Raw genomic sequence first — 72,089 nt, forward strand, 5'->3', positions numbered from 1 at the left:
GATGTTTGTTCCCCCCCAGAACTGAACAATGGTATGTTCCTGAATGGCCAGGCTGCTGGTTTGTTGAATCCAGAGTCTACATACAAGATGCCTCCACAGTGTACATTGATGGGGCTGGGAAGGCTGGTACATGTTGTTCATTTGCTCCGGGTGCAGGAGATAGGACAGAATCCCATTGTTGCCGGGTGTCCTCGCTTTCCTCAATTCTGTACTCACTTCATTTACAAAAGCAAACTATGTGAGTGGAGAAGGTGATTGTATCCGGCTGGAGCTCAGACCTGACAGGGACTCGGGATTTTGGGCCTCTTACGTCTAAGACAAATATAGTCTGAGTTGGAGAGAAGATAAAATATCATTTCTTCTCAGAGACATTCTGAGGGGTTTTCCACAATTTGTAATTGCTGACAATTCTTTTGTGGACATTCAGCTGTCAGTGGGGAAACCTGCCGACAGATGAGGAGTCATCGGTTAGGGGTGTGGCCACCTGATTTCCAACCAATCATTAACAACCAGATATATTTCACACAGAATTCAGATAAGTCCATCAATTGTCAACAGATGAGAATTCTAGAGAATTCAGAGAAAGCTCCACCCTCATTACTTCTCCACCAATCAAGGATCTCACTCCAGTTACCCAGTCACCGTGGGCCTGATTTCCATTGGTGTCAGTGAGATAAAATAAGCTCCATTGTTGGTGTCAGTGAGAATAAAGTGTACCCCCAGCCCAGCATTGGTGGTCAGTGGTTTTACTTACTTGATCCCACCCTCCCTCTGCCTCTCTGCTGATGTCACAAATATACTTTCACTGTAGGAAAGGAGATAGTGGCTCCCAGCAGTCGGGTATAATTGCAGTGTCTGGTGATGGAACCCAGAGAGTGTTCCGGAGTCATCACCTCACTGCCACTCTGAAAAGTCCTGGAACCTGCCAGACATGGACATTCCAGAACACTTGGAAACAACAAGATTCAAACTATGAGACATTTCTTGGAGCTGCAGTTCCTCTGAGCTCCACCAAGTGATCTCCCTTCTATCCAGAGAGGAAGTGATGTCAGGCACAGACAGGAAGTGATGTCAGGCACAGACAGGAAGTGATGTAAGGTACAGAGGGGAAGGATGTCAGGTACAGACAGGAAGTGATGTCAGGTACAGACAGGAAGTGATGTCAGGTATAGACTGGATGTGATGTCAGGTATAGACTGGAAGTCATGTCAGGTACAGACAGGCAGTGATGTCAGGTACAGACAGGAAGTGATGTCAGGTACAGACAGGAAGCTCTGGCTGAGGTGAGTTGAGAGGAAGTAGAGAGGAGACATTGCTGTGTCTCCCAGCAGACAGAAGATGTCAGTAATGAGGCTCCACCTGATGCTGGCTGCTGGGAAGGTATATAATCCCCCCCCCCCCGTAGTTTTCATCAGTTCCTCAGTGTTCTGCCTGTGAGCCGCTTCCCTGCTGGATCCTGCGTCCTGTATCTTGTATACTTTCCCCTGATTCTGGTTTCCTGCATCCTGTTCCCCATCTCTGCTCCCCTGATTCCCAGTCCTGCCCGCTGTATGTCAGCTTCCCTCCATTGTACACAGTGTATTATAGTCAGGTTGTTGGGTTGGTTATTTGCTGTCACATTTATTTGTCACTTTTGCTTTGTTTATGGTCTGTGGGTGTCGGAGGGTGTTGTGTCCATTAGTAAACGAGACTTAAAGTGATTGTAAAGGCAATTTTTTTTTCTTTTAAAACAAACATGTCATACTTACTGCTGTGTGTGATGGTTTGCACAGAGCAGCCTGGATCCTCCTCTTCTCGGGTCCCTCGCAGGTGCTCCTGGCCCCTCCCTCCTGCTGAGTGCCCCCACAGCAAGCAGCTCATTATGGGGCATCCAAGCAGGCTCAGGAGCAAGCCGCTGCTCTGTGTGTCCACAGAGCCCCCTCTCCCTCCTCATTGGCTCACTGGCTGTGATTGACAGCAGCAGGAGCCAATGGCCCCTGCTCCTGTCTCAGCCAATAAGGAGTGAGAGTGCTGAGAATCTTGTGCACATTGTTGGATCAGGATGGGGCTCAGGTGAGTATTGGGGGGGCTGCTGTACAGAGAAGGGTATTTACCTTCATATATAGAATGCATGGAGGTAACAAACCTCCTGACTTTACACCCCCTGTAATCACACTCCTCCTACTCATCTTATTCCACATTTCTTAGGCATAGCCCACCGATCTGGTCATCCCTTCTGTCGCTGGATACCTGCATTCCTTACAAGGGTTTATATTCTTCACCAGTATACTCTGTATACCGGGCTGTATACCACAACATCCTGACCATTGTACTATGCATGCTGGGCAGTATATGACATACTCCTGACCACTGCGCTCTGTACACAGGCCTAAGATATACTCCTGACCACTGCGCTCTGTACACAGGGCTGTATATGACATACTCCTGACCACTGCGCTCTGTACACAGGCCTAAGATATACTCCTGACCACTGCGCTCTGTACACAGGCCTAAGATATACTCCTGACCACTGCGCTCTGTACACAGGCCTAAGATATACTCCTGACCACTGCGCTCTGTACACAGGCCTAAGATATACTCCTGACCACTGCACTCTGTACACAGGCCTAAGATATACTCCTGACCACTACACTCTGTACTCTGGGATGTAAATCACATACTCCTGACCACTACATTCTTTACTCTGGGATGGAAATCACATACTCCTGACCACTACACTCTGTACTCTGGGATGTAAATCACATACTCCTGACCACTACACTCTGTACTCTGGGATGTAAATCACATACTCCTGACCACTACACTCTGTACTCTGGGATGTAAATCACATACTCCTGACCACTGCACGTTGTTTGCAGGGCTGTATGAAGTAGTCTCCTGACCCCTGCACTCTGGGCCATTATTCATGGTGAACCAGAAACTGGATGACCTGTAAAGGCTTGTAAAGTGTCTCCTGTGAGAAATGTTTGGCCCCCAAAGATCCCCATCATGACCCCGACACACACAATTCTTTTCACTCAAATTCTTTATTATAGTTTTACTTCTAACAAGATTGTAATCATAGAATCAGGAAATAACAAAGGAAGGAATCCGATTGGTCAGGAAGATCCCTTGTCTGGAATGTGGGGGCGGAGTCATTATTATTGGTGTACAATACAATACACAACGTGTTCCATTATTATAACAAAGTATTGTAGAAAAGATCCCAACATGTGACATGGCTGAATGAATGCTGGTCATAGTAGTTCATCTATTCTCTAAGTGGGGTGGTAACTATTGGGCCAATCCCTTTTACAAACCACACATAATATCGCCCTTCAAAGTGAAAACAGAAACGATTTGCACAAAATCAAAGAGTAGAAATATTTTCCGGTGGATCCCCTCTACCCAGACCCCATATGTAGACATAGAACAACAAGCTGTGTTCCCTCTCGTGCCGCACTCCTCCAATCACCCAAACCCACACAGAAGCCAAGGGAAATAATGAGAGGAAAGTTCCCCCCTAGTTTGGGGAGGAGTTCTCCTTCCCTCCTGTTGGGGGATGGGAGAAGGATGGACTGAAGTAAGAGAGACGCTTCGGGGTCACCACTGTTCTGTAGAGCCTTGAAATGAAGGACATCAACTTCAGAAGTTCTTGTTGTCTGTGTAAAGTTCCCCGATAACGAGATCTGGGCTCTCCCGGCTTCTAGCTCTGTAACCCGCTATATCATTATCAGGAAACGCAACTCCGACACCCAAGAAGGGCTGAAGTTGTGTCCTTCATTTCCAGGATCTACTGACCACTCTGCACCCCGACATTTACTGCACTTCATCCATGTCTTTGGGGGCCTCTCATCTCCTTATCAACTGTTCCTTCCATGATGAAGATCAGCCATGGAGTATATCTGAGGTGTATATCAGGGTGTCAGAAGGGGACAGGAAAGAGCCCCTCTAAGTGTAGACTCACTAATAAATATATTGGTATACAAGGTCAGCAACAAACAGTAAACAGGCTCATCAGTAAAACATCCCCGGGAAGAGGTCCAAGCTCCTTGAGCACACATGACTGTTACAGACATTGCACATGCTCAGAAACATGTTGCATTCTTCCCAGGCAACATCATCACGCCAGCACTGCGGTCCACACTGCGTTCCAGCCCTGATTTCCAGCTGTGGGATGTCTGCTGGCCAGCTTCCTCCCCCATAGACAGCGGCACACACCGATCACTCTGGAGTCCTTCTTCCCGGTGATGTGTTACTGATGAGCCTGCTTACTCTGACTTTATGGGAGGGGTCTGCCTTGTACACCAAGAAATGTATTAGGGGGGCTACACTTAGAGGGGCTTTTTCCTGCCCCGATTGTCTATTCATTGCAGCCAGTGTCTGCTCCAAGGACAAGCTTGTCCTCCCTGGATGGACTCTCAAAGACGGACATTTCCGGCACTTAAGGCACTGATACACCTTGAGGGTTATGTGGGACCCCTGATGTACAGGAAGACAGGACTTCAGTGAGGAACATTTCCCTCACTCAGGACAGGAATATGGCTTATCCCTCGTGTGCAATCTCTGATGCCTGCAAAGATCAGAGTTCTGTGAAAAACATTTCCCACACACAGGACAGGAATACGGCTTCTTCGCCGTGTGGCATCTCTGATGTTTGAAAAGACCGGACTTGTCTGAAAAACATTTCCCACACTCAGGACAGGAATAAGGCTTCTCGCCTGTATGAAATCGCTGATGTGCATAAAGATTGGACTTCTGTGAAAAACATTTCCCGCACTCAGAACAGGAATACGGCTTCTCCCCCGTGTGAGATCTCTGATGGATGTAAAGAATAGATTTCCTTGAAAAACATTTCCCACACTCAGGACATGAAAATGGCTTCTCCCCAGTGTGAGATCTCTGATGTGTGTAAAGATTGGATGTCTTTGAAAAACATTTCCCACACTCAGGACAGGAATACTTTTTCTCCCCCATGTGAGACTCCTGATGTTTGTAAAGACTGAACATTTCTGAAAAACATTTCCCACACTCAGGACAGGAATATGTCTTCTTCTCCATGTGAGATCTCTGATGCCTGTAAAGATTGGACTTCAGTGAAAAACATTTCCCGCACTCAGGACAGGAATATGGCTTCTCCCCAGTGTGAGATCTCTGATGTGCATAAAGACTGGATTTGTCTGAAAAACATTTCCCACACTCAGGACAGGAATATGGCTTTTCCCCTGTGTGAGATCTCTGATGTGTGTAAAGATTGGTCTTCTGTGAAAAACATTTCCCACACTCAGGACAGGAATATGGTTTCTCACCTGTGTGGAGCCTCTGATGTATTTGAAGATTGGACTTTCGTGAAAAACATTTCCCGCACTCAGAACAGGAATACGGCTTCTCTCCCGTGTGAGATCTTTTATGAACATTAAAATTGGATTTATGATGGAAACCCTTCCCGCACTCAGTACAGGAGAAGTTCTTCCCTGTTGGAAGGCCGGCCCGGTCCTGCACAGTCTGAGGTTCCTCAGGATATGAGGAATCCGATGGTCCATCTACACTGGGTGGTGCCAGATGGACATTGGAGGGAGCCGGGTTTTCTCCTGGACTATACTGTGTGATGTCCTCATCTTCTACTTTCCAGTCTGGAGACAAAGTGAGACAATCCTCGGAGGTTTTCCTCATCTCCCGGCCATGGACTAAAATACAAAGACAAAGAGGATTACTAGACAGGAGCTGATTGGTTCCCCCAAACCAGGGCTCCGCCCACATCAGGCAGCTTGGTCTCTGAGGAGTTTACAATTCCACCCTCAAGGGAACTAGGAAATGGCTCCTCTGATCTCCTACCAGGTCATTTCTTTATTCATGGACCTTAGTCAGAGAGTGAGGAAACAACCAGAACTGTCTTTTATAGGAGGGACAGTGATGAGGGGATTATAGGACGAGGGTCCCCACCCCCTCTATCACTCATCGCCATCTTCCCAACACAAGAAGTACTGCACTTCCTTATTTAGTCCATGATTTAGTCATGAAGAACAGCGGGGCTGAGCCCCACCAGAGGTCAGAGAGTGAGGATGGGGGGAGAACAACCAAGATGAAGACTGGACTGATCCTGAAGACCACCATCATTGGGGTATTGACTCCTCCCTCATTATCACTTTCTGTTTAAGGGTCCAAAGTTGGAGGATGTTATCACATTATTATCAGCATGTAAAAGTCTGTGCTCCAATCACATCATCCGATATAAAATGTCCAGCTGGTAGAAAATGGGTGTAACAAAAGAGAATCCATATTATGTGTATATATAGCAGTCGGGGGAGGGGGGAGAGCAGAAGTCAGGAATATGCAATGTACAACATAGAGTATATAGTGCAGGGGTCAGGAGTATGTAATGTACAACATAGAGTATATAGTGCAGGGGTCAGGAGTATGTAATGTACAACAGAGTATATAGTGCAGGGTCAGGAGTATGTAATGTACAACAGAGTATATAGTGCAGGGGTCAGGAGTATGTAATGTACAACATAGAGTATATAGTGCAGGGGTCAGGAGTATGTAATGTACAACAGAGTATATAGTGCAGGGGTCAGGAGTATGTAATGTACAATACAGAGTATATATTGCAGGGGTCAGGAGTATGTAATGTACAACATAGAGTATATAGTGACGGGGTCAGGACTCATAATATTATTATTCATAAATCAGTAGAAGATTAAATGTTTACTGTAGACAAGTTGCAGAGATCCCACACCGCTGCCTCCCATCTCCTGAGACTGCACTCAGTGACTTGGGTCTTAGACTATACAGACATATCCCTCCACCCAGCACAGCCAGCAGATAACAGAGCAAGGAACCCTGGGAGAATTGTTCTGTCAGAGATCTTACTAGACCCAGGTATGGGGACAAAGATACAAGTCTCATACCCCAGGCACCTAGGTCTAGTAACATCTATGGTGAAATGAACATTTTGCTCCCATTACTTTTGGTCCCTTAACAAGTGGGAGGCACATATGCAAACTGTTGTAATTCCTACACCGTTCACCTGATTTGGATGTAAATACCCTCAAATTAAAGCTGACAGTCTGCAGTTAAAGCACATCTTGTTTGTTTCATTTCAAATCCATTGTGGTTGTGTATAGAGCCAAAAATGTTAGAATTGTGTCCATGTCCCAATATTTATGGACCTGACTGTACAGTTGCAAGAAAAAATATGTGAACCCCTTGGAATTACGTTGACTTTTGCATGAATTGGGCATAAAATGTGCTCTGAACGTCATCTAAGTCACAACAATAGAAGAACACAGTCTGCTGAACATAATAGTGTAGCAATATTCTTGGGATGTCTGGTGTGAATCACTCTCTTAAGGTCATGCCACAGCATTTCAATGGGGTTGAGGTCAGGACTCTGACTGGGCCACTCCAGAAGGCGTATTCTGTGCTGTTGCAGCCATTGTTTTGTTGAATGACTTGTATGCTTTGGGTCATTGTCCTGTTGCATCACCCATCCTCTGCGGAGCTTCAGTTGGCAGACAGATGGTCGTACGTTTTCCTGCAAAATGCCTTGATAAACTCTGGAATTCATTTTCCCATCAATGACAACAATCCGTCCAGGCCCTGATTCAGCAAAGCAGCCCCAAACCATGATGCTCCCTCCGCCATGTTTCACAGTGGGGATGAGGTTTGATGTTGGTGTGCTGTGCCTTTTTTTCTCCACACATAGTGTTGTGTGTTCTTCTCAAACAACTCAATCTTGGTTTCATCTGTCCACAGTATATTTTGCCAGTAGTGCTGTGGAACATCCAGGTGCTCTTTTGCAAACTTCAAACGTGCTGCAATCTTCTTTTTGGACAGCAATGGCTTCCTCCGTGGTGTCCTCCCATGTACTCCATTCTTGTTTAATGTTTTCCTTATTGTAGATGTGTCAACAAAAATGTTAGCATGTGCCAGAGATTTCTGTAGGTCTTTAGCTGACACTCTGGGATTCTTCTTTACCTCATGCAGCATTCTGCGCTGTGCTCTTGCAGTCATTTTTACAGGACAACCGCGCCTAGGGAGAGTAGCAACAGTGCTAAACATTCTCCATTTGTAGACAGTCTGTCTTACCGTGGACACATGAACATCAAGGCTTTTGTAGAAACTTTTGTAACCCTTTCCAGCTTCATGCAAGTCAACAATTCTTGATGGTAGGTCTTCTGAGAGCTCTTTTCTGCGAGGCATGGTTCACATCAGACAGTGCTTCTTGAAACCAGTAAACCCAAAACAGGTGTGTGTTTTCTAAGGGCAGGACAGCTGTCAGCAACACATCCAATATCATCACACTGATTGGAGTCAAGGTTGGCTCACTCCTGGCTCCAATTAGCTCTGGGAGAAGTCATTAAGCTAGGGCCTCACATACTTTTTCCTCCCTGCACTGTGAATGTTTACATGTTATGTGCAATTACACCATGGCAACATCTAATGTTTGTGTAGTATTATGTTCAGCAGACTGTGTTCTTCAATTGTTGTGACTTAGATGACGTTCAGAGCACATTTTATGCCCAATTCATGCAAAACTCCACGTAATCCCAAGGGGTTCACATACTTTTTCTTGCAACTGTAGGTTGAATCCTAGCAATGCCTGTGCTGAAAATCAACATATTTCTGGCAGCTGAACCCCAGAACCTCCATAAATCCAGTCTAGAGACATAAATTGTGTCTGCAGCACAGAGAAGGAAGATTATCCGAGAGAAATCCAGGAATACAGGACGGGGAACACAGCTCAGGAAAGTGACCAGGGGATTACAGGCTGATATCACCCAGTCCCCGCCCTACTCTGGACCAATCAGTGAGCAGTATGGGTGGAGGAATGGATTTAGTGTTCATGACCCACCTGTGCTGATCTCTGTAGGAGTGTCCTCCTCTATAAATGTCCCCGTTATTCCATCCTCCTCCATAGACTGCTGATCATCCCTCACATACGCCTCTTCTTCTTCTGCTTTCACCTCAAATTCTATATCGATTGGATCTCCACTCTAAATCAAGGAAATGAGAGAAAATATCATCTGTAAAATGTAAGATTTATGATTGTGACATCACACACAAAATCCACACATTGTCTCCACAAGTCCATGTTATAGATGTTCCATCCCACCAACTAGGTCTGGACCTGGCAAATAAAATTGTCCCAGGCATTTTAGACTGAGCAGCCCAGTGTAATCCTCCGCAGAATGTAGAAAAAGAAAACTTTCCACCCACATATCTCCATCTCTGAGGCACAGCACTGCCGGGGGGTGTAGGTGAGGCAGACACAGGAGGAGAGGGAGGGAGGAGGAACAGAACCATCTCTCTTTCTCTGTCCATGTGGGAAAAGGGGGGAATGTCACTGCTAGCTCTGAGCTGTAAGAGAGAGACTCTTTCAGCTCAGAGCCCTGCAGCCACTTGGGAGCCAGTCCAGCCTCCTGGGACCCCTAACAATAGCATCAGAGCAGCAAGGTCACCCTGCCCCCTGGCTGCCCTCCATAGCTCCGGGGCTCCAGAGCTGTCTGCCTCTGCCTCACTCCCTCCTCATGCATTGCAGAGTTCTAAGGAAATGCAGCAGAGTTCCCAGAGTTTTGGCCCTGTCCAGAAGCCCCTGTCCACCAGGCAAATACCCAGTGTGCCCTAAGACCAGTCCGGGCCTGCCACCAACCTTGTAATGGTTAGGGATGGTGTGACCCTCCTGTGTGGAATCCCGGGAATACAGAGGACGGGGACATCTCTCTGGTGGGTTCCTGTAGCTGGATGACTTCACCATGGTGTCCTGGTACAGATCTTTGTGTTCTTCTGGAATCTCTGACTCCTCCATCCCCCCATCCTCATCCTCCTCCTCTTTTATCTCTTCTTTAACCTCAACTTTAGGATCTCTCAGGTTTCCACTCTGAATATATAATAAAAATGACATCAATGCAGATAATGTACAGATCCTAATGATACTATCAGTGATTGTTCCTCATCTACCTGATGATGGTGAGGGATGGTGTGACCTTCCTGTGTGGAATCCCGGGAATACAGAGGACGGGGACATCTCTCTGGTGGGTTCCCATGACTGGATCCATCTGTAGGAAACACACACACTGACTGAATCCATTGTTTCTATGTGTTTATCAGATGATGGGGGATCTAGGTGGATCCTCCGTACTGCTCTCTCCTTTACAATAAAGTCTCCTCTTACCCGGTGATGTGAGGGGCGGCTGATTGTCCATCATGACGTCCTTGTAGAGATCCTTGTGTCCTTCTAAATACTCCCACTCCTCCATGGAGAAATAGACAGTGACACCCTGACACCTTATAGGAACCTGACACACACAATGATACAGTCACCATCCAGACACATCCCTTGTCTGTTACTGGAGAATGTCCCAGAATTCCCGGCACCGCTCACCTCTCCTGTCAGCAGCTCCATCATCTTCTTGGTGACTTCTAGAATCTTCTGCATGTTGTGTCTCTCAGGGTTTAGGGAGTCACATGGAGGCACTGTGATGGTCATATGATCACCTGACTTCAGAAGAGGAAATCTCTGTATTGAGGAACCAATAGGAATATCATGTTAGAATCCCAGAATCCTCCTCACCTCTCCGGTCAGGTCTGTGTGATGTCATGTGACCTCCCAGAATCCTCCTCACCTCTCCGGTCAGGTCTGTGTTTATTAATAGAGATGAGAGTGATGTCATGTGACCTCCCAGAATCCTCCTCACCTCTCCGGTCAGGTCTGTGTTTTATTAATAGAGATGAGAGTGATGTCATGTGACCTCCCAGAATCCTCCTCACCTCTCCGGTCATGTCTGTGTTTTATTAATAGAGATGAGAGTGATGTCATGTGACCTCCCAGAATCCTCCTCACCTCTCTGTTCAGGTCTGTGTTTTATTAATAGAGATGAGAGTGATGTCATGTGACCTCCCAGAATCCTCCTCACCTCTCCGGTCAGGTCTGTGTTTTATTAATAGAGATGAGAGTGATGTCATGTGACCTCCCAGAATCCTCCTCACCTCTCCGGTCAGGTCTGTGTTTTATTAATAGAGATGAGAGTGATGTCATGTGACCTCCCAGAATCCTCCTCACCTCTCCGGTCAGGTCTGTGTTTTATTAATAGAGATGAGAGTGATGTCATGTGTCCTCCTCACCTCTCCGGTCAGCAGGTAGATGATCTCCAGGGTGAGGTTTAGTATCTTCTCAGTCATGTGACTCCGGTCCTCCTCCATCCTCATTGGTGCCATCATGTGATCTATACAGGTCTCCTTGTAGACGGATAAGTTTGGGAAATGAAAGTAAGAATTACACTCACCGGCCACTTTATTAGGTCCACCTTGCTAGTGCCAAGAAAATCTCCCCCCACCATGACACCACCACCAGCCTGAACCGTGGATACAAGGCAGGATGGATCCATGCTTTCATGTTGTTTATGCCAAATTCTGACCCTACCATCTGAATGTTGCAGCAACCAGTCTGCCCATTCTCCTCTGACATCAACAAGGCATTTTCCTCCACACAACTGCCGCTTGCTGGATATTTTCCCTTTTTTGGACCATTCACTGGAAACCCTAGAGATGGTTGTTGGTGAAAATCCCAGGAGATCAGCAGTTTTTGAAATACCTAGACCAGCCTGCCTGGCACCAACAACCACACCACATTCAAAGTCACTTAAATCCCATTTCTTTCCCATTCTGATACTCAGTTTGAACTTCAGCAAGTTGTCTTCACCATGTGTAGATGCCTAAATGCATTGAGTAGCTGCCATGTGATTGGCTGATTAGCAGTTTGTGTTACCCAGCAATTGAACAGGTGGACCTGATTGGGTGGCCAATGAGTGTATTTGGATGGTATTGGTCACACAATAATAGGATGTGGATGTGAGGGGGGAATAGGAGGGTTGCTGGACATCTAACCACCTCAATACCGGACACTTCCACCCCCTTCCTGACCAGAACACTTTTCAGATGTCAGTGCTGTCGCAGTTTGGATGACAATTGTGCGGTCATATACAGTACTATTCTAGGCTCTGCCTAGTCTGGGCAAAAATTGTGTCCCATTCCCAACGTGTCCAACTGCATGAAAATCCATCCAAATTCAATATAAATCCCTCATAAATACTGAATAGAAAAATAAAATCATCAATATTAATAGTTCTTTTATATTAGTTGATGTGCTTGTGCCTCTCCAATCACACTGCGCCAACCGACCGTGCGGAATAAAGTGCCTTGTGCTCCTCCAATCACACTGCGCCAACCGACCGTGCGGAATAAAGTGCCTTGTGCCTCTCCAATCACACTGCGCCAACCGACCGTGCGGAATAAAGTGCCTTGTGCCTCTCCAATCACACTGCGCCAACCGACCGTGCGGAATAAAGTGCCTTGTGCCTCTCCAATCACACTGCGCCAACCGACCGTGCGGAATAAAGTGCCTTGTGCCTCTCCAATCACACTGCGCCAACCAACCGTGCGGAATAAAGTGCCTTGTGCCTCTCCAATCACACTGCGCCAACCGACCGTGCGGAATAAAGTGCCTTGTGCCTCTCCAATCACACTGCGCCAACCAACCGTGCGGAATAAAGTGCCTTGTGCCTCTCCAATCACACTGCGCCAACCGACCGTGCGGAATAAAGTGCCTTGTGCCTCTCCAATCACACTGCGCCAACCAACCGTGCGGAATAATGTGCCTTGTGCTCCTCCAATCACACTGCGCCAACCGACCGTGCGGAATAAAGTGCCTTGTGCTCCTCCAATCACACTGCGCCAACCGACCGTGCGGAATAAAGTGCCTTGTGCCTCTCCAATCACACTGCGCCAACCAACCGTGCGGAATAAAGTGCCTTGTGCCTCTCCAATCACACTGCGCCAACTGACTGTGCGGAATAAAGTGCCTTGTGCTTCTCCTGTCATCCAAGTGCTCCCCTCCAGTGCTCTCCTCCAGTGCTCCCCCTCCAGTGCTCTCCTCCAGTGCTCCCCCTCCGGTGCTCCCCTCCAGTGCTACCCCTCGAGTGTAACCCCTCCAGTGCTCCCCCTCCAGTGCTCTCCCTCAGTGCTACCCCTCGAGTGTAACCCCTCCAGTGCTCCCCCTCCAGTGCTACCCCTCGAGTGTAACCCCTCCAGTACTCCCCCTCCAGTGCTCCCCCTCCAGTGCTCCCCCCCACCATAGGATGTGGACTCTTACACTGGAATAGGAGTCCTATGTGCTGTGTCATGGTCCTGGTTAGTCTGGAGCTTGTAGTCCTCCTGGATGATTGTGTACAATTCCCCCCCCCAATATATCATACAACTGATGGTTCATCTCATGATGTATGCAGGGAGGAGATAACAACAATCACCCACATGGTGTCATTCCATTTATTACAAACTTCCTTTACAGCAAACCATATACCTCACATTTGTATATAATATACAAGCAAAATGTCCGACCGAAAGTGTCCCATCCACATGAGTCTCACCATTCGGGAATTACATCACCGCAGCTGTCACTGACGCATTTCCCCTCCTCTAGGGGGCTGTAAGAGGATTGGCTGCTGGTGGTAGATGGTCTTATTTATACTGTGTGTCTCCATATCTCCGAGCCCACTTCCCCTTCCTGTCCTAACCCGGTGTCACCTCCGTTTCCTCCCGCGGCCTTGCGTGGTCATGATACACTGAACCCAAATGACATTTGGAACATTTTTTAGACAGATTAAGCTTTCTTTGGGTGGTGCAGTATTAATTCACCACTGGGGGGGTCATTTATTGCTAAACAAACAAAAAAAGAACAATAATTTTGAAGAAAAAATTTTTTTCTTTGTTTGTTATAAAATTTAGCAAAAAATTTTTCTCCTTCACTGAATGGCACTGAAGTAGCTGCAATGATGAACAGGCACTGATGGGCACTGATATGCTGCACTGATGGGGATGCAATGATGGGCACTGATGGGGATGCACTGATGGGCACTGATATGCTGCACTGATGGGGCTGCACTGGTGGGCACTAATAATCACAGTAAATGTCCCCTGTCACAGGAAAGCCGGTTATCGGTTTCCTTTCCTTTCCTCAGACAGTGACAGCGCTGAGGACAGGAAATGCCGATAACCAGCTTTTGTTTACATGTGATCAGCTGTGATTGGATACAGCTGATCACATGGTAAAGAGACAACATCATTGGATCTTTTCCCTGATCAGGGATGCGTTGAGCTCCCCACCAATCCCCATGCTGCGTCCCCCTCCACCTGCACAGCAAGAGTGGGATGACATCATACAACGTCCTTCCAGAAGGAGAGAGGTCCTGTCCGCCATCATTGTACAATAGGCCGGGTGGGAACCAGTTCAGGACTTCTGTCCTCCTGGAAACACATTTAGTTTGGAGTGTTTAGTGTTTGATGCATATTTGAGGTCCCGGGACCCTCTTGTCCATCCAGATCAGAAATCCCCTTTTCTCTGTTGGGTTTGTTTGGTCTCTGAACTGGTTTTGATGAGTATTAGATCTGCAGACAAGGAATGATAAATATGATCCTTCCTATGACTTGTTTGCTCTGAGGCAGTGCTGTGAGGTCAATGTCGGCTCATCATGAGGTCCAGGAAGGGGAACTTGATGACTTTTGGCCGGAGTTGCTGGCTAATCAGGACAATTGGCAGAACTCCGGCTGCAAGCCTCCAATCTGTGGCAGCCTGCTGACTGACAGGAGTGATGTCACTGTCACTCTCTGCAGTAAGAGAAGGGATTGGATGGGATAGCAGGAGGATGGTGCTGGTGGAGTAGAGAGCTGGGGGGGAGGAGTCTGTTCTCTTCCCTCCAATGACAGCCCAGTGTGGGTAGGAGGACAGCAGGGGATTCTCTTGGTTGGCAAGTATTTTCTGGTATCCAGGACATTGTACAGAGTGGTGGTGGGTTCCTGGGGCTCTGAATTCCAGCACCGGGCACTGCCAGAGCCTGTGTCATGGGAAGGTATTGGAGTGTCTCCTGAAGATGTATAGCACTGACCCCTGACTACCTTTTAGGCAATGCTGCAGAAACAGACGTCCTCTAAGAAAAGTGCCCACCAAGGGCCCAGAGTCCTTCAACTACTCTACCTCCTTAAGGCCCTGAGCTCCACTACCCTTCAGGGGCCCCAAAGTTCCTTATCTGTAGTGCCCCCTGAGAGACCCCTCAGCTCCTCTACTTCCCTCAGACCCCTCAGTATTTCCCTCCCTCTGACACCAATGATGGAACATATTCTTCATGGCTTGCTGGGGAATGTTTTCTTCCTCCTGAGCAGCAATGTAAGGGGCTCTATGCTCCATACTCCTGACCCCGGCACTCCATCATTGTGTTGGCTGCATAGTGTAATGATTGCCCATTGGCTGCCTGTGTAGTGTCATCATTGTCCTTTGTAGGCCATGTATGGTCAGGATGGTCCTTGTCTTGTCTATTTATTGTCAGTGCTGTTTGTTTAGAGGACCATATTACTAGAATTTATCTCCACAATGAGGAGAATGTTCCGGCCCCGGAAGTGGGGGAATGTTCTGCCCCTGAAGGGGTTAATCTGGGTTCCCACACTATATATGTGTGTATCATCATCTGCTGGAGATAAAGACGTCACAGTGACTATGGAGGAAGAGGACGGACGTGACCGTGGAGGAAGAGGACGGATGTGACTATGGAGGAAGAGGACAGACGTGACTATGGAGGAAGAGGACGGACGTGAGTATGGAGGAAGAGGACGGATACGACTATGGAGGAAGAGGACGGACGTGACTATGGAGGAGGATGAGGGACATGACTATGGAGGAAGAGGACGGACGTGACTATGGAGGAGGATGAGGGACATGACTATGGAGGAAGAGGACGGACGTGACTATGGAGGAAGAGGACGGACGTGACTATGGAGGAAGAGGACGGACGTGACTATGGAGGAAGAGGACGGACGTGACTATGGAGGAAGGACATAACTATGGAGGAAGAGGACGGACGTGACTATGCAGGAAGGGGACGGACGTGACTACGGAGGAAGAGGACAGACGTCACTATGGAGGAAGAGGAAGGACATAACTATGGAGGAAGAGGACGGACGTGACTATGGAGGAAGGGGACGGACGTGACTACGGAGGAAGAGGACGGACGTGACTATGGAGGAAGAGGACGGACGTGACTATAGAGGAAGAGGATGGACATAACTATGGAGGAAGAGGACGGACATAACTATGGAGGAAGAGGACGGACGTGACTATAGAGGAAGAGGATGGACGTGACTATGGAGGAAGGGGACGGACGTGACTATGGAGGAAGGGGACGGACGTGAATAGGGAGGAAGGGGACAGACGTGACTATGGAGGAAGAGGACTGACGTGACTATGGAGGAAGAGGACGGACGTGACTATGGAGGAAGAGGACGGACGTGACTATGGAGGAAGAGGACGGATGTGACTATGGAGGAAGAGGACGGACGTGACTGTGGAGGAAGAGGATCGACATGACTGTGGAGGAAGAGGATGGACATGACGGTGGATTACTGAGTGTAAATAGAAAGTAACATCTTATTCCCTCCTAGATTGTAAGCTCCGAGGAGCAGGGCCCTCAAATCCCTCTTGTATTGATCTGTATTGTCTCCCGTTATATTGTAAAGTGCTGAGCAAACTGTTGGCGCCATAAATCCTGTATAATAATAATAATAACATCTTATTACCTCCTCTGCTGCCATTTTCACCTTCTCCTCTCTACTTCCTGTCTGTACCTGACATCACTTCCTGTCTGAACCTGACATCACTTCCTGTCTTCCATACAGACTTCCTGTCTGGGTAGAAGTGAGATCCCCACCTTGTGGAGCTCAGAGGAACTGCAGCCCCGAGAAGCGTCTAGTAGTGCTTCCCCCTCACCACACCAATAGGACTCCCAGCTTTTCAGCTCCCAGAGTCACAAACATCCTTCACACTCTCCTCATCTCCGATGGTAAAGGAACCGGATCCTCCTCGCTCACTCCTGCAAGTCTGCTGCGGGTTCTGTCAGTCTCCCTCCTAGACTCCGCCTCCAACCGCCATTCCAGAAGGAGCTCCGCCTCTAAATACACACTCAGGGAGGAGAGAAAGGGGAACCCGACATCATGTGACACCTTTTATTACATGGAAATACGAAAATCAATGGGACTAATGCAATCACATTTACTGCAAAATCAGAGGGGCCAAAATCCCTCCCCTGAGCAGTCAGGCTGCAGGAGATCCGCTGAGACATAGAGAGGGAAATGGGTGCTAATAGGCTGCAGGAGATCCGCTGAGACCTAGAGAGGGAAATGGGAGCTAATAGGCTGCGGGAGATCTGCTGAGACATAGAGAGGGAAATGGGCGCTAATAGGCTACGGGAGATCTGCTGAGACATAGGGAAATGGGAGCTAATAGGCTGCAGGAGATCTGCTGAGACATAGAGAGGGAAATGGGCACTAATAGGCTGCAGGAGATCTGCTGAGACATAGAGATGGAAATGGGTGCTAATAGGCTGCAGGAGATCCGCTGAGACATTGAGAGGGAAATGGGTGCTAATAGGCTGCGGGAGATCCGCTGAGACATAGAAAGGGAAATGGGCGCTAATAGGCTGCAGGAGATCCGCTGAGACAATGAAATGTGTATGGAATGGATGGATGTGCAGACACTCCCAGAAGATGATGTCATTATGAGTGGATTGATATATATTTTGCATTGTCCCCCCAGAAGGATCAGGTTTGGCGGGATCGCTCTCATTAGCTATACATTTGTATTTTGTGTTCTGTGTTTGTAAGACTTTTCTATATGTAATAAGAGATGTTTGTTGAACAGTTGGTTACATAAGAGTTACATTTATTTCTTCTTCCTTTATTCAGTAATGTTTCATCTCCCGTAGTATCCCTGTAAGGTACATATTATACAGGAAGGGGGATTATGGGATGGATCTCGGGGCTGCAGTTCCTCTGATCTCCACAAGGTGGGGATCTCACCTATACTCACACAGGAAGTCTCTATGGAAGACAGACAGGAAGTGATGTCAGGTACAGACAGGAAGTGATGTCAGGTACAGACAGGAAGTGATGTCAGGAACAGACAGGAAGCAGAGAGGAGACATTGGTGGACATGGCAGCAGAGGAGGTAATAAGATGTTATGTTTTATTTACACCCAGTAACCCCCCGTCATGTCAGTCCTCTTCCTCCATAGTCACGTCAGTCCTCTTGCTCCATAGTCACGTCGGTCCTCTTCCTCCATAGTCACGTCGGTCCTCTTCCTCCATAGTCACGTCGGTCCTCTTCCTCCATAGTCACGTCGGTCCTCTTGCTCCATAGTCACGTCGGTCCTCTTCCTCCATAGTCACGTCGGTCCTCTTCCTCCATAGTCACGTCCGTCCTCTTCCTCCATAGTCACGTCCGTCCTTTTCCTCCATAGTCACGTCCGTCCTCTTCCTCCATAGTCACGTCCGTCCTCTTCCTCCACGTTTACGTCTGTCCTCTTCCTCCATAGTCACGTCCGTCGTCTTCCTCCATAGTCACGTCCGTCCTCTTCCTCCATAGTCACGTCCGTCCTCTTCCTCCATAGTCACGTCGGTCCTCTTCCTCCATAGTCACGTCGGTCCTTTTACTCCATAGTCACGTCCGCCCTCTTCCTCCACAGTCACGTCCGTCCTCTTCCTCCATAGTCACATCCGTCCTCTTCCTCCATAGTCACATCCGTCCTCTTCCTCCATAGTCACGTCCGTCCTCTTCCTCCATAGTCACGTCCGTCCTCTTCCTCCATAGTCACGTCCGTCCTCTTCCTCCATAGTCACGTCGGTCCTCTTCCTCCATAGTCACGTCCGTCCTCTTCCTCCATAGTCACGTCGGTCCTCTTCCTCCATAGTCACGTCCGTCCTCTTCCTCCATAGTCACGTCTGTCCTCTTCCTCCATAGTCACGTCCGTCCTCTTCCTCCATAATCATGTCCATCCTCTTCCTCCATAGTCACTGTGACGTCTTTTATCTCCAGCAGATGATGATACACACATATATAGTGTGGGAACCCAGATGAACCCCTTCAGGGGCAGAACATTCCCCCACTTCCGGGGCCGGAACATTCTCCTCATTGTGGAGATAAATTCTAGTAATATGGTCCTCTAAACAAACAGCACTGACAATAAATAGACAAGACAAGGACCATCCTGACCATACATGGCCTACAAAGGGCAATGATGACACTACACAGGCAGCCAATGGGCAATCATTACACTATGCAGCCAACACAATGATGGAGTGCCGGGGTCAGGAGTATGGAGCATAGAGCCCCTTACATTGCTGCTCAGGAGGAAGGAAACATTCCTTTGTAACAGAAAATGTATATAAATCTGAGGCTCTTTTAGAAATGTCCGGGGGGTTTCAAAAATGAAAGGGGCTTTATAGCGACTAAAACATTTCATATGTGTAACATTGCGCTGTTTATCTCCTCCTCCCCTCCCCCGCCTGTCTCCAACACCACACCCGGGGACTAGCAGGGAGGGCAGAGACCTTGCAGTGTAATTAGAACCGATTGGCAGCTTCTCAGGAAAGGGGCGTGTCCTTCTTACCCTTTCTCCCTTTCACTCCCAGAGCCATTTTTGCATTTTTTGCACACGTTTAAAAAATCATTTTAGGCCTGAAGATGACACAAAACCCCCAAAATATCGATTTTCTGAAAGTAGAGACTTTAGAGAATAAAATAGTGGTAGTTCTATTTTTTATGTCTCAAAATTTTATCACAAAGTCTAGGACAGCAGGAGTCAGGGCCAAAGTGGCACAGGTTGCCTGTAGGAGTGCTTGTTGGTGGTCCACCCTGGAGCACAACTGATGCACTGAGATGAGGTCTGCAGACAGGAGGTGCCTGTGCGAGGTATGCAAGCCCTTCCGGGGAACAGAGGATTACTGGATAGCCGGTTCAAAGCCAAGGTCCAGTACTGGGTGGAGATCAGAACAGACGTAGTCAGATGGGATAGCCGAGGTCATACACAGAGGAGCAAGAGAGAATATCCGTTAGCCAAGCCGAGGTCATGCACAGAGGAGCAAGAGAGAATATCCATTAGCCAAGCCGAGGTCAGGTCAGGATTTAAGCAGAGAAGACAGGTCCAGGAGCAAGCCAAGTCGGTAACAGGAAATCACAGATCACAGTAGCACAGGAACAGGAAATCACAGTTCACAGTAGCACAGGAACAAGGTACCGGGGAGCCAGAGATCAACCAGCACCTGAGAGTAGTGCAGGGCTTCCTTATAAAGGCCGTTTGCCACCAAATTTGAGCCGATGTGAACCTCTGTGGCCATGCAAGGTACTGGCAGGGGTGTCAGGTCTCCTAACACCACTGCTGAGGACAGAGCCCTGACAGTGCCCCCCCAAAGGGCAGCCTCCAGATGCCTACTTGGGCCATCTTCTCTGGATATTTGGAGTAGAACTCCTGGAGAAGTCTTGGGGCATGTATGTTGTCTTTGGTTCCCAGGAGGTTTCTTCAGGAGTTACCCCCTTCCATTTGATCAAAAACTGGATCTGCCTTCCTCACTTCTTGCAGTGCAGGATTGGTTTTATCTCGTATTCTGCATCCTCCCCAACTGTTATTGGCGGCGGAGGAGGTTCTACTCTTCCCGGAAATGGATCATAAACTGCTGTCTTGAGCAGAAAAACATGGAAGACTGGGTGAATCCCATATGATTTGGGAAGAGATAGCTCATATGCCACTGGATTGATTACTCGTTTGATCTGAAAGGGCCCAATGTATCTTGGTCCCAACTTCCGCGATGGGCAAGGAAGTTTTAGGTTGGCTGTTGATAACCAAGCCTGGTCTCCAACCTTCAGAGAAGGATTTCCCCTCCGTTTCTTGTCATATTATCTTTTGTAGTCAGTTTGCAATCTTTGTATGGATTTCGGGAGAGCTCAATAGTTGTCCTGTATCCTGCTGATTCTGTCATGAACTGCAGGTACCGAGGTTTCGAGTATGGTATCCGGCAGGCATGAAGGGTGGAATCCGTAATTAGCCCCAAATTGCGACTGATTCATAGCGGAATGGATGGAATTATTGTATGCAAATTCTGCTAATGGGAGTAGAGATGTCCAGTCATCCTGGGAAAAGGCAGAGAGACATCGTAGATATTGTTCCAACGTTTGGTTAGTTTGTTCAGTTTGTCCATTACTTTGAGGGTGGTAGGCCGATGATAGGCAGAGTTCCACTTTCAGGGTTTTACATAAGGCTCTCCAGAACCTGGAGGTAAATTGAACCCCTCGGTCTGACACGATATTGCTGGGCAGTTCATGTAGCATAACGATTTCCTTAATAAAAATATGTGCCAACTCAGGCGCCAACGGAGTTCCTATCATTGGCAGAAAGTGGGCCATCTTGGATAGCCAATCTATCACTACTAGGATGGTAGCAAACCCCTCAGAGGGCGGCAAGTCTACAATAAAGTCCATTGTGATAATTCCACAGGGATGATTAGGAATGGATAGGGGCCTCAGCAACCCCCATGCCTTGGCTTTGTCTCCCTTGCTACGTAGACATACTGTGCAGGATTTACTTATGTTCTGCAGTCCTGACTTAGGCTGGGCCAACAAAATGATCGCTGGATCAGGTCCATTGTTTTTCAGCCAGTTGATGGTCGTGGAATGTCTTGAAAACTTGGGATCTTACCTCCTGAGGTACAAAGATCTTATCCTGGTGCCACAGAAAGCCATCCTGCCTTCTTAATGAGTTCTGCTCAGGTACGGCACACCGTGCAGATGCCTGTTCAATCAAAAGCTTCAGACTGGGCTGAATCAACAAAAAATTTTGGGCCGACAGGATGGTATCGGGGGCAAAGTTTCAACTGAATCTGGGAACATATGTGATAGAGCATCTGCTTTCCCATTCTTGGATCCTGAGCGGTAGGTCATGTGAAAATTGAAGATGGAGAAATATACAGTTGTGACCAAAATTATTCAACCCCCAATGCTGTAAAGGGGTTTAGGGACTATAGTGTACATTTGGAATTGTATTCAGAATCAAATCCTACAAGGACGTTGTAACTACCCAAATGCAACTAAAATGACATCAATTGTTTATGTAATACAGTAGTAAATGGTTCTTATGTGGTTTCTTCATTGCCACAATTATTCAACCCCTTAAAGACTACCACTCTGAAGAACAGAGGTTCATACAGGTGCTTTCCATCAGGTATTGAAAACACCTGTGGATGTCACCGAGCAGCAATCAAGCATAATAAGCACCAATTAGGCAGCTTTAAAATGACTGTGATACTCAGCTCCTTCTAGACATTTACTGGTGTGGTTACAAACATGGTGAAGGCAAGAGAATGGTCCAGGAAGACAAGAGAAGAGGTGATTTCTCTTCACAGGAAGGGCAATGGCTATAAGAAGATTGCAAAGATGTTAAACATACCAAGAGACACCTTAGGAAGCATCATTCGCAAATTCAAGGCAAAGGGCACTGTTGAAACGCTACCTGGTCGTGGCAGAAAGAAGATGCTGACTTCGACTGCTGTGCGCTACCTGAAGCGTAGAGTGGAGAGAAGTCCCCGTGTGACTGCTGAGGAACTGAGAAAAGATTTGTCAGATGTGGGTACAGAAGTTTCAGCCCAGACAATAAGACGCACACTGCGTAATGAAGGCCTCCGTGCCAGAACTCCCAGGCGTACCCCCTTGCTGTCTCCAAAGAATAAGAAGAGTCGACTGCAGTATGCCAAAAGCCATGTGGACAAACCACAAAAGTTGTGGGATAGTGTTCTGTGGACTGATGAAACAAAATTAGAACTGTTTGGGCCCATGGATCAACGCTATGTTTGGAGGAGGAAGAACAAGGCCTATGATGAAAAGAACACCTTGCCTACTGTGAAGCATGGTGGAGGGTCAATCATGCTTTGGGGCTGTTTTGCTTCTGCAGGTACAGGGAAGCTTCAGCGTGTGCAAGGTACCATGAATTCTCTTCAGTACCAGGAGATATTGGATGGAAACGTGATGCAGTCCGTCACACACCTGAGGCTTGGGAGACGTTGGACCTTTCAACAGGACAATGATCCCAAGCATACCTCCAAGTCCACTAGAGCATGGTTGCAGAGGAAAGGCTGGAACATTTTGGAGTGGCCATCGCAGTCACCAGACTTAAATCCGATTGAGAACCTCTGGTGGGACTTAAAGAAAGCAGTTGCAGTGCGCAAGCCTAAGAATGTGACTGAACTGGAGGCCTTTGCCCATGAAGAATGGGCGAAGATACCCGTAGATCGCTGCAAGACACTTGTGTCAAGCTATGCTTCACGTTTAAAAGCTGTTATAACTGTAAAAGGATGCTGTACTAAGTACTAAGATTGAATGTCACTTGGGGGTTGAATAAAACTGATAATGCTGTGAGCACAGAAAAGACATTTGTGGTTATTTCATTATAACTGTTATGTTATATTTGTCTGACCTACAAGTGCCTCTTTAATGTAAATGTAAGCAAGATGACTGAATGATCAAAAGCAATGTCAAACTGGCCAAAACACTCAATTTCAGTGGGGGTTGAATAATTTTGGTCACAACTGTAGGACCCATCTAGCTTGCTGCGGTCTTAGGCGTTTGGCAGATCTTAAATATTCTAGATTCTTATGAACTGTGAAGATCATGATTGAGTGACTAGCTCCTTCCAAAAGGTACCTCCATTCTTTGAACGCCATTTTGATCTACAAAAGTTCCCTGTTGCCTATATCGTAGTGCCTTTCAGCTTGGCTTAGTTTCTTAGAGCAAAAAGCTACCAGATGGAGCAGAGCTTTTGGGCCTTGACTCCTGTAGCCACCTCCGATGCTTCCACCTCCAGGATGAAGGGAAGTGTTGGCTCTGGGTGTTGTAATACAGGAGCAGAAGTGAACTGCTTTTTTAACTGCTCGAAGGCTGTCTGTGCTTCTTGGCTCCAGAGAAAATGTGTATGCTGGCGAGTGAGTTGGGTAATGGGGGATATAATGGTTGAGAAGCCCTTGATGAATTTCTGATAAACGTTGGCAAATGTTGGCTGCCCCTGGAAGCTGCTCAATAGGACAATAATATGATTGATGAGATGGTAAAGTGTCAGCTTTCTTTTTATCAAATACATCAAGGAAATGGTGGTAGGCAGGGGGAACGGATTGACTGGCATCTGATGTAGGCTTAACTGAGAGGCACACAGGGAAATTGGTGGGAGTGCCACAGTGCTGAATACAGTAATTTGATGGGAAGGTGACTTCTTTCTTGAGCCAGTTGATTTGTGGATTGTGAGCTTGCAACCAAGGTATTCCTAGGATGGCTGGAAACATGGGAGATCTCAGGATGTCAAAGCAGATGAATTCCTGATGGACAGAGTCAGTTGTGGCTAGGATGGGAATGGTTTCTTGGGTAACGGGTCCTGAGCTAGGAGCGGTGCCATCTGCTAGGAGTACATTAAACCTTTGTGTTTTAGGACGAAGAGGAATACCTAGGTTCTGGGCAAGGTTGATGTCCAAGAAAAAACTACAGGCTCCCGAATCAACGATTGCCCACAACTTGACTTCCTTTCCAGCCACCTGTAATGACATGGGTAGAACGACATGGATGGTTAAGGTTCTGGATAACTGGAGATATGAAGGATGAGGCTGGCTGGACTTACTTGGTCGCACTGGGCAGTTGTGTAAGAAATGGCCCATGGCCCTGTGACATAAATGTAAGATTTGAGTAGTTGAGATGTGATCAGTAGCAATATGTCATTGTAAATTTAGTTTCAGTCCATGTTATTAAAGATAAGTGTTCCGAATTCAGTCAGAGACATATGTTCACCAATTAGCATCTGAAAGGACAGAGCATGTCAATAAAACGTTGTCACCTATGTAGCCAGAGATTGCCACCTTCTTGAAATCTAAAAGAAGAGCTCCAACCATTTCAGCTTCGGGAAGCAGCAGGAGACCAGGAGAGGGCTCCACTTTGTCTGCTAGCTGTGATTTATATCCACAGATCAGAGGAATATATTTAATCTCTCATAAAAGATACAATATTAGTTGCAGAGAGATGAAAATACTTCCTTCTGATTGGACACACTGTAAGCTACATCTGCATGTAAAACTGTATTTATAGCCTCTGTAGAATCCCAGAGAAATGCAGAAAACAGTTATATGGCACCTGATTGCAACAGCTGAACAGTGATTGGTACTGTCGCGATCAGATTGATGTGCTGGTGTCGGAAATTCTATCCCTGACTTGGTGATTCAAACCGTTCCTGGTCCAATCGACTTTGGGTACTTCAGTACCCAGAACGTCCTGTGGGCTGGTATAGGGTTGATTGGCCAAGGGCTAATGTCCAGCCTATGTCCATATTTCAATAAATTGAGGACCCTGAGATATGGACGGGGTGATTCGTACAGAGCCATTTCTATTTTACTGGCGAATCGCGGACTTTCTCTAACTTGCTCCAGTCACAGGATAACTCTTAGCAAAAGTTTTATTTCTGTTTTTATTCCCTTTTATTTTATAGTCAATAGCCAATTGTGTGTCTTTTTGTATTTTCTGTATTATTTGTAACATTTTATACTTTGTACATATTCTATGCACAGCTCACTTTCAGGATATTAAATCATAAAGTTAATAAGTGACTTCTGGATACTTAAGCTCGGGCTCATATCTCCGGAGAGATTATTGTATTACAGTGTCTATATATGCTCGGTCTAAGTTCATTGCCAATCTGTATGCAATTGCACTGTGTGTTGGCAAATTGCATGCAGATTGTAAAGTAGCAGATCTGCCAGACAGAGATCTGTGTGTGTGGTGGCCCAGCAGACCAGTCTGCCGACAAACTGTTGGATGGTGGCAAGCTACCGTTTGTTGTGTGACTGGTGTGGGGGGGTGTGGACAGTGGAATCGTCATTCACTCCGGGGTTCTAGCTTGTAGGATAGCTGGAGGAATGCTAGAAGTGTTTGCCAATTGCTAGACTGCTCCCCAACCCTTAGATTGCACCAGATTGTATATAAGATTTGTATCTGCCTGTGTGTGGTCAGCCAGTTGGAGTGGAGTCTCCCTCTAGTAGTGGCCAGATGCAGTGCGGGCTGTGAATGCGTATCATGGCCAGTCTTATATGCTCAAAGTAAGACCCCCTCATCCCTCTTTACCCCAAGTCACGGCCGGACGTGCATACCTCGGTTAGCTAGGCGCCGTGGGCATGTGTGTGCGGTGTGGATCCATGACAGCCCCGCAGTAAAGGCATAGGTTGCCTTGCCGTCTGCGTAATCTTTCCTCTGGAGATAAGGCAGGTCAGAGAAGGCCAATTTGCATGGGTTTTACTTCAGGAGTGCTGATAGGCGGAGAAATAGGGACAGAATCCACTGGTCTTGGAACCCTTGGCAAAACCCTTGGCAAAGGGTCTGGGTATGTTCAGAATGTCTCTCCTGTAGCCGTTGATCCAATTAGGTAGCGAGTTGAATTAGATTCTCCAAGGAGGAGGGAGCCTCCACCCTAGCTAATTCGTCCTTGAGGGACTCAGACAGACCTAGATGGAACTGGTATTTTAGGGCTGCGTCATTCAACCCGGTATTGGCGGACCATTTGCAGAATTCCACAATGTAGTCCTCCACATGCCGTCGGCCTTGTTGTAGAGCATGAAGGGTGGATTCAGCAGTAGAGGTCCTCTGGGGGTCATCATAAAGAGCTGCCATGGCTTCAAAGAATGTGATCACTGAGTTTAGCGCTGGTTCTTTTTGTTCCAGTAAGCTGTGTGCCCATGATTGAGGTTCGTCAGATATGAGAGAAATGATGAACCCCACTTTAACTGCCTCAAGTGAGAAGGTCCTGGGTTGCAGTGCAAAATACAACTCACAAGCATTCTTGAAGGCTCGGAATTTACGTCGGTCCCCAGGAAGCAATCCGGAATGGTAACCCTGAGTAGTACCACAGCGGGTGTAACAGTGGAAAGCGAACTGGCTGGTGCCACTGTAGGGATAGGACTAGGCAATGGATTCTGGTCTGCAGAAGTCGTAGCAGTAGTGAGCGAATGAAGATGTCCCTCCAGCTGAAAATATTCCTCCTGCAGATCCTTGACCACTTGCGTAAGTGCCGTCATCTGTTGGCACAGGGCCTCTAATGTGGAAGCACCTCTCTCGGCCTCAGACATAATGGCTGATTGATACTGTCACGTACCTGGTGAGAGATGCCAATGGAGAGAGGGCTTCCCTTGCGGCTAAGTTCCAGACTCCCCTGAGATTGGGACAGCAGGAGTCAGGACCAAAGTGGCACAGGTCACCTGTAGGAGTGCTTGTTGGTGGTCCACCCAGGAGCACAGCTGATGCACTGAGATGAGGTCTGCAGACAGGTGGTGCCTGTGTGAGGTATGAAAGCCCTTCCGGGGAACAGGATTACTGGATAGCCGGTTGAAAGCCAAGGTCTGCGACTGGGTGGAGATCAGAACAGACGTAGTCAGATGGGATAGCCGAGGTCATACACAGAGGAGCAAGAGAGAATATCTGTTAGCCAGCCGAGGTCAGGTCAGGGTTTAAGCAGAGAAGACAGGTCCAGGAGCAAGCCGAGTCAGTAACAGGAAATCAAAGATCACAGTAGCACAGGAACAGGAAATAACAGTAGAACAGGAACAAGGTACTGGGGAGCCAAAGATCAACCAGCACTTGAGAGTAGTGCAGGGCTTCCTTATAAAGGCCGTTCGCCACCAAATTTGAGCCAATGTGAACTTCTGCAGCCATGCAAGGTATTGGCAGGGGTGCCAGGTCTCCTAACACCTCTGCCAAGGACAGAGCCCTGACATCTGTCCCCTCTACCCTCCGGCACCAGATGAACTGTGCCCACAGATGGGCAAGCAGAGCCAGAGAAGCATAGTAGGTACAGGAGAGGTTCACACACACGGGGTGGCAGAGGCTGGCACCTGAAAGGAGAGCCCTGAGGCTTGCCCTCAGCAGGGATAAAGATTAAAAACAATACTTGCCCGGCCCCCAGAACTACATGTCCCGGGCGTCGGGTGATGTAAAGTGACCATCCCTGCATGATGAGCCGACATTGACCTCACAGCACTGCCTCAGAGCAAACTAGTCATAGGAAGGATCAGATTTATCATTCATTGTCTGCAGATCTAATACTCATCAAACCAGTTCAGAGACCAAACAAACCCAACAGAGAAAAGGGTCCCCGGACCTCAAAATTGTAGTAAACACTAAACAGCCCAAACAAAATGTCTTCCCATGGGGGGAGTAGTTCTTCAATGTCCAGCAACCCTCCTATTCCCCCCTCACATCCACATCCTATTATTGTGTGACCAATACCATCCAAATCATTCTTACTTTCATTTCCCAAAGTTATCCGTCTACAAGGAGACCTGTATAGATCACATGATGGCACCAATGAGGATGGAGGAGGACCGGAGTCACATGACTGAGAAGATACTAAACCTCACCCTGGAGATCATCTACCTGCTGACTGGAGAGGTGAGGAGCATTCTGGGAGGTCACATGACATCACTCTTATCTCTATTAATAAAACACAGACCTGACCGGAGAGGTGAGGAGGATTCTGGGATGTCACATGACATCACTCTCATCTCTATTATTAAAACACAGACCTGACCGGAGAGGTGAGGAGGATTCTGGGAGGTCACATGACATCACTCTCATCTCTATTAATAAAACACAGACCTGACCGGAGAGGTGAGGAGGATTCTGGGAGGTCACATGACATCACTCTTATCTCTATTAATAAACACAGACCTGACCGGAGAGGTGAGGAGGATTCTGGGATTCTAACATGATATTCCTATTGGTTCCCCAATACAGAGATTTCCTCTTCTGAAGTCAGGTGATCATATGACCATCACAGTGCCTCCATGTGACTCCCTAAACCCTGAGAGACACAACATGCAGAAGATTCTAGAAGTCACCAAGAAGATGATGGAGCTGCTGACAGGAGAGGTGAGCGGTGCCGGGAATTCTGGGACATTATCCAATCACTGATCATTATCAGTATCATTAGGATCTGTACATTATCTGCATTGTTACCATTGATGTCATTTTTATTATATATTCAGAGTGGAGACCTGAGAGATCCTAAAGTTGAGGTTAAAGGAGAGATGAAAGAGGAGGAGGATGAGGATGGGGGGATGGAGGAGTCAGAGCTTCTAAAAGAACACAAAGATCTGTACCAGGACACCATGGTGGAGTCATCCAGCTACAGGAACCCACCAGAGAGATGTTCCCGTCCTCTGTATTCCCGGGATTCCACACAGGAAGGTCACACCATCCCTCACCATCATCAGGTAGATGATGACAATTATTGGTAGTTGTGATTTATACACAGCATGTTTGTTACAATGAATGTTTTATTATATCTTTCAGAGTGGAATCCTCGGGGATGATAATATTGATGTTAAAGAAGAGTATAAAGAGGAGGATGAGGAGTATGGAGTGATGGAGGAGTTTTCAGAAGGACACAAGGATATGATGGAGCCACCTAATACCAGGAACCCACCAGAGAGATGTCCCCGTCCTCTGTATTCCCGGGATTCCACACAGGAAGATCACACCATCCCTCACTATTACAAGGTTGGTGGGATGGAGCATCTAGAACATGGACTTGTGGAGATAATATTTGTATTTTTCATGTGAGCTTATATTTATATATTATGTGAAATTTCTAATTTTCTTGGTTTAGGGTGAAGATCTGATAAATATAAAAGTTGAGATAAAAGCAGAAGAAGAAGAGGCGTATGTGAGGGATGATCAGCAGTCTATGGAGGAGGATGGAATAACGGGGACATTTATAGAGGAGGACACTCCTACAGAGATCAGCACAGGTGGGTCATGAACACTAAATACACGATATACTCTCTGTTGTACATTACATACTCCTGACCCCTGCACTATATACTCTATGTTGTACATTACATACTCCTGACCCCTGCACTATATACTCTATGTTGTACATTACATACTCCTGACCCCTGCACTATATACTCTATGTTGTACATTACATACACCTGACCCCTGCACTATATACTCTATGTTGTACATTACATACACCTGACCCCTGCACTATATACTCTATGTTGTACATTACATACTCCTGACCCCTGCACCATATACTCTATGTTGTACATTACATACTCCTGACCCCTGCACTATATACTCTGTTGTACATTACATACTCCTGACCCCTGCACTATATACTCTGTTGTACACTACATACTCCTGACCCCTGCACTATATACTTTGTTGTACATTACATACTCCTGACCCCTGCACTATATACTCTATGTTGTACATTACATACTCCTGACCCCTGCACTATATACTCTATGTTGTACATTACATACTCCTGACCCCTGCACTATATACTCTATGTTGTACATTACATAGTCCTGACCCCTGCACTATATACTCTATGTTGTACATTTCATACTCCAGACTCCTGCTTTCCCCCCACTGCTATATATACACATAATATGGATTCTCTCATGTTCCCCCCATTTCCTCCCAGCTGGACATTTTATATCGGATGATGTGATTGGAGCACAGACTTTTACATGGTGATAATAATGTGATAACATCCTCCAACTTTGGACCCTTAAACAGAAAGTGATAATGAGGGAGGAGTCAATACCCCAATGATGGTGGTCTTCAGGATCAGTCCAGTCTTCATCTTGGTTGTTCTCCCCCCATTCTCACTCTCTGACCTCTGGTGGGGCTCAGCCCCGCTGTTCTTCATGACTAAATCATGGACTAAATAAGGAAGTGCAGTACTTCTTGTGTTGGGAAGATGGCGATGAGTGATAGAGGGGGTGGGGACCCTCGTCCTATAATCCCCTCATCACTGTCCCTCCTATAAAAGACAGTTCTGGTTGTTTCCTCACTCTCTGACTAAGGTCCATGAATAAAGAAATGACCTGGTAGGAGATCAGAGGAGCCATTTCCTTGTTCCCTTGAGGGTGGAATTGTAAGCTCAGAGACCAAGCTGCCTGATGTGGGTGGAGTCCTGGTTTGGGAAAACAATCAGCTCCTGTCTAGTAATCCTCTTTGTCTTTGTATTTTAGTCCATGGCCGGGAGATGAGGAAAACCCCCGAGGATTGTCTCACTTTGTCTCCAGACTGGAAAGTAGAAGATGAGGACTTTACACAGTATAGTCCAGGAGAAAACCCGGCTCCCTCCAATGTCCATCCGGCACCACCCAGTGTAGATGGACCATCGGATTCCTCGTATCCTGAGGAACCTCAGACTGTGCGGGACCGGGCCGGCCTTCCAACAGGGAAGAGGTTCTCCTGTACTGAGTGTGGGAAGATTTTCTTTTCTAAATTCCATCTTAATGTACATAAAAGATCTCACACAGGAGAAAAGCCATATTCCTGTCCTGAATGCGGGAAGGGTTTCCATTTTAAATCCCATCTTAATGTGCATAAAATAACTCACACAGGAGAGAAGCCATATTCCTGTCTTGAGTGCGGGAAATGCTTTTCACGAAAGTCCGATCTTTACAAACATCAGAGATATCACACGGGGGAGAAGCCATATTCCTGTCCAGAGTGTGGGAAATGTTTTTCACAGAAGTCTCATCTTTCCAGTCATCAGAGATCTCACACGGGGGAAAAGCCGTATTCCTGTCATGAGTGCGGGAAATGTTTTTCACAGAAGTCCAATCTTAACAGACATCAGAGATCTCACATGGAAGATATCCGTGTTCCTGTCTTGAGTGCGGGAAATGTTTTTCAGTGAAGTCAAATCTTTGCATTCATCAGAGATGTCACACAGGAAGAAGCCACTTTCCTGCCCTGAGAGGGAAATGTTCCTCACTGAAGTCCTGTCTTCCTGTACATCAGGGGTCCCACACAACCCTGGAGGTGTATTAGTGCACTGAGTGTGGGAAATGTCTTCTAGATGAATGTTGCTGGACATCCCAGCTCTCATGTGGGGAAGAAGCACACCCTGATATACACCTCAGATATACTCCATGGCTGATCTTCATCATGGAAGAAACAGTTCATAAGGAGATCAGAGGTCCCCAAAGACATGGATGAAGTGTGGGACCGGGTCGGCCATTGATGGCAGGAGAAGAAGTTTTCAATGTATTTTCCATCAATGGAAGACATTCCAGCAGCTCAGATGTGATCCTAATAACATTGGTTCCCCCATTCACACAGGAGGAATGGACATGAACTCTCACTGAGGGAATTGCTATACAAACATTCTATGAGTAGACCCCCAAATGTCAGGAGACGTTTCTATAAAGACGGGAAGTATGGAGCAGAGAAATGAATAGACCTCCCAGCAATGTTATTACCAGGCTGCAGCTAGGGGGAGCTCTAATGTCACCCCAGCAGAGGGATCCCATCTAGCCCACATTAACCCTCTCACTGCCAGAGCTGTTTCTGCATGATTTTGCACACATGGGAAAATGCAGATTTTGGTCCTGAAGATGAGATAAACCCCCAAACATCTATTCTGTGACATCAGAGGCCCTGGAGAATAAAATGGTGGTGATTGTTAAGGTGTTCCCCGTACACAGATTCCCCTTCATATCCGCCTTTATTTCCTCCTTTCCCCCATTTTCTATGTTGGGATCTTTTCTACAATACTTTGTTATAATAATGGAACACGTTGTGTATTGTATTGTACACCAATAATAATGACTCCGCCCCCACATTCCAGACAAGGGATCTTCCTGACCAATCGGATTCCTTCCTTTACTATTTCCTGATTTTTATGCTTCAATCTTGTTAAATGTAAAATTATAATAAAACATTTATTGAACAAAAACTATTGTGTGTGTCGGTGCAATGAGGGCAAACTTCAATATAGAACATTGCTCCTCGGTGACACCTCACACCCTTCAATAACGGCGCAGAGTGCGGGGGTCAGCAGTATATCATATACAGCCCACCATACAGAGTGCAGAGGGGGGCTGTAGTGTGCCCCCCCCTCCTGATCCATACCAGGCCACATGTCCACAACATGGGGGGCACCTTACCAGGGGGGATGTTGCAGTCCCATAAGACTGACCCCTTGCCCCAACACAGACATCCACATAAACTGTTAAATCAACCAGAGAATGTCTGGGTTCATATGGCAAGGAGAGTGATGAATGTTCCCAATTTCCATCTGTCAGAGATGCTGCCGATCATTTAGCTACATGTTTGATGGCCATTCCCACCCCAACCTCGGTTTTGTTGGACATTTTCAGAGTAATGACTAATGATACTGATGTAAGAATGGATGATGGACCATCTATGTCATTGTATGAGGACTGTCAGAACTGTCCAGGTCCATATAAAGGCTGGGAATATATGACTGGTATGAAAACGTTGAATGTTCCCCCAGGAGATGTGTTACAATATGACATGTGATTCTGAAGGGATTCCCCGGTGTTGGGATCTCAGATTTCCATATGGCCCACATCACACAACCCGATCTCCTCAGGACAGGATTTTCTGTACGTCTAATAGAACATGTAGTTCAGTACATAACCCAATGAGCTGTCATCATGTTCTATCACAGCCCAGCCACAGTCACAGGTCACACTACCTTTAGGATGGTTGTTTTCTTGTGGAAATCCCACATATTCATATATTCCAGGAATATTACTGGAGGGCCTTGTACTTGGAGCCGTCTGAGTATGATATTGCCTGAGCATCCTAAAGCTATGGAGAAGGATCTAAGATCAAGAAGGAGGACCGAGATTGTATCAGAAGATTGTATATCAGACATTACACTGCTTTCCAAAGCTGAATACACTAGTTTAGTTGGATCTATTGTAGGAGGACCAGCATTACCATTATATAACACAGGAACATAGTTACATAGTTAGTCTGGCTGAAAAAAGACAAAAGTCCATCCAGTTCAACCATTAAAAGAAAAAAAGATATACTCCTACACCCAGAGTTGATCTAGAGGAAGGAAAAAAAAACCCATTAAAGCACGATCCAATCTGCTCCTGCAGGGGAAAAAAATTCCTCCCTGATCCCCGAAGAGGCAATCAGATATTCCCGGGATCAACGTTCCCTATAAATGTTAGTAGAACTGTTAATCCTTTAGCATGTAGTCTGGGATGAAGTCTGAATCGTACTTCTATGGCTTTGCAGGAACTGTTGCCCGACCTCCAAGGAACCCGTAAAGCTGTTCTTCAGAATCCAGTGACTATAGATTGACACAGTGCACCACCCGCTCCTCCTCAGTACACTCCACTCCATTGGCCTCCATGACTCTGCTCTCTCCTGGTTCTCCTCTTACCTTTCTCAGCGCACTTTCAGTGTCACATACAACTCCTCCTCCTCCGTTCCTCTTTCTGTTGGAGTACCCCAAGGTTCTGTCCTTGGGCCCCTCCTTTTCTCTCTCTATACCTCCTCCCTGGGCCAACTGATAACCTCCCATGGCTTCCAATACCACCTCTATGCTGATGACACCCAGATCTATGTCTCCACTCCCCAGCTCACCCCCTCAATCTCCTCCCGTATCACAAATCTACTGAGCAACATATCAGTATGGATGTCACATCACTACCCTAGACTCAATCTTTCCAAAACCGAGCTGTAATATTACCTCCCTCCGATCCCCAGCTCGCGACTTTACCATCAAGATCAACAACCCAACCATTGGTCCTTCCCCTTATGCCAGGGTGCTAGGTGTAATCCTAGACTATGACCTCTCCTTTGGGCCCCACATCCACTCACTGGCTAAATCCTGCCACCTCAACCTCCGGAACATTTCCAAGTCTGCCCCTTCCTGACCAATGACACCACAAAACAACTTATCCTCGCCTTGGTTATATCCCGCCTCCATTACTGCAACTCCCTCCTCACTGGTCTACCGTTACACAGGCTATCCCCCTTCAGTCTATTATGATTGCTGCTGCTAGACTCATACACCTTACCAACCGATCAGCGACTGCTGCTAGACTCATACACCTTACCAACCGATCAGCGACTGCCGCTAGACTCATACACCTTACCAACCGATCAGCGACTGCTGCTAGACTCATACACCTTACCAACAGATCAGCGACTGCCGCTAGACTCATACACCTTACCAACCGATCAACGACTGCTGCTAGAGTCATACACCTTACCAACCGATCAGCGACTGCCGCTAGACTCATACACCATACCAACCGATCAGCGACTGCTGCTAGACTCATACACCTTACCAACCGATCAGCGACTGCTGCTAGAGTCATACACCTTACCAACCGATCAGCGACTGCCGCTAGACTCATACACCATACCAACCGATCAGCGACTGCTGCTAGACTCATACACCTTACCAACAGATCAGCGACTGCCGCTAGACTCATACACCTTACCAACCGATCAGCGACTGCTGCTAGACTCATACACCTTACCAACTGATCAGCGACTGCTGCTAGACTCATACACCTTACCAACCGATCAGCGACTGCTGCTAGACTCATACACCTTACTAACAGATCAGCGACTGCTGCTAGACTCATACACCTTACCAACCGATCAGCGACTGCTGCTAGAGTCATACACCTTACCAACCGATCAGCGACTGCCGCTAGACTCATACACCATACCAACCGATCAGCGACTGCTGCTAGACTCATACACCTTACCAACCGATCAGCGACTGCTGCTAGAGTCATACACCTTACCAACCGATCAGCGACTGCCGCTAGACTCATACACCATACCAACCGATCAGCGACTGCTGCTAGACTCATACACCTTACCAACAGATCAGCGACTGCTGCTAGACTCATACACCTTACCAACCGATCAGCGACTGCTGCTAGACTCATACACCTTACCAACCGATCAGCGACTGCTGCTAGACTCATACGCCTTACCAACCGATCAGCGACTGCCGCTAGACTCATACGCCTTACCAACCAATCAGCGACTGCCGCTAGACTCATACACCTTACCAACCGATCAGTGACTGCCGCTAGACTCATACACCTTACCAACCAATGAACGACTGCTGCTAGACTCATCCACCTTACCAACCGATCAGCGACTGCTGCTAGGCTCATACACCTTACCAACTGATCAGCGACTGCCGCTAGACTCATCCACCTTACCAACCGATCAGCGACTGCTGCTAGACTCATCCACCTTACCAACCGATCAGCGACTGCTGCTAGACTCATACACCTTACCAACCGATCAGCGACTGCCGCTAGACTCATACACCTTACTAACCGATCAGTGACTGCCGGTAGACTCATACGCCTTACCAACCGATCAGTGACTGCCGCTAGACTCATACACCTTACTAACCGATCAGGGACTACTGCTAGACTCATACACCTTACTAACCGATCAGGGACTGCCTCTAGACTCATACACCTTACTAACCGATCAGGGACTGCTGCTAGACTCATACACCTTACTAACCGATCAGGGACTGCCTCTAGACTCATACAGCTAACCAACCGATCAGTGACTGCCGCTAGACTTATACACCTTACCAACCGATCAGCGACTGCCGCTAGACTCATACACCTTACCAACCAATCAGTGACTGCTGCCCCTCTCTGCCAATCCCTTCACTGGCCTCTGCTCAGTGTTCTCCACCCCTCTCTGCCAATCCCTTCATTGTCTTCCACTAACCCAGGGGTAGGCAACCTGCGGCACTCCAGCTGTTGAAGGACTACAAGTTCCATCATGCCTCTGCAAGTCATAGCTATAACTGTCAGTTTTGTAATGTTACAATGCCTCATGGGAAATGTAGTTCCACAACAGCTAGAGAGCCGCAGGTTGCCTACCCCTGCACTAACCCAACATATAAAATTCAAATTACTAACCACAGCATACAAAACCATCCACAACACCGCCCCGGCTACATCACCAACCTCATCCACAGATATCACTGGCTCCTCTCCTCCCAAGACATCTTGCTCTCTAGCTCCCTTGTCACCTCCTCCTACACTCAACTCCAGGACTTCTCCAGAGCCTCTCCCATCCTATGGAACTCCCTACCACTGTATGTATGGTCAGCCCCTCACCCTATCTGCCTTTAGGCGATCTTTGAAAACTCACTTCCTCAGGGAAGCCTACCCCACCCCCACCTAAGAACTGTACTTGAATCATCTCCACCAGATCATCCCCCACAGCTAACACCTTTTATATCCCCTCCCCCTTCCTTCAGATTGAAAGCTCCACGAGCCGGGCCCTCCTAATCCTTCTGTACTGAAATGTATTGTAATTTTACCGCCCCCCTTATATTGTACAGCGCTGCGCAGACTGTTGGCGTTATATAAATCCTGTATAATAATAATAATAACCCCAGCTGGGAGTAAAGGGTGGAAATGGCTGGTGACCCCCAGATTTGGGCAATGATGTCATCACTATAAATGGATAAAACCCGCGCTATGTGTAACAACTCCAAACCTACAAAAACCTTCTAGCGGACTGCTGCTGTAACAAAGGGAAGGATTCCCTGTCATCTAGAAGAGCATTATGTGTCACAGCGCTGTCCTATTGTGTGTGCACAGAAATCATCACAAATACACTACAAATATGTGGAGACATTCAGAGATAAAGAGCTCGGGGCTCCAAATCCTATTCTCTGCACATCCACTGCTTCCACTTTACACCCACTTCATTGCTCTTATGGGGTTTATCAATAAATGAAGGAAACTGAACCGTGTGCAAATCCATCCACAACATAAAGTGCTTTGTGCTCAAGATGCTGCTCCCTGCACATCCACTGCTTCCACTTTACACCACTTCATTCATCTCATCAGATTTGCTGCTATAGGAAATCATCTCAAATCCTGTGCAAATCCATGGAGACCGACAATATTGTGTGCTCAGTATAGTGTTCTCTGCAAGTCCACCGCTTCCACTTTGCATCTACTTCAATCCACTTATTTTACTCCAAAAATCCACCAATCAGTGAAAAGTTGATAAGGTGTGAAAGTGCTCCGCCCTCTAAACATGGCGGCTGTAGTGTAGCCACGCCTTCTTCCACCTCTTGTACACGGGATGGTGAGGGCGCCCCCTAGTAGTGCTTCCCCCTCACCACACCAATAGGACTCCCAGCTTTTCAGCTCCCAGAGTCACAAACATCCTTCACACTCTCCTCATCTCCGATGGTAAAGGAACCGGATCCTCCTCGCTCACTCCTGCAAGTCTGCTGCGGGTTCTGTCAGTCTCCCTCCTAGACTCCGCCTCTAACCGCCATTCCAGCAGGAGCTCCGCCTCTAAATACACACTCAGGGAGGACAGAAAGGGGAACCCGACATCATGTGACACCTTTTATTACATGGAAATACGAAAATCAACGGGACTAATGCAATCACATTTACTGCAAAATCAAAGGGGCCAAAATGTGTCCCCCGAGCAGTCAGGCTGCAGGAGATCTGCTGAGACATAGAGAGGGAAATGGGTGCTAATAGGCTGCAGGAGATCTGCTGAGACATAGAAAGGGAAATGGGTGCTAATAGGCTGCAGGAGATCTGCTGAGACATAGAGAGGGAAATGGGTGCTAATAGGCTGCAGGAGATCTGCTGAGACATAGAGAGGGAAATGGGTGCTAATAGGCTGCAGGAGATCTGCTGAGACATAGAGAGGGAAATGGGTGCTAATAGGCTGCAGGAGATCTGCTGAGACATAGAGAGGGAAATGGGTGCTAATAGGCTGCAGGAGATCTGCTGAGACATAGAGAGGGAAATTGGTGGTAATAGGCTGCAGGAGATCCGGTGAGACATAGAGAGGGAAATGGGTGCTAATAGGCTGCAGGAGATCTGCCGAGACATAGAGAAGGAAATGGGAGCTAATAGGCTGCAGGAGATCTGCTGAGACATAGAGAGGGAAATGGGTGCTAATAGGCTGCAGGAGATCTGCTGAAACACAGAAAGGGAAATGGGTGCTAATAGGCTGCAGGAGATCTGCTGACACATAGAGAGGGAAATGGGAGCTAATAGGCTGCAGGAGATCCGCTGAGACGTAGAGAGGGAAATGGGTGCTAATAGGCTGCAGGAGATCTGCTGAGACATAGAGAGGGAAATGGGTGCTAATAGGCTGCAGGAGATCCGCTGAGACGTAGAGAGGGAAATGGGTGCTAATAGGCTGCAGGAGATCTGCTGAGACATAGAGAGGGAAATGGGTGCTAATAGGCTGCGGGAGATCTGCTGAGACATAGAAAGGGAAATGGGTGCTAATAGGCTGCAGGAGATCTGCTGAGACATAGAAAGGGAAATGGGAGCTAATAGGCTGCAGGAGATCCGCTGAGACATAGAGAGGGAAATGGGTGCTAATAGGCTGCAGGAGATCTGCTGAAACACAGAAAGGGAAATGGGAGCTAATAGGCTGCAGGAGATCTGCTGACACATAGAGAGGGAAATGGGAGCTAATAGGCTGCAGGAGATCCGCTGAGACGTAGAGAGGGAAATGGGTGCTAATAGGCTGCAGGAGATCTGCTGAGACATAGAGAGGAAAATGGGTGCTAATAGGCTGCAGGAGATCTGCCGAGACATAGAGAGGGAAATGGGTGCTAATAGGCTGCAGGAGATCCGCTGAGACGTAGAAAGGGAAATGGGAGCTAATAGGCTGCAGGAGATCTGCTGAGACGTAGAAAGGGAAATGGGAGCTAATAGGCTGCAGGAGATCTGCTGAAACATAGAGAGGGAAATGGGAGATAATAGGCTGCAGGAGATCCGCTGAGACATAGAGAGGGAAATGGGCGTTAATAGGCTGCAGCAGATCTGCTGAGACATAGAGAGGGAAATGGGAGATAATAGGCTGCAGGAGATCCGCTGAGACATAGAGAGGGAAATGGGCGTTAATAGGCTGCAGCAGATCTGCTGAGACATAGAGAGGAAAATGGGCGTTAATAGGCTGCAGCAGATCTGCTGAGACATAGAGAGGGAAATGGGAGATAATAGGCTGCAGGAGATCCGCTGAGACATAGAGAGGGAAATGGGCGTTAATAGGCTGCAGCAGATCTGCTGAGACATAGAGAGGGAAATGGGCGTTAATAGGCTGCAGGAGATCTACTGAGGCATAGAGAAGAAAATGGGTGCTAATAGGCTGCAGGAGATCTGAGACATAGAGAAGGAAATGGGTGCTAATAGCCTGCAGAAGATCCACAGAGACATAGAGAGGGAAATGGGTGCTAATAGGCTGCAGGAGATCTGCTGAGACATGAAATGTGTGTGAAATGGATGGATGTGCAGACACTCCCAGAAGATGATGTCATTATGAGTGGATTGATATATATTTTGCATTGTCCCCCCCAGAAGGATCAGGTTTGGCGGGATCGCTCTCATTAGCTATACATTTGTATTTTGTGTTCTGTGTTTGTAAGACTTTTCTATATGTAATAAGAGATGTTTGTTGAACAGTTGGTTACATAAGAGTTACATTTATTTCTTCTTCCTTTATTCAGTAATGTTTCATCTCCCGTAGTATCCCTGTAAGGTACATATTATACAGGAAGGGGGATTATGGGATGGATCTCGGGGCTGCAGTTCCTCTGAACTCCACAAGGTGATGATCTTACTTCTATGCAGACAGGAAGTCTCTATGGAATGCAGACAGGAAGTGATGTCAGGGACAGACAGGAAGTGATGTCAGGCACAGACAGGAAGGGATGTCAGGGACAGACAGGAAGTGATGCCAGGTACAGACAGGAAGTGATGTCAGGTACAGACAGGAAGCAGAAAGGAGACGTTGGTGGAAGTGGCAGCATTGGAGGTAATAAGATGTTATTTCCTATTTACACCCAGTAACCCCGTCATGTCCGTCCTCTTCCTCCATAGTCACGTCCGCCCTCTTCCTCCATAGTCACGTCTGCCCTCTTCCTCCATAGTCACGTGCGTCCTCTTCCTCCATAGTCACGTCCGTCCTCTTCCTCCATTGTCATGTCCGTCCTCTCCCTCCATAGTCACGTCCGTCCTCTTCCTCCATGGTCACGTCCGTCCTCTTCCTCCATGGTCACGTCCGTCCTCTTCCTCCATAGTCACGTCCGTCCTCTTCCTCCATAGTCACGTCCGTCCTCTTCCTCCACAGTCACGTCCGTCCTCTTCCTCCACAGTCACGTCGGTCCTCTTCCTCCATCGTCACGTCCGTCCTCTTCCTCTACCGTCACGTCCGTCCTCTTCCTCCATAGTCATGTCCGTCCTCTTCCTCCATAGTCACGTCCATCCTCTTCCTCCATAGTCACGTCCGTCCTCTTCCTCCATAGTCATGTCCGTCCTCTTCCTCCATAGTCACTGTGACGTCTTTTATCTCCAGCAGATGATGATACACACATATATAGTGTGGGAACCCAGATGAACCCCTTCAGGGGCAGAACATTCCCCCACTTCCGGGGCCGGAACATTCTCCTCATTGTGGAGATAAATTCTAGTAATATGGTCCTCTAAACAAACAGCACTGACAATAAATAGACAAGACAAGGACCATCCTGACCATACATGGCCTACAAAGGGCAATGATGACACTACACAGGCAGCCAATGGGCAATCATTACACTATGCAGCCAACACAATGATGGAGTGCCGGGGTCAGGAGTATGGAGCATAGAGCCCCTTACATTGCTGCTCAGGAGGAAGAAAACATTCCTTTGTAACAGAAAATGTATATAAATCTGAGGCACTTTTAGGAATATCTGGGGTTTCAAAAATGAAAGAGGCTTTATAGGGACTAAAACATTTAATATGTGTAACATTGCGCTGTTTATCTCCTCCTCCCCTCCCCCGCCTGTCTCCAGCACCGCACCCGGGGACTAGCAGGGAGGGAAGGGACCTTGCAGTGTAATGAGAACTGATTGGCTGCTCCTCAGGAAAGGGGAGTGTCCTGTTTATCCTTTCTTCCTTTCACTCCCAGAGCCGTTTTTGCATTTTTTGCACGTTTAAAAAATTATTTTAGTCCTGAAGACACAAAACCCCCAAAATATAGATTTTCTGAAAGTAGAGACTTTAGAGAATAAAATAGTGATAGTTCTAATTTTTTATGTCACAAAATATTATCACAAAGTCTAGGAAATGCCAAATTTCATTAAAAAATACACTTAAGTTAATTTCAGGGCACAAAAAAGCAATAAATGACCCATTTATGTGTAAAAATATAAAAGCCGAGGTTGCAGCGAGTAAATAGATATCCAACATGTCAAACCTTAAGTTGTGTGTGCTGAAATGGTGACAACCTTTAGTCCCGGTATTATCTATAGGTGACACATTTATAGCCCCTTCTAGGTCATCAGTATAGAGTACGGAGGAGGTCTGCTCCTAGAATTATCCTCTCATTCTGGTGTGACCGGCGATATGTAACGTGTATCACAATCAATGTTATCACATGTAGGCGCTCCAGCGTGTGCTCTTACATTTGGGTGTGCATATATGTGGGGGTGCCTCAAAAATTTTTAAGGGGAGGAGTTATGTACTTGGGTGTAGCTTTCTTTACAATTAAAAAAAACCACATTTTACTTAAGGGGACAAAGTCCTCTATGAGATGACTTTTGATGACAGGTTCTCTTTATTGGGACATCCAGGGTCTAAAAGACCCCCAATGTCTCCCCTGTACTCCATTGGATGTAATGTAGAGCACATCGCACCGCATTACATTCTTTGCCGGCCTCGATGGTCTGGAAATCTGTCATAACGTCACTTCTGGGTCAGGACAAGAAGGGAGTGAACTTGTCCGTTCTCCTCCGTTGTGACTTACCTGGTGTGAGAGGCCAATGGAGAGAGGGCTTCCCTTGCAGCTAAGTTCCAGACTCCCCTGAGAGTGGGACAGCAGGAGTCAGGCCCAAAGTGGCACAGGTTGCCTGTAGGAGTGCTTGTTGGTGGTCCACTCAGGAGCACAACTGATGCACTGAGATGCAGACAGGTGGCACCTGTGTGAGATATGGAAGCCCTTCCGGGGAACAAAGGATTACTGGATAGCCGGTTCAAAGCCAAGGTTCCGTACCAGGTGGAGATCAGAACAGACATAGTCAGATGTGATAGCCAAGGTCATACACAGAGGAGCAAGAGAGAATATCCATTAGCCAAGCCGAGGTCAGGTCAGGGTTTAAGCAGAGAAGACAGGTCTAGCCGAGTCAGTAACAGGAAATCACAGATCACAGTAGTACAGGAACAAGGTACTGGGGAGCAAGAGAGTAGTGCAGGGCTTCCTTATAAAGTCTATTTGCTGCCAAATTTGAGCCGATGTGAACTTCTGCGGCCATGCAAGGTACTGGCAGGGGTGTCAGGTCGCCTAACACCTCTGCCAAGGACAGAGCCCTGACAGTGCCCCCCCTAAAGGGCAGCCTCCGGATGCCTACTTGAGCCATCTTGTCTGGATATTTGGAGTAGAACTCCTGGAGAAGTCTGGGGGCATGTACAGTATGTTGTCTTTTGGTTCCCAGGAGCCTTCTTCAGGAGAGTACCCCTTCCATTTGATCAAGTACTGGATCTGCCTTCCTCACTTCTTGCAGTGCAGTATTGATTCTATCTCGTATTCTGCATCCTCCCCAACTGTTATTGGTGGCGGAGGAGGTTCCACTCTTCCCGGAAATGGATCATGAACTGCTGGCTTGAGCAGAAAAACATGGAAGACTGGGTGAATCCCATATGATTCGGGAAGAGATAGCTCATATGCCACTGGATTGGTTACTCGTTTGATCTGAAAGGGCCCAATGTATCTTGGTATTAACGTCCACGATGGGCATGGAAGTTTTAGGTTGGCTGTTGATAACCAAGCCTGGTCTCCAACCTTCAGAGAAGGATTTCCCCTCCGTTTCTTGTCATAGTATCTTTTGTAGTCAGTTTGCAATCTTTGTACGGATTCCTGGAGAGCTCAATAGTTGTCCTGTATCCTGCTGATTTTGTCCTGAACGGCACCGAGGTTTTGAGTATGGTATCCAGCAGGCAAGAAGGGTGGAATCCGTAATTGGCCCAAAATTGTGACTGATTCGTAGCGAAATGGACGGAATTATTGTATGCAAATTATGCTAATGGGAGTAGAGATGTCCAGTCATCCTGGGAAAAGGCGGAGAAACATTGTAGATATTGTTCCAACGTTTGGTTAGTTTGTTCAGTTTGTTTGCCCATTACTTTGAGGGTGGTAGGCCAATGATAGGCAGAGTTCAACTTTCAGAGTTTTACATAAGGCTCTCCAGAACCTGGAGGTAAATTGAACCCCTCGGTCAGACACGATATTGCTGGGCAGTTCGTGTAGCCTAACGATTTCCTTAATAAAGATATGTGCCGTCTCAGGCGCCAACGGAGTTCCTATCATTGGCAGCAAAAAAGGGGTCATCTTGGATAGCCGATATATCACTACTAGGATGGTAGCAAACCCCTCAGAAGATGGCAAGTCTACAATAAAGTCCATTGTGATCATTTCCCAGGGACGATTAGGAATGGATAGGGGCCTCAGCAACCCCCATGCCTTGGCTTTGTCTCCCTTGCTACGTAGACATACTGTGCAGGATTTTACATAAGTTCTGCAGTCCTGACTTAAGTTGGGCCACCAAAATGATTGCTGGATCAGATCCATTTTTTTTGGGCTCCAAAGTGACCAGCCAGTTGATGGTCATGGAATGTCTTGAAAACTTGGGATCTTACCTCATGGGGTGCAAAGATCTTATCCTGGTACCACAGAAAGCCATCCTGCCTTCTTAACAAGTTCTGCTCAGGTTCGGCACACCGTGCAGATGCCTGTTCAATCAAAAGCTTCAGACTGGGCTGGATCAACAAAAAATGTTGGGCCGACAGGATGGTATCAGGAGGCGGTAGGTGATGTGAAAATTGAACCTGGAGAAATATAGGGTCCATCTAGCTTGCCGTAATCTTAGGCGCTTGGCAGATCTTAAATATTCTAGATAATTATGATTTGTGAAGATCATGATTGGGTGACTAGCTCCTTCCAAAAGGTACCTCCATTCTTTGAATGCAATTTTGATCGCCAAACGTTCCCTGTTGCCTACGTCGTAGTGCCTTTCAGCTTGGCTTAGTTTATTAAAGCAAAAAGCTACCGGATGGAGCAGAGCGTTTGGGCCTTGGCTCCTGTAGCCACCTCTGATGTGTCCACCTCCAGGATGAAGGGAAGTGTTGGCTCTGGGTGTTGTAATACAGGAGCAGAAGTGAACTGCTTTTTTAGCTGCTCAAAGGCTGTCTGTGCTTCCTGGCTCCAGAGAAAACATGCATGCTGGCGAGTGAGCTGGGTAATGGGGGCTATAATGGTTGAGAAGCCCTTGATGAACTTCCGATAAATGTTGGCAAAGCCCACAAATCTTTGGACCACTTTTTTGTCACTAGGTGCAAGCCAATCCAATATGGATTAGATTTTCTGAGGATCCATAGAGATTCCTTCAGTAGAGATTATGAGCCCAAGGACCTGGATGGACTGCTTCTCGAATTCACACTTTCCCGCCTTAGCATACAGACCATGCATCCTCAGTGTAGTCAGTATACTTTTAACATGGTCTCAGTGGAGTTCCAATGAGTTGGAGAAAATCAGGATATCGTCCAGGTAGGCGATCAAGAATAGATTGAGGTATTCCCTGAAGATATCATCCACAAAGTGTTGGAATGTTGCAAGGGTGTTGCACAATCCAAACGACATCACTAGGTACTCAAAGTGCCCAAAGCGTGTTCTGAAACTGGTCTTCCACCCATTGCCCTCCCTAATCTGACTAAATTGTAGGCTCCTCATAAATCTAGCTTGCTGAACACTTGGGCTGTCCAAAACCTCTGAAATGACTCAGGAACAAGAGGGAGTGGGTACCAATTTTTAATGGTGGTCTTGTTGAGTTTCCTATAATCGGTACAGGGACGGAGAGACTGGTCCTTTTTTTCAATGAAAAAAATACCTGCCTGGCAGGTGAGGAAGAGGGACGGATGAATCCTTTGGCAAGGGTCTCGTCAATATATTGCTGGAGAGCTTTCAGTTCTATTTCGGATAGTGGGAGGCTTTGCCCAAAGGGTATTTCTGCCCCTGGAAGCAGCTCAATAGGGCAATCATGTGATCGATGAGATGGTAAAGTGTCAGCTTTCCCTTTATCAAATACATCAAGGAAATGGTGGTAGGCAGGGGGAACAGATTGACTGGCATCTGATGTAGGCTGAACTGAGAGGTACACAGGGAAATTGGTGGGTGTGCGAGTGCCGCAGTGCTGAAGGCAGTAATTTGATGTGGAGGTGACTTCTTTCTTGAGCCAGTTGATTTAAGGATTGTGAGCTTGCAACCAAGGTATTTCTAGGATGGCTGGAAACATGGGAGATCTCAGGATGTTGAAGCAAATGAATTCCTGATGGACAGAGTCAGTTGTGGCTAGGATGGGAATGGTTTCTTGGGTAATGGGTCCTGAGCTAGGAGCGGTGCCATCTGCTAGGAGTACATCAAGCCTTTGTGTTTTAGGACAAAGAGGAATACCTAGGTTCTGGGCAAGGTGGATGTCCGAGAAACAACTACAGGCTCCCGAATCAATGATTGCCCACAACTTGACTTCCTTTTCAGCCACCTGTAATGACATGGATAGAATGACATAGGTGGTCAAGGTTCCGGATAACTGGATATATGAAGGATGAGGCTGGCTGGACTTACTTGGTCGCACTGGGCAGTTGTGTAAGAAATGGCCCATGGCCCCATGACATAAATGTAAGATTCAAGTAGTTGAGATGTGATCAGTAGAAATATGTCATTATATATTTAGTTTCAGTCCATGTTATTAAAGATAAGTGTTCAGTATTCAGTCAGAGACATATGTTCACCAATTAGCATCTAAAAGGACAGAGCAGCTCAAAGGCTAGAGGTGACACCTAGATGTCAATAAAACGTTGTCACCTATGTAGCCAGAGATTGCCACCTTCTTGAAATCTAAAAGAAGAGCTCCAGCCATTTTGGCTTTGGGAAAAAGCAGGAGACCAGGAGAGGGCTCCGCTTTGTCTGCTAGCTGTGATTTATATCCACAGATCAGAGGAATATATTTCATCTCTCATAAAAGATTCAATATTAGTTGCAGAGAGATAAAAATACTTTCTTCTGATTGGACACACTGTAAGCAAAATCTGCATGTAAAATTGTATTTGTAGCCTCTGTAGAATCCCAGAGAAACACAGAAAACAGTTATATGGTGCCTGATTGCAACAGCTGAACAGATTGGTACTGTCACGATCGGATTGATGCGCTGGTGTTGGAAATTCTATCCCTGACTTGGTGATTCAAACCATTCCTGGTCCAATCGACTTTAGGCACTTCAGTACCCCGAATGTCCTGTGGGCTGGTACAGGAACACCCCCCAAGGGTGATTGGCCAAGGGCTAATGTCTAGCCTACGTCCATATTTCAATAAATTGAGGACCTTGAGATATGGACGGTGTGATTCGTATGGAACCGGTTCTATTTGACTGGTGAATTGCAGACTTTCTCTGACTTGCTTCATTCACAGGATAACTCTTGGTAAAAGTTTTATTTCTGTTTTTATTCCCTTTAATGTTATAGTGAATAGCCAATTGTGTGTCTTTTTGTATGTTCTGTATTATCTGAAACATTTTATACTTTGTACATATTTTATGCACTGCCCACTTTTGGGATATTAAATCATAAAATTAATAAGTGACTTCTGGGTACTTAAGCTCCGGCTCATATCTCCAGAGAGATTATTGTATTACAGTGTCTATATATGCTCGGTTTAAGTTCATTGCCAATCTGTATGCAATTGCACTGTGTGTGGGCATGTGCGTGCGGTGTGGATCCGTGACAGCCCCGCAGTAAAGGCATAGGTTGCCTTGCCGTCTGCGTAATCTTTCCTCTGGAGTTAAGGCAGGTCGGAGAAGGCCAATTAGCATGGGTTCCACTTCAGGAGTGCCGATAGGTGGAGAAATAGAGACAGAAAACCCTTAGATTGCACCAGATTGTATATAAGATTTGTATCTGCCTGTGTGTGGTCAGCCAGCTGGATTGGAGTGGAGTCTACCTCTAGTAGTGGCCAGATGCAGTGCGGGCTGTGAATGCGTATCATGGCCAGTCTTATATGCTCAAAGTAAGACCCCCCTCATCCCTCTTTACCCCAAGTCACGGCCGGACGTGCATGCCTCAGTTAGCTAGGCGCCGTGGGCATGTGTGTGCGGTGTGGATCCATGACAGCCCCGCAGTAAAGGCATAGGTTGCCTTGCCGTCTGCGTAATCTTTCCTCTGGAGATAAGGCAGGTCAGAGAAGGCCAATTAGCATGGGTTCTACTTCAGGAGTGCTGATAAGTGGAGAAATAGAGACAGAATCCACTGGTCTTGGAACCCTTGGCAGAACCCTTGGCAAAAGGTTTGGGTACGTTTAGAACATCTCTCCTGTAGCCGTCAATCCAATTGGGTAGCGAGTTGAATAAGGTTCTCCAAGGAGGAGGGAGCCTCCACCCTAGCTAATTCATCCTTGAGGGACTCAGACAGACCTAGATGGAACTGGTATTTCAGGGCTGCGTCATTCCACCCGGTATTGGTGGACCATTTGCGGAATTTCACAATGTAGTCCTCCACATGCCGTCGGCCTTGTTGTAGAGCATGAAGGGTGGATTCAGCAGTAGAGGTCCTCTGGGGGTCATCATAAAGAGCTGCCATGGTTTCAAAGAATGTGATCACTGAGTTCAGCACTGGGTCTTTTTGTTCCAGTAAGCTGTGTGCCCATGATTGAGGTTTGTCAGATAGGAGAGAAATGATGAACCCCACTTTAACTGCCTCAAGTGAGAAGGTCCTGGGTTGCAGTGCGAAATACAACTCACAAGCATTCTTGAAGGCTCAGAATTTACATTGGTCCCCAGCAAGCATTCCGGAATGGTAACTCTGGGTAGTACCAAAGTGGGTGTAACAGTGGAAGGCGAACTGGCTGGTGCCACTGTAGAGATAGGACTAGGCAATGGATTCTGGTCTGCAGAAGGTGCAGTGGTAGTGAGCAAATGAAGACGTCCCTCCAGCTGAAAATATCCCTCCTGCAGATCCTTGACCACTTGCGTAAGTGCCGTCATCTGTTGGCACAGGGCCTCTAATGCGGAAGCACCTCTCTCGGCCTCAGACATAATGGCTGGTTGATACTATCATGTATCTGGTGAGAGACGCCAATGGAGAGAGGGCTTCGCTTGTGACTAAGTTCGAGACTCCCCTGAGAGTGGGACAGCAGGAGTCAGGACCAAAGTGGCACAGGTTACCTGTAGGAGTGCTTATTGGTGGTCCACCCAGGAGCACAGCTGATGCACTGAGATGAGGTCTGCAGACAGGTGGCGCCTGTGTGAGGTATGAAAGCCCTTCCGGGGAACAGGATTACTGGATAGCCGGTTCAAAGCCAAGATCCAGTACCGGGTGGAGATCAGAAGAGACGTAGTCAGATGGGATAGCTGAGGTCATACACAGAGGAGCAAGAGAGAATATCCATTAGCCAAGCTGAGGTCATACACAAAAGAGAAAGAGAAAATATCCGTTAGCCAGCCGAGGTCAGGTCAGGGTTTAAGCAGAGAAGACAGGTCAAGGAGCAAGCCGAGTCAGTAACAGGAAATCACAGATCACAGTAGCACAGGAACAGGAAATCACAGTTCACAGTGGAACAGGAACAAGGTACTGGGGAGCCAGAGATCAATCAGAACCTGAGAGTAGTGCAGGGCTTCCTTATAAAGGCCGTTTGCCACCAAATTTGAGCTGATGTGAACTTTTGCAGCCATGCAAGGTATTGGCAGGGGTGCCAAGTCTCCTAAAACCTCTGCTGAGGACAGAGCCCTGACATCTGTCCCCTCTACCCTCTGGCACCCGCTGACCCTGACCCACAAATGGGCAAGAAGAGCCGGGGAAGCATAGTAGGTACAGAAGAGGTTCACACACACGGGGTGGCAGAGGCTGGCACCTGAAAGGAGAGCCCTGTGGCTTGCCCGCATCAGGGATAAATAATAAAAACAATACTTGCCCGGCCCCCAGAACTACATGTCCCGGGCGTCGGGTGATGTAAAGTGAACATCCCTGCATGATGAGCCGACATTGACCTCACAGCACTGCCTCAGAGCAAACTAGTCATAGAAAGGATCAGATTTATCATTCCTTGTCTGCAGATCTAATACTCATCAAAACCAATTCAGAGACCAAACAAACCCAACAGAGAAAAGGGTCCCCGGACCTCAAAATTGTAGTAAACACTAAACAGCCCAAACAAAATGTCTTCCCATGGGGGGAGTAGTTCTTCAATGTCCAGCAACCCTCCTATTCCCCCCTCACATCCACATCCTATTATTGTGTGACCAATACCATCCAAATCATTCTTACTTTCATTTCCCAAAGTTTTCCGTCTACAAGGAGACCTGTATAGATCACATGATGGCACCAATGAGGATGGAGGAGGACCAGAGTCACATGACTGAGAAGATACTAAACCTCACCCTGGAGATCATCTACCTGCTGACCGGAGAGGTGAGGAGGATTCTGGGAGGTCACATGACATCACTCTCATCTCTATTAATAAAACACAGACCTGACCGGAGAGGTGAGGAGGATTCTGGGAGGTCACATGACATCACTCTTATCTCTATTAATAAAACACAGACCTGACCGGAGAGGTGAGGAGGATTCTCGGATTCTAACATGATATTCCTATTGGTTCCTCAATACAGAGATTTCCTCTTCTGAAGTCAGGTGATCATATGACCATCACAGTGCGTCCATGTGACTCCCTAAACCCTGAGAGACACAACATGCAGAAGATTCTAGAAGTCACCAAGAAGATGATGGAGCTGCTGACAGGAGAGGTGAGCGGTGCCGGGAATTCTGGGATATTATCCAATCACTGATAGTATAATTAGGATTTGTACATTATCTGCATTGATGTCATTTTTATTATATATTCAGAGTGGAAACCTGAGAGATTCTAAAGTTGAGGTTAAAGAAATAGTAAAAGAGGATGAGGATGAGGATGGGGGGATGGAGGAGTCAGAGCTTCTAAGAGAACACAAAGATCTGTACCAGGACACCATGGTGGAGTCATCCAGCTACAGGAACCCACCAGAGAGATGTCCCCGTCCTCTGTATTCCCGGGATTCCACACAGGAAGGTCACACCATCCCTCACCATCATCAGGTAGATGAGGAACAATCACTGATAGTATCATTAGGATCTGTACATTATCTGCATTGTTACCATTGATGTCATTTTTATTATATATTCAGAGTGGAAACCTGAGAGATTCTAAAGTTGAGGTTAAAGAAATAGTAAAAGAGGATGAGGATGAGGATGGGGGGATGGAGGAGTCAGAGCTTCTAAGAGAACACAAAGATCTGTACCAGGACACCATGGTGGAGTCATCCAGCTACAGGAACCCACCAGAGAGATGTCCCCGTCCTCTGTATTCCCGGGATTCCACACAGGAAGGTCACACCATCCCTCACCATCATCAGGTAGATGAGGAACAATCACTGATAGTATCATTAGGATCTGTACATTATCTGCATTGTTACCATTGATAGGATTTGTATTATGCATTTAGAGTGGAATCCTCAGGGATGAGAATATTGTTGTTGAAGAGGAGGATGAGGAGTATGGAGTGATGGAGGAGTTTTCAGAAGGACACAAGGATATGATGGAGCCACCTAATACCAAGAACCCACCAGAGAGATGTCCCCGTCCTCTGTATTCCCGGGATTCCACACAGGAAGATCACACCATCCCTCCCCATTACAAGGTTGGTTGTACGGAGCATCTAGAACATGGACTTGTGGAGACAATGTGTGGATTTTGTGTGTGATGTCACAATCATAAACCTTACATTTTACAGATGATATTTTCTCTCATTTCCTTGATTTAGAGTGGAGATCCAATCGATATAGAATTTGAGGTGAAAGCAGAAGAAGAAGAGGCATATGTGAGGGATGATCAGCAGTCTATGGAGGAGGATGGAATAACGGGGACATTTATAGAGGAGGACACTCCTACAGAGATCAGCACAGGTGGGTCATGTGGGATCTCTGCAACTTGTCTACAGTAAACATTTAAGCTTCCACTGATTACTGAATACCAATATTATGAGTCCTGACCCTTACACTGTATAATTTACATTGCACATAACATACTCCTGACCCCTGCACTGTATACTTTATGGTGTACATTCTATACTCCTGACCCCTGCACTATATACTCTATGTTGTACATTACATACTACTGACACCTGCACTATATACTCTATGTTGTACATTACATACTCCTGACCCCTGCACTATATACTCTATGTTGTACATTGCATTCCCCTGACCCCTGCACTATATACTCTATGTTGTACATTACATACTCCTGACCCCTGCACTATATACTCTGTTGTACATTACATACTCCTGACCCCTGCACTATATACTCTATGTTGTACATTACATACTCCTGTCCCCTGCAGTACATATTTTATGTTGTACATTACATACTCCTGACCCCTGCACTATATACTCTGTTGTACATTACATACTCCTGACCCCTGCACTATATACTCTATGTTGTACATTACATACTCCTGACCCCTGCACTATATACTCTATGTTGTACATTACATCCTCCTGACCCCTGCACTATATACTCTATGTTGTACATTACATACTCCTGACCCCCGCACTATATACTCTATGTTGTACATTACATCCTCCTGACCCCTGCACTATGTACTCTATGTTGTACATTACATACTCCTGACCCCATGTACTCTATGTTGTACATTACATACTCCTGACCCCTGCACTATATACTCTATGTTGTACATTACATACTCCTGACCCCTGCACTATATACTCTGTTGTACATTACATACTCCTGACCCCTGCATTATATACTCTATTTTGTACATTACATACTCCTGACCCCTGCACTATATACACTATGTTGTACATTACATACTCCTGACCCCTGCACTATATACTCTATCTTGTATATTCCATTTTCCTTACTTCTGCTCTCCCCCTCCCCCTCAGGATACGAGGTTCCTCAGGATACGAGGAATCCGATGGTCCATCTACACTGGGTGGTGCCGGATGGACATTGGAGGGAGCCGGGTTTTCTCCTGGACTATACTGTGTGATGTCCTCATCTTCTACTTTCCAGTCTGGAGACAAAGTGAGACAATCCTTGGAGGTTTTCCTCATCTCCCGGCCATGGACTAAAATACAAAGACAAAGAGGATTACTAGACAGGAGCTGATTGGTTCCCCCAAACCAAGACTCCGCCCACATCAGGCAGCTTGGTCTCTGAGGAGCTTACAATTCCACCCTATCAATTTCTGTTTAAGGGTCCAAAGTTGGAGGATGTTATCACATTATTATCACCATGTAAAAGTCTGTGCTCCAATCACATCATCCGATATAAAAGGTCATACTCCCTCACTCTGAGGTCATACTCCCTCACACTGAGGTCACACTCCCGCACCCTGAGGTCACTCTCCCGCACTCTGAGCTCATACTCCCACACTCTGAGGTCACACTCCCGCACCCTGAGGTCATACTCCCGCACTCTGAGGTCACACTCCCGCACTCTGACCCCAGCAGAGTGATCCCATCTAGCTCACATTGACCTTTTCACTGACAGAGCTAGTTTTGCATTTTTTTTGCATGCATATTAAAATGCAGATTTTGGGCCTCAAGATTATTTAAACCCCCAAACATAAATTTCATGACAGCAGAGGCCCTGGAGAATACAGTGGTGATAGTTCTGATTTTTTTATGTCACATGATATTAGTTCCATCAGTACAAAATGCACTAAATGTAATTTTTGAGAACCCAAATACTTTATTTTACCAATTGTTTAGTAAAATATAAAAGATGAGGTTGTGCCGAGTCAATAGATACCCAACATGTCCAGCCCTAAAATGGAGTGTGCCATTGAGATGATGAAAAAGGTTGTTACTGAAAAATGGCCCCTAGATGGCACTTGAACCCTTTCCCTGCCATGGATGTACTGATGTCCTACTGACCTACAAAACTGCCTCCAGCTACAACATACTGTCATGGCTTTCCCCCTTCTGCTATGAGTGCCTGGTCTGCTGAGCTTCCCTCCACTCCACAGCCCCTCTGCCTGTCCTCTAAGATGGCTCCCCACAGCTCTAACATCCCCCCACAGTACTGATCCCTCCACAGCACTGATCCCCCCACAGCACCCATCCCCCCACAAAACTGATCCCCCACAGCACTGTTCCCCCCTCCCCCGCAGCACTGATCCCCCCACAGCACCCATCCCCCAACAGCACTGATCCTCCCACAGTACTGATCCTCCCACAGCACTGATCCCCTCACAGCATCCATTCCTCTGCAGCACCAATCCATCTGGCTCCCCTGCATCTGGTTTCTTCTTTCCCCTCCCATTGGCTTCAGCTGCTGCACGGAAGCCACAAGGAGATCAAAATGTCCAAATACTTCTCCATCACTAAAACTCCCTCCCTGTGCTGGGACCTCCTTCCGATGCCCCAGCCTCCATCTGTGCAGTGCTGCTGTCTGACTTCCCCTCCTGCCCCCCACACTGGCTGCAGCTTCTGGATGGAGTGTGGGGGGGTTGGCATGTCATGTTTACCAGCCCCTTCCTAAATTGATTTGGTGAATGATCGATACCAATCACTCTTGTGTTCATTCACTGAAGTATAGTAAAGTGTGTTTCCTGGGCTTCAGTTTTGTGAATGAATAGGAGCCTCTGTACAGAATCTTCCTACAAATCCCTCCCATAGAACAATGTTGGAGATAACAGCAGTATTGTCCTCACCAATCACAGCCCAGATATTTCCCAGTACAGGTCAAGAGGGGGAGGGGTTATAGTACAATAAGGGGCCCATAGACATGACATGACAGAGACCCTCATAGATATGACTTTGTCATCTGATCTATCAGTAAATGACCAGATTGGAGGACAGTCTCATGTCTGGGGGGTACCTGCACACAGTGGGGGCTCCTCAGGGGATATTGTGATTGGACAGGGCAGAATACCCTATAGGTCCCCCTCATAAACCAACACTGGGAGGAGTCTGTGTACTCCTCCCCCTCCCCTCTGCATACAATTAAACTAGACCTGTCATGAGAGCAATATGTAGAAATCCTCCAAACCATCAGGAGACGGGAAAAGAGGATAAAAGACCATGAGAGAGATGGGACTGAGTGTAGTGATGGATACCAGAAGGTGGGAGATGGTTCTAGAAGATGGGGAGAAGTACGGTGCATGGACTCACATCTGGGAGGTTGTGGGAACCCATCCAGGGATCAGACAACCTATCTGAGGACTTGTGGGGAATATGTCCCTCTCCTCACTGAAGTCAATGGGTGGTCACCCTCCATGGTCATCGGGGAATTCCGGATCATCATATACTAAGCAGGATTTGGATCCCGATGGAGAACTTTCACCTCAAGAAAAAATGAGGGTGAGGTCAGCAGAGGAGCCCATAGTAAAGGAGGAAACTCTGAAATGTTTTCTTCAGAAGGTCGGAGTTTACTGGACAAGTGAATGTAAAATACACCATCAACGCGTTTCATGGCTTCAAAGTGTCACTTCATCAGGACAGGTGTAAGAAGATGATATAAAAATAGGGAATGAAGTAACAGTTCAGTATATCGTATTATAAAGACCCGAGTCACATACAATTCATGGACAGGACTGAGATTTATAGCATTCAGGATTTGTATGATGTTAGACAAGGTGAAGAGATATATGGAGAGGATGATCAATACATGGAGAAATCAATCTATTCTATCATAGAAGGGAATCAATAGATCAATAAATGACATCAACCAATCAATAAGATCCATTTCATGGGATAGATTTATCATTCTGTGCACTGGTGATGTTGGAGGATCAAACCGTGATCACTGGATATTGGAAACATTCCTATTGATCTGATGATTGCTGGCATGGATTCCTGATTGATTATTGCTGGGAATAAAGTCCAATAAACACGCAGATTTGATGGGATTATTGATAGAAAAATCTCTTCATATTCCATGGAATAAATATGTGTAGAATAGTTTGGATTTGATGGAATAAATCTCTATAAAAAGACTTTGTGGGGTTTGTTGGTTCTTTTCTATTCCTCTCTAGGTCTGGATTTCAGGAAGAAGAAACAATTCCTCCAATTTCTAGTGGATGGTGAGGAGGGGAGAGATTTGGGGGAGTTTTGTACATACAGGAGGTAATAGAGAGAATCCGGCTAGTAATTGATGGGAGGAGATTTCACTGGAGAGTCCCATTGGAGAGAATTCAGGGCTGGGGGCACTGCTGGGGCCTGGAGGGTTCTGATTGGACCACCAGTACACGTGTTGTATTAATCTGGGGGTGTGCACTGCTGGGGCCTGGAGGGTTCTGATTGGATCACCAGTAAATGTGTTGTATTAATCTGGGGGTGTGCACTGCTGGGGCCAGGAGGGTTCTGATTGGACCACCAGTACATGTGTCATATTAATCTGGGGGTGTGCACTGCTGGGGCCTGGAGGGTTCTGATTGGACCACCAGTACATGTGTCATATTAATCTGGGGGTGTGCACTGCTGGGGCCTGGAGGGTTCTGATTGGACCACCAGTGCATGTGTCATATTAATCTGGGGGTGTGCACTGCTGGGGCCTGGAGGGTTCTGATTGGACCACCAGTGCATGTGTCATATTAATCTGGGGGTGTGCACTGCTGGGGCCTGGAGGGTTCTGATTGGACCACCAGTACATGTGTTGTATTAATCTGGTGGTGTTTTATCATTGGAATGATTCTGGAAAGATGACCTCCAGATGTACACATAGGGGGTGTCCCGGGGGGGTTACAATGTAGAGGGCGGAGAGAGAATACTGTACAGTGTGTAATAATATATTTGGAAAGCTGCCCCTATATAGGATGGTGTGAAATCTAGTTGCAGAGCCCCCTACATACAATGGTGTCATAGGGAGTCCTCTTCCTGATCCTGTTCTGGTGACACCCCAAATCTCAGGATTTTATATCACTTTCGGTAATAATTGTAAACAGGACAAATAGAGAGGCTGAATCTCCCTAAAGGAGGCCGAGGCAGCAATAGAAACCAACAGGAGGTCTCATCCCTCTCCACTCTCCAGAAAATCAATGCCTTTAGTTCTTCTGTAAAACAACCCAGTGAAGGGATGGGGGGAGGAAATATGTTTGTCTTTTCCAGAAGGTTGGATGCAGAATACTTTCATGTCCAGCATACTAAATGGGTCCAATACTGGGATCATCTGAGAAAATGTGTTCTGTATTCCTGGGAGGGAGGCACCTATGGGTTGGTGTTTGTAGAAAATGAACACTGTGAGGACAATGGCAAGTATTGAAAGCCAGAGATGACTGCATGGAGTCTGTAGTGCCAGAAACCTACTCAAATGTATTCTCCTCCCATCCTCTGCATGGTCCTTCCCCACCCCATCCTTTCTATGCTCCTTTCCCTCCCCAGACTCTCTAGGCTCAATTGCCTACAATTTCTCTAGGTTCCCTTCACTCTCCATTATCTCTATGCTTCTTCCCTTTCTCATGCTCTCTAGGCTCCTTCCCCTCCCCCTATCCTCTCTAGGCTTCTTCCACTCCTCATCCTCATTAGGCTCATTCCCCTCTCCATGCTGTCTAGGCTTCTTCCCCACTCCATCCTCTATAGGCTCCTCCTTCCTATCCTCTCTATGCTCCTTCTCCTACCTATCCTCTTTAGGCTCCTTCCCATCCTCTCTAGGCTTCTTCCTTTCTAGGCTCCTTCCCCTACTCATACTCTCTAGGCTCCATCCTCTTTCCCATCCTCTCTAGGTTCCTTCCCCTCCCCATCCTCTCTAGGCTCCTTCCCCTCCCCATCCTCTCTAGGCTCCTATTACTCCCCAGCCTTTCTAGGCTCCCATTCCCCCTAGGCTCCATTCCCTCCCCATCTTATCTAGGCTCCTTCCCCTCCCCATCTTATCTAGGCTCCTTCCCCTCCCCATCTTATCTAGGCTCCTTCCCCTCCTCATCTTATCTAGACTCCTTCTCCTCCCCATCTTATCTAGGCTCCTTCCCCTCCTCATCTTATCTAGACTCCTTCTCCTCCCCATCTTATCTAGACTCCTTCCCCTCCTCATCTTATCTAGACTCCTTCTCCTCCCCATCCTCTCTAGGCTCCTTCCCCTCCCCATCTTATCTAGACTCCTTCTCCTCCCCATCTTATCTAGGCTCCTTCCCCTCCTCATCTTATCTAGACTCCTTCTCCTCCTCATCTTATCTAGACTCCTTCTCCTCTCCATCATCTCTAACCTCCCTGGCCGTCTGATTATTTCAGATTTTTTGTGCTGAAAGTGGTACCATTATTTTGCATGGAAATATGTTGTTTTTTTATGGAAGGCCTGTAATTTTTAGGAATAACTCACTGAAATCTGTCTGAACAAGAGTCTAGTAAACATCCCGGGTATGATAAAACTTGAAACACGAAATCATAAATTATAATTTAATAAATACTCCTAAAAAATAATAATATAATAATAAATGCAATTCAATAATATAATCAAACCAAAAACACTGATATTGGAAATATAGCGCCAAGTTCACACATCGCTGAGCTCAGTCGCAGAATCGTTTTCAGTGTCTGATGAGGAATTTCCCACACAAATCATTATCACTCAATTCTGCAAGTGGTTCTGATTTACTATCGCTGTTCTCTAGCCGGTCTAAAACCGCGTCTGACCTAAAGGGACACTTTTGGAAGCCATGGACGTTTCTGTTTCCAGGCAGAATGAAGAGTAAAAATGCAGGCAGGACGCCGGACAAAGCACTCGGGACAAAATGTATGTGAAATGGTTTGAAACAGCAATGTTTTACTATGTAATATTTGTTTGCAAAAAAATGTTTTAAATTTGCCGCCGGTTCCGGCACCCGTACATCCCGACGTCACAGTGACAGGAACACGGAAGCCGGATGCCGGTATCGGCCGGAGGAGATGGCCGGAGATGCTGCAGGGGACACTTCGTGGGAGCGAAGGACAAGGTAAGTACTGCAGGGAATCCCTGAACAACGCTGCATGGTAAGCCCGAGTGTAGCTCGGGGTTACCTCTCTTGATACTGAAATTTTACCCCGAGCTACACTCAGGAATACCGCTGGGGAGGCTAGGCTTCTTTCACTCCTCATCCTCGTTAGGCTCCTTCCCCTTCCCATCCTCTCTAGGCTTCTGTCCCCTCCCCATCCTTTCTAGGCTTCTTCTCCATCCTCTATACTTTCCTTCCCTTCCTTTTCCACCCTTCTCTCCGATTCTCCTTAGGTTTCTACCCCCCTCCCATCCTCTCTAGGCTCCTTCTCCTCCCCATTCTCTCTAGGCTCCTTCTCCTCCCCATTCTCTCTAGGCTCTTTCTCCTTTCTAATCCTCTTTTGGCTCCTTCCCCTCCCCATCCTCTCTTGGCTCCATCCCTTCCCCATCCTCTCTTGGCTCCATCCCTTCCCCATCCTCTCTAGGCTCCCTTCCCTCTCTAGGCTCCTTCTCCTCCTCGTCATCTCTAGGCTCCTTCTCCTCTTCGTCCTTTCTAGGCTTCTTCACCTCCCCACCCTCTCTAGGTTCCTACTTCTCCCCATCCTCTCTTGGCTCCTTCTGCTTCCCATCCAAGTGCTGTTTACTAATACATTGTCTTCCCGCTGCATAGTGGAAGTGTAGAGGTACGCCGTGTAGTCATCCGTGGATGATTAGGTCTGCAAAGAGGTCTAGTGTGTCCGGTGTGCTGTGGGCTGAAGAAGCTCACGTGACTCAGTGGATGAAACACGTTGACGTCACAATATCATGACGCCCGCATCCCCGGCATCCAGGACTCTCCACACGGCCTCACCACCTGGCCACACCACTCTGGACACACTAGACCTCTTTGCAGACCTCCTCATCCACAGATGATTACACGGCGTGCCTCTACACTTCCACTATGCAGCGGGAGGACAATGCATTAGCAAACGGCACTTGGATGGGTGAGCGGACTCTGCTTTTTGGACTAAGGCACTAATACACTGCGGGAGTCCCCATTCATGGAAATTGCTGGGCTGAGCTCCACCTGTCTGATGTTCTTGTTCCTATCGCTGGCACACAGGGCTCTATCAGTCTCATATTTCTGCTCACCCACTGCCTACTGCACTATCTATCCTGTCATTATAACCCGCCATCCATATACTGACAACACTGCTATTACCACAATTATCCGTGGATGACTACGTGGATTACCCCCTATGGGATCTATATGGGTCTGCCATGTATGTATATGACCTCACTGAGGATTGAGGGACTCTCCTGTGCTGAAAGTGAATGGTGACCGCTGCCTCCTTTGACTCTACAAGTGCCCCGTTCCGTCATCTCTTTACATCCATCTACTGGCTGTCTTTGTGCCAAGTGTGAGATAGCAGCGTGTGGCTTTATCTGATATCTCAGTGACTATCATCTACATATGAGGATACCTGAGGATTGTCCTCCATGACACCACAAGGGTCTATTATACATGTATGTGACCCCATGAGGACTGATCGGGTCTGCCTCTACTATCAAGGAGCTTGATTCTGCCCGTCCCTTCATCACCTTCCATTGACTACAATGTCCACATTATCTATCCATTCTATTCTATTTCATGTTGTGTCAGTAATAAAAGTCACGGAGGGTTGGGAACCCTGCAAGGGGGGCAGAGATATGTGACTGCCTAGTCCAGCCTTTCTCAGCCAGGGTTCCTCCAAAGGGTTCTAGGGCTTCCTTGTCACTTCATTGGGCTGTATATGGAAGTGTCACCGACCAGCCGTTTCTGGATACACAGCTTTGTCATCATTGCACACACACAGGATTTTGTTTTTCATTCAATACATTTTTATTATAATTTCACTTTCAACAGGATTGTAAAAATAATCAGGAAATAGTAAAGGAAGAAATCCGATTGGTCAGGAAGATCCCTTGTCTGGAATGTGGGGGCGGAGTCATTATTATTGGTGTACATTACAATAACATTGCTGGGAGGTCTCTTCATTTCTCTGCTCCATACTTCCCGTCTTTATAGAAACGTCTCCTGACATTTGGGGGTCTATTCATAGAATGTGTAGAACCATTCACCTGGTGAAAGTGCATGTCCATTCCTTAGCAGATCCGGAGAGGTAAGTGTGCATGGATGGGGTGTAGGTCAGTCCTTACCCTAGATGAAATCTCTCATACAGACACAATGGGACTCATGGGACTTTATAAAGAGGAACTCCAGAAAAACAGATCAATAAAGATCTTCCAATGTTTTCTTCCCAATCAGCGTAGAAATCATAAAACCCTCCCAGCAGGTGTACAAGGCCATGAAATCTCTCACAAAGTCCATCAATGGACAATTCCTGGACAACAATCACAGTGGGACAGAATTCTGAGCACCATAAGGAGGATCCAGCAGCGTCATCCATCTCCACGCATTTCGTGGTGCAGCGCTCACTTCTTCAGGAGAAATGATTCCTGCTGATCAGAGTATACACCAATAATAAAACAAATGGCGGCAGGACCATCACTGGCTGGATGGAAAGTGGAGCAGGAAAGTGGCGTCAGGTAAGTCTTCCCAGGAGTTCAGTGCTGGGCCAGCTCCCTTGTTTATGGCAGCCGGTGGACATGCTAGTGCTCGGGTCTATGACACTTCCTGCCTACCATGGTAATCCAGCCCCCCTCTGTGTTCTCACTGGATGCCCCCGGGTCTGCCCCCCCATGTGTATGCAGATTGCACAGAACACATTGGAAGGTTTGATTGATGTGATTTTCTGGCGTTCCTCTTTATAAAGTCACATGACCATTCTGTCTGTATGAGAGATTTTATCTCCTGTCCATTCCTTCTCTGTGAATGGGGCTAAAACACCGATGTCATTAGGAGATTTGCTGAGCCGGGGGAATGTTTTCCATCATTACAGAGCATTTCACACTCCATTTATATTCTTCTCCTGATATCAATGGCCAACCCGGTCCCACACTTCATCCATGTCTTTGGGGGCCTCTCATCTCCTTATGAACTGTTTCTTCCATGATGAAGATCAGCCATGGAGTATATCTGAGGTGTATATCAGGGTGTGCTTCTTCCCCACATGAGAGCTGGGATGTCCAGCAACATTCATCTAGAAGACATTTCCCGCACTCAAGGTACTAATAAACCTCTAGGGTTGTGTGGGACCCCTGATGTACAGGAAGACAGGACTTCAGTGAGGAACATTTCCCTCACTCAGGACAGGAAAGTGGATTCTGCCCCGTGTGAGATCTCTGATGTTTGTAAAGACTGGACTTCACTGAAAAAAATTTCCCGCACTCAGGACAGGAATACGGCTTTTCCTCCTTGTGAGATCTTTTATGCACATTAAGATGGGATTTAGAACTGAAACATTTCCCGCACTCAGGACAGGAATACGGCTTTTCCCCTGTGTGACATCTCTGATGTGTGTAAAGAGTGGACTTCTCTGAAAAACATTTCCCGCACTCTAGACAGGAATACAGCTTCTCCCCTGTGTGAGATCTCTGATGTTTGTAAAGACTGGACTTCACTGAAAAACATTTCCCGCACTCAGGACAGGATTATGGCTTTTCCTCCTTGTGAGATCTTTTATGCACATTAAGATGGGATTTAGAACTGAAACATTTCCCGCACCCAGGACAGGAATACGGCTTCTCCCCTGTGTGAATTCTCTGATGTTTGTAAAGACTGGACTTCACTGAAAAACATTTCCCGCACTCAGGACAGGAATACGGCTTTTCCCCTGTGTGACATCTCTGATGTGTGTAAACATTGGACTTCTCTGAAAAACATTTCCCGCACTCTAGACAGGAATACGGCTTCTCCCCTGTGTGAGATCTTTTATGCCTATTAAGATGGTATTTAGAACTGAAACATTTCCCGCACTCAGGACAGGAATAAGGCTTTTCCTCCGTGTGAGATCTTTTATGCCTATTAAGATGGTATGTTGAACGGAAACCCTTCCCACACTCAGTACAGGAGAATGTCTTCCCTGTTGGAAGGCCGGCCCGGTCCCGCACAGTCTGAGGTTCCTCAGGATACGAGGAATCCGATGGTCCATCTACACTGGGTGGTGCCGGATGGACATTGGAGGGAGCCGGGTTTTCTCCTGGACTATACTGTGTGATGTCCTCATCTTCTACTTTCCAGTCTGGAGACAAAGTGAGACAATCCTCGGAGGTTTTCCTCATCTCCCGGCCATGGACTAAAATACAAAGACAAAGAGGATTACTAGACAGGAGCTGATTGGTTCCCCCAAACCAGGACTCCGCCCACATCAGGCAGCTTGGTCTCTGAGGAGCTTACAATTCCACCCTCAAGGGAACTAGGAAATGGCTCCTCTGATCTCCTACCAGGTCATTTCTTTATTCATGGACCTTAGTCAGAGAGTGAGGAAACAACCAGAACTGTCTTTTATAGGAGGGACAGTGATGAGGGTCCCCACCCCCTCTATCACTCATCGCCATCTTCCCAAAACAAGAAGTACTGCACTTCCTTATTTAGTCCATGATTTAGTCATGAAGAACAGCGGGGCTGAGCCCCACCAGAGGTCAGAGAGTGAGGATGGGGGGAGAACAACCAAGATGAAGACTGGACTGATCCTGAAGACCACCATCATTGGGGTATTGACTCCTCCCTCATTATCACTTTCTGTTTAAGGGTCCAAAGTTGGAGGATGTTATCACATTATTATCACCATGTAAAAGTCTGTGCTCCAATCACATCATCCGATATAAAATGTCCAGCTGGGAGGAACAAAAGAAAATCCATATTATGTGTATATATAGCAGTGGGAGGAGGGGGGAGAGCAGAAGTCAGGACTATGTAATGTACAACATAGAGTATATAGTGCAGGGGTCAGGAGTATGTAATGTACAACATAGAGTATATAGTGCAGGGGTCAGGAGTATGGAATGTATAACATAGAGCATATAGTGCAGGGGTCAGGAGTATGTAATGTACAACATAGAGTATATAGTGCAGGGGTCAGGAGAATGTAATGTGCAACATAGAGTATATAGTGCAGGGGTCAGGAGTATGTAATGTACAACATAGAGTGTATAGTGCAGGGGTCAGGAGTATGTAATGTACAACATAGAGTATATAGTGCAGGGGTCAGGAGAATGTAATGTGCAACATAGAGTATATAGTGCAGGGGTCAGGAGTATGTAATGTACAACATAGAGTATATAGTGCAGGGGTCAGGAGAATGTAATGTGCAACATAGAGTATATAGTGCAGGGGTCAGGAGTATGTAATGTACAACATAGAGTATATAGTGCAGGGGTCAGGAGAATGTAATGTGCAACATAGAGTATATAGTGCAGGGGTCAAGAGTATGTAATGTACAACAGAGTATATAGTGCAGGGGTCAGGAGAATGTAATGTGCAACATAGAGTATATAGTGCAGGGGTCAGGAGTATGTAATGTAGAACAGAGTATATAGTGCAGGGGTCAGGAGTATGTAATGTACAACATAGAGTATATAGTGCAGGGGTCAGGAGAATGTAATGTGCAACATAGAGTATATAGTGCAGGGGTCAGGAGTATGTAATGTACAACATAGAGTGTATAGTGCAGGGGTCAGGAGTATGTAATGTACAACAGAGTATATAGTGCAGGGGTCAGGAGAATGTAATGTGCAACATAGAGTATATAGTGCAGGGGTCAGGAGTATGTAATGTAGAACAGAGTATATAGTGCAGAAGTCAGGAGTATGTAATGTAGAACAGAGTATATAGTGTAGGGGTCAGGAGTATGTAATGTACAACATAGAGTATATAGTGCAGGGGTCAGGAGTATGTAATGTACAACATAGAGTATATAGTGCAGTGGTCAGGAGTACGTAATGTACAACAGAGTATATAGTGCAGGGGTCAGGAGTATGTAATGTACAACATAGAGTATATATTGCAGGGGTCAGGAGTATGTAATGCACAACAGAATATATAGTGCGGAGGTCAGGAGTATGTAATGTACAACATAGAGTATATAGTGCAGTGGTCAGGAGTACGTAATGTACAACAGAGTATATAGTGCAGGGGTCAGGAGAATGTAATGTACAAAATAGAGTATATATTGCAGGGGTCAGGAGTATGTAATGTACAACAGAGTACAGGTGAAATTAAAAAAATTAGAATAAGGTGCATCCATTCATTTATTTCAGTGCAGCAACTTAAAAGGTGACACTAATATATGAGACTCATTACATGCAAAGCAAGATAGTTCCAGCCGTGATTTGTCATCATTGTGATGATTATGGCTTACAGCTCATGAAAACCCCAAATCCACAATCTCAGAAAATGAGAATATTCCATGCAATCAATAAAACACGGATTGTACATAGAACAATATCGGACCTCTGAGGAGTATAAGCTGCATATGTACTCAGTACTTGGTTTGGGCCCCTTTTGCAGCAATTACTGCCTCAATGCGGCGTGGCATGGAAGCTATCAGCCTGTGGCACTGCTGAGGTGTTATGGAAGACCAGGATGCTTCAATAGCGGCCTTCAGCTCTTCTGCATTGTTCAGTCTCATGTCTCTCATCTTTCTCTTGGCAATGCCCCATAGATTCTCTATGGGGTTCAGGTCAGGCGACTTTGCTGGCCAATCAAGCACAGTAATCCCACGGTCATTGAACCAGGTTGTGGTGCTTTTGGCAGTGTGGGCGGTGCCAAGTCCTGCTGGAAAATGAAGTCAGCATCCCCATAAAGCTGGTCTGCGGAAGGAAGCATGAAGTGCTCCAAAATCTCCTGGTAGACGGCTGCGGTGACCCTGGACTTAATGAAGCACAGTGGACCAACACCAGCAGATGACATGACTCCCCAAATCAACACAGACTGTGGAAACTTCACACTGGACTTCAAGCATCTTGTAGTGTGTGCCTCTCCATTCTTCCTCCATACTCGGGGTCCTTGGGCCTCTCCATTCTTCCTCCATACTCGGGGTCCTTGGGCCTCTCCATTCTTCCTCCATACTCGGGGTCCTTGGGCCTCTCCATTCTTCCTCCATACTCGGGGTCCTTGTGCCTCTCCATCCTTCCTCCATACTCGGGGTCCTTGGCCCTCTCCATTCTTCCTCCATACTCGGGGTCCTTGAGCCTCTCCATTCTTCCTCCATACTCGGGGTCCTTGGGCCTCTCCATTCTTCCTCCATACTCGGGGTCCTTGTGCCTCTCCATTCTTCCTCCATACTCGGGGTCCTTGGGCCTCTCCATTCTTCCTCCATACTCGGGGTCCTTGGGTCTCTCCATTCTTCCTCCATACTCGGGGTCCTTGGGCCTCTCCATTCTTCCTCCATACTCGGGGTCCTTGGGCCTCTCCATTCTTCCTCCATACTCGGGGTCCTTGGTTTCTAAATGAGATGCAGAAGTTGCTCTCATCAGAAAAGAGGACTTTGGACCACTGAGCAGCAGACCAGGTCTGTTTTTCTTTAGCCCAGGTAAGACGCTTCTGACGTTTGTTGTTCAGGAGCGGCTTGACAACAGGAATACGACATTTGAAGCCCATGTCCAGGATCTGTCTGTGTGTGGTGGCTCTTGATGCACTGACTCCAGCCTCAGTCCACTCCTTGTGAAGGTCCCCAACACTTTTGAATGGCCTTTTCCTGACAATCCTCTCCAGGCTGCGGTCATCCCTGCTGCTTGTGCACCTTTTTCTTCCACACTTTTCCCTTCCACATAACTTTCTATTAATGTGCTTTGATACAGCACTTTGGGAACATCCAACTTCTTCTGCAATTCCCTTTTGAGGCTTTCCCTCCTTATGGAGGGTGTCAGTGATGGTGTCAGGTCAGCAGTCTTTCCCATGATTGTGATTCCTACTGAACCAGACTGAGAGACCATTTAAAGGCTCAGGAACCCTTTGCAGGTGTTATGGCTGAATGAGCTGATTAGAGTGGGACACTTTGAGCCGAGATTATTCCACCTTTTCAAAATATTCTCATTTTCTGAGATTGTGGATTTGGGGTTTTCATGAGCTGTAAGCCATAATCATCACAATGATGACAAATCACGGCTGGAACTATCTTGCTTTGCATGGAATGAGTCTCATATATTAGTTTCACCTTTTAATTGCTGCACTGAAATAAATGAATGAATGAATGCACCATATTCTCATTTTTTGAGTTTCACCTGTATCTGAGGTGTATATCAGGGTGTGCTTCTTCCCCACATGAGACCTGGGATGTCCAGCAACATTCATCTAGAAGACATTTCCCGCACTCAAGGCACTAATACACCTCCAGGGTTGTGTGGGACCCCTGATGTACAGGAGGACAGGACTTCAGTGAGGAACATTTCCCACACTCAGGACAGGAATACGGCTTCTCCCCCGTGTGAGATCTCTGATGTTTGGAAAGATTGGACCTCCATAAAAAACATTTCCCGCACTCAGGACAGGAATATGGCTTGTCCCCCGTGTGAGATCTCTGATGTGTGTGCAGACTAGACGTACGAGGAAAAACATTTCCCACACTCAGGACAGGAATATGACTTTTCCGTTGTGTGAGATCTCTCATGTGTGTGAAGACTGGACTTGTCTGAAAAACATTTCCCGCACTCTGTACAGGAATACGGCTTCTCACCTGTATGAAATCGCTGATGTCTATAAAGATTGGACTTCTGTGAAAAACATTTCCCGCACTCAGGACAGGAATACGGCTTCTCCCCCGTGTGAGATCTTTTATGCCTATTAAGATGGTATGTAGAACTAAACCTCTTCCCACACTCGGTACAAGAGAAGCTCTTCCCTGTTGGAAGGCCATCCTGGTCCCGCACAGTCTGAGGTTCCTCAGGATACGAGGAATCCGATGGTCCATCTACACTGGGTGGTGCCGGATGGACATTGGAGGGAGCCGGGTTTTCTCCTGGACTATACTGTGTGATGTCCTCATCTTCTACTTTCCAGTCTGGAGACAAAGTGAGACAATCCTCGGAGGTTTTCCTCATCTCCCGGCCATGGACTAAAATACAAAGACAAAGAGGATTACTAGACAGGAGCTGATTGGTTCCCCCAAACCAGGACTCCGCCCACATCAGGCAGCTTGGTCTCTGAGGAGCTTACAATTCAACCCTCAAGGGAACTAGGAAATGGCTCCTCTGATCTCCTACCAGGTCATTTCTTTATTCATGGACCTTAGTCAGAGAGTGAGGAAACAACCAGAACTGTCTTTTATAGGAGGGACAGTGATGAGGGGATTATAGGACGAGGGTCCCCACCCCCTCTATCACTCATCGCCATCTTCCCAACACAAGAAGTACTGCACTTCCTTATTTAGTCCATGATTTAGTCATGAAGAACAGCGGGGCTGAGCCCCACCAGAGGTCAGAGAGTGAGGATGGGGGGAGAACAACCAAGATGAAGACTGGACTGATCCTGAAGACCACCATCATTGGGGTATTGACTCCTCCCTCATTATCACTTTCTGTTTAAGGGTCCAAAGTTGGAGGATGTGATCACATTATTATCACCATGTAAAAGTCTGTGCTCCAATCACATCATCCGATATAAAATGTCCAGCTGGGAGGAAATGGGGGGAACAAAAGAGAATCCATATTATGTGTATATATAGCAGTGGGGGGAGGGGGAGAGCAGAAGTCAGGAGTATAGAATGTACAACATAGAGTATATAGTGCAGGGGTCAGGAGTATGTAATGTACAACATAGAGTATATAGTGCAGGGGTCAGGAGAATGTAATGTACAACATGGAGTATATAGTGCAGGGGTCAGGAGTATGTAATGTACAACATAGAGTATATAGTGCAGGGGTCAGGAGTATGTAATGTGCAACATAGAGTATATAGTGCAGGGGTCAGGCGTATGTAATGTACAACATAGAGTATATAGTGCAGGGGTCAGGAGTATGTAATGTACAACATGGAGTATATAGTGCAGGGTCAGGAGTATGTAATGTACAACATGGAGTATATAGTGCAAGGGTCAGGAGTATGTAATGTACAACATAAAATATATAGTGCAGGGGTCAAGAGAATGTAATGTACAACATAGAGTATATAGTGCAGTGGTCAAGAGAATGCAATGTACAACAGAGTATATTGTGTAGGGGTCAGGAGTATGTAATGTACAACATATAGTATATATTGCATAGTGTCAGGTGTATGTAATGTACAACATAGAGTATATAGTGCAGGGGTCAGGATTATGTAATGTACAACAGAGTATATAGTGTAGAGGTCAGGAGTATGTAATATATCACATATAGTATATATTGCATAGTGTCAGGATTATGTAATGTACAACAGAGTATATAGTGCAGGGGTCAGTAGAATGTAATGTACAACACAGTTTATAGTGCAGTGGTCAGGAGAATGAAATGTGCAACATAGTATATAGTGCAGGAGTGAGGAGAGTGTAATGTATAACAGAGTATATAGTGAAGGGGTCAGGAGTATGTAATGCACAACAGAGTATATAGTGAAGGGGTCAGGAGTCTGTAATGCACAACAGAGTATATAGTGAAGGGGTCAGGAGTATGTAATGCACAACAGAGTATATAGTGAAGGGGTCAGGAGTATGTAATGCACAACAGAGTATATAGTGAAGGGGTCAGGAGTATGTAATGCACAACAGAGTATATAGTGAAGGGGTCAGGAGTATGTAATGTACAACATAGAGTATATAGTGAAGGGGTGTGACATAAATGTACAGATTTGAGTAGCTGAGATGTGACCTGTAGCAATATGTAATTGTAAATTTAATTAATTCCTTGTCATTAAAGAAACATTCAGGCAGGTATTCAGAGACAGATGGTCATCAATTAGCATCTGAAGGGACAGAGCTTCCTCTGGAAGTGACACCTGGGTGCCAATAAGATTTGCCACCTTCCTGAAGTTTAAAAAAAGGAGAGCGGACGTTTTGGCTTCATGACACCAGGGGGGCGCCAATCTGTCTGGGGAGCCATGACAAATATACACAGATCAAAAGGAGTAGATTTCATCTCTCATAAAAGCTAAAATATTAGTTGCAGGGAGATGAAAATAATTCCACCTGATGGGGCACTCTGTAGGCTACATCGGCAGTTAAAAACCGTATTGTGGCTTATGTATTATGCCAGGAAAAGGTTATATGGCACTGGCGTGTGATAGTGGAACATTGATTGGTACTGTTGCGATCAGACTAATGCGCTGGTGTTGGAAATTTAATCCCCGACTTGGTGATTCAAACCGTTCTTGGTCCGATCGACTTTGGGCATTCCAGTACACAGAGTGTTCTGTGGGCGGGTACAGGAACACCCCCCAGAGTCAATTGGCCAAGAACTAATGTCCCGCCTACATCCATATTCCCATAAATTGAGGACCCGGGAATATGGACATTGTGATTCGTATGGAGCGGGTTCAATCGACTTACGGATTACGGACTTTTTCTAACTTGCTCCAGTCACAGAGTAAATCTTGGTAAAAGTTTTATTTCTGTTTTTTATTCCCTTTTATTTTATAGTGAATAGTCAATTGTGCGTCTTCTTGTATTTTCTGTAACTTTTTATACTTTGTACATATTTTATGCTCCGCCCACTTTTGGGAAATTAAATCTTAAACTTAATTAGTGACTTCTGGGTACTTAAGCTCTGGCTCATATCTCCAGAGAGATTAGATTGGAGAGATTAGATTGTATTGTATTGTAGTGTCTTTATATGCTCGGTCAAGTTTATTGGCAATCTGTATGAAATTGCACTGTGTGTGGGCAGATTGCGTGCAGATTGTAAAGGTAACAGATCTGCCAGATGGAGATCTGTGTGTGTGGGGTGTCCCAACAGACTGTTCTGCGGATAAACTGTTGGGTGGTGGCAGGCTACCTTTTGTGGTGTGTCTGGTGTGAGGGGGGGTGGACAGTGGAAGAGTGATTAACACCGGGGTTCTAGCTGTAGGATAGCTGGAGGGATCCTAGAATGGTGTGCGATTGCTAAGCTGCTCCTCAACCCTAATCAGTGCACCAGATTGTATATAAGATTCGTATCTGCCCATGTGTGGTCAGCCAGCTGCAGTTGAGTCTCCCTCTGGTGGTGGCCAAGAGGTAATGCGGGCTGTGAAAGTATATCACGGCTGGACTTATATACAGTTTTAGATATTCAAAGTTCAGTCCCCTTTATTCCCTCTTACCCCAAGGCAGGGCCACATGTGCGCGCCTCGGTTAGCTTTTTGCTGTGGGCGTGTCCATGTGGGTGGACCGTGACAGATTTAAGTCTGATTATAGACAAATCTTATTGGCACCCAGGTGTCACTTCCAGAGGAAGATCTGTCCCTTCAGATGCTAATTGATGGCCATCTTTCTCTGAATACCTGACTGAATATTACTTTAAATGACAAGGAATGAACTAAATTTACGATTACATATTGCTACAGGTCACATCTCAGCTACTCAATTCTGTACATTCATGTCACAAGGGGTCAGAAGAATGCAATGTACAACATAAAATATATAGTGCAGGGGTTAGGAATATGTAATGTACAACACAGAGTATATAGTGCAGGGGTCAGGAGTATGTAATGTACAACATAGAGTATATAGTGCAGGGGTCAGGAGTGTGTAATGTACAACATAGAGTACATAATGCAGGGGTCAGGAGTACGTAATGTACAACATACAGTATATAGTGCAGGGGTCAGGAATATGTAATGTACAACAGAGAGTATATAGTGCAGGGGTCAGGTGTATATAATGTACAACATAGAGTATATAGTGCAGGGGTCAGGAGTATGTAATGTACAACATAGAGTATATAGTGCAGGGTTAGGTGTATATAATGTACAACATAGAGTATATAGTGCAGGGGTCAGGAGTATGTAATGTACAACATAGAGTATATAGTGCAGGGGTCAGGAGTATGTAATGTACAACATAGAGTATATAGTGCAGGGGTCAGGTGTATATAATGTACAACATAGAGTATATAGTGCAGAGGGTCAGGAATATGTAATGTACAACAGAGTATATAGTGCAGGGGTCAGGAGTGTGTAATGTGCAATGCAGATTATATAGTGCAGGGGTCAGGAGTATGTAATGTACAACATAGAGTATATAGTGCAGGGGTCAGGAGTATGTAATGTACAACATAGAGTATTTAGTCCAGGGGTCAGGAGTATGTAATGTACAATGCAGAGTATACAGTGCAGGGGTCAGGAGGATGTAACATACAACATATTGTATACGATACAATTGATAAGACTACAGGGATGTTGAAATTGTATCGCCCGATGCTGGGATATGTAGTTCCGGGCGCTGGGCAGGTAGTTTTGTTTAACCCTTAGCCCTGTTGTGAGCAAGCATTAGGGCTCACCTGTCAGGTCAAAGTATTTGGGCGGCAGCGCTGCCACTGATTGCTTGCACACAGCCTATAGTACTAACCTCCCACCCTCCGCA

At 46.6% G+C, this 72,089-nt stretch overlaps 2 protein-coding genes across 2 annotated transcripts; one reads left to right on the forward strand and one right to left on the reverse strand.

Annotated features, from left to right (window-relative positions):
* Positions 1 to 3,007: 3,007 nt before the first annotated feature.
* On the reverse strand, positions 3,008 to 5,662 carry LOC149434142 (uncharacterized). Its single transcript, XM_089664057.1, has one exon. It carries the CDS (start codon positions 5,650 to 5,652, stop codon positions 4,504 to 4,506), a length of 1,149 nt encoding a protein of 382 aa, XP_089520183.1. The 5' UTR covers positions 5,653 to 5,662; the 3' UTR covers positions 3,008 to 4,503.
* A 23,300-nt stretch (positions 5,663 to 28,962) lies between these two features.
* On the forward strand, positions 28,963 to 32,380 carry LOC149434143 (uncharacterized). Its single transcript, XM_089664055.1, has 4 exons — positions 28,963 to 29,139; positions 29,219 to 29,425; positions 29,535 to 29,676; positions 30,913 to 32,380. The coding sequence occupies exons 1-4, from the start codon at positions 28,984 to 28,986 to the stop codon at positions 31,587 to 31,589; spliced, it is 1,182 nt and encodes a 393-aa protein (XP_089520181.1). The 5' UTR covers positions 28,963 to 28,983; the 3' UTR covers positions 31,590 to 32,380.
* The last annotated feature ends 39,709 nt before the right edge of the window (positions 32,381 to 72,089 follow it).

This window comes from Staurois parvus, unplaced genomic scaffold (assembly GCF_062004578.1).
Source record: "Staurois parvus isolate SC_StPar_1 unplaced genomic scaffold, SC_StPar_1.0 ptg001821l, whole genome shotgun sequence".
Lineage (NCBI taxonomy): Eukaryota > Metazoa > Chordata > Amphibia > Anura > Ranidae > Staurois > Staurois parvus.

Coding starts and splice junctions, on each gene's coding strand:
- LOC149434142 (XM_089664057.1), bottom strand. CDS start 5,652: ATGAGGAAAACCTCCGAGGATTGTCTCACTTTGTCTCCAGACTGGAAA.
- LOC149434143 (XM_089664055.1), top strand. CDS start 28,984: ATGGAGGAGTCAGAGCTTCTAAAAGAACACAAAGATCTGTACCAGGAC. Junction 29,140..29,218: donor CCATCCCTCACCATCATCAG/GTAGATGATGAC, acceptor TATATCTTTCAG/AGTGGAATCCTCGGGGATGA. Junction 29,677..30,912: donor TCCTACAGAGATCAGCACAG/GTGGGTCATGAA, acceptor TTTGTATTTTAG/TCCATGGCCGGGAGATGAGG.